The sequence below is a fragment of the Camellia sinensis genome, chromosome 2 (genome assembly GCF_055761805.1).
Source record: "Camellia sinensis isolate YWXY chromosome 2, ASM5576180v1, whole genome shotgun sequence".
In the NCBI taxonomy this organism is placed as follows: domain Eukaryota; kingdom Viridiplantae; phylum Streptophyta; class Magnoliopsida; order Ericales; family Theaceae; genus Camellia; species Camellia sinensis.
In genome coordinates, this window is record NC_138962.1 from 108,012,805 (window position 1) to 108,073,752 (window position 60,948).

Below are 60,948 nucleotides of genomic sequence, written 5' to 3' on the forward strand. Positions count from 1 at the left end.
TAGTTTTTTTATTAAAAAAAAAAATATATATATATATATATATATATTTAAATGTAAAAACATGTTTACAAAACCCGCTTATACATACAAATATTTTAGTTAGAAAATAAAAAATAAATACGTATTTTTAGTGTTATTTATAATTTTCGTAAAATCATGTTTACAAAATCCATTTTTGATTAATTAAAATTTTTAACATAGCTTAAGCTCCATATCAATTTGAAATATTTTACACAAAAAAAAATACTTTTGTTTTTGTTTTTGTTTTTGTTTTTGGTTTTCGACGTTTGTTTGACACTTGAAACAAAAATACTTTATTGTCGAAAAGATAAATTTTGATCAATAAAATGTCATTTATGACTTTTTAGTGAGCTAATATATTTATTTAAAAAGGCTAAGTGTATTGAAAACGTAGTGAGTGAGAGTCAACTTTGTAAAAATTATTTTACGAAATTTTTAATGGTAAGTCATTTTTGAGAAAATAATACAAAAATATTTTTCTTAAAAAATGTTTTACTTGTTTTTTGTTCAACCAAATTATAGAAAATGAGTAAAATAATTTTGACAAAAATATTTTACATCAAAATAAATAGAGTCTTAATCAAAAATATGTTTTGAAAACAAACTTTTTATGACATATTTTTAATACTATTCTAATCAATTTTAAAATTGAAAAAATGTGTTTTCAAAATGGGCGAAGCATCAATAAATCCCAAAATGTGATTTTGTGAACTGCTTAGTTCTTCATTTTTTCTTTTGAATCCAAAGGTCCCATTAAAATGGAAATTACACAAAATGATAGTCATTTACATGTTTGGATTTAATTTTTCAAGGATAAAAGTGGGTTTCTCTAAATATAAAATTACACATTTGGGTAATTCACAATATAGAAGTTTTGGATTTTCCTTCTTTCCAGAACAAATCCCACATCACGAACAAAAACGTAACACTCTAATATACATTAAAAAACTCTTTAATGTACTTTTTCTAAACGTAACAATGTAACACTAAAAAAAGAAATTATTTAGTGCATTTTTTCTAAACGTAACACTCTAACGTAAAAAAAAAAAAAAAAAAAAAAAAAAAAAAAAAAAAACTCCTTAGTGTACTTTTCCCAAACGTAACGCTCCAATCATTGTAATTCCAAACGTAACATTCCAATATAACATACTTCATGTATGTGTCAATTTTCGACCACACTGCCAACTCAGTATTCAACTGAAGAGCACTGACAGAATAGATGGCACCTGAGTGACCTGCAACAAAAAGAAGAGATTCCGGTGGTGGTTCGTCCACCCGGGGGCACTCCGATGATCAAGTCAGTTATCTCCCAAAGATAGATAAAGTGCTTAACTCACTGTTCAAAATATAAATTGCGTACCTTAGACCCATTGGGAGTGTCTCTCCTTTATAGCCAACTCAATCCTAGTCCTAATAGAAGCCTAACTTCAATGGACTTCTGCTCAATGCTTATCTTGGACTCTCCAATAGATAAAGATAAACTCCCTAAGAGCTTTATCCTTATCCAACCTGAGGTCCTTCCTCATTCTAGTATTCTTGTCTCTTATCCGCTTATTCCGGACTCCGATATCTTCGGAGATAACCTCGGCCTAGCCGAGATCACCTCGGCGTCACGACCAGGACACGTAGCACCCTGGCTGACACGTCGACGTCACCTTGGCCACGTGTTGGTACTCAGAAAATATATCCCCACAACTGCCCCCTAGGTTCTATTACCTCGGCATCCTGAGGTGATGGAACCTATATCGTCATATCGTATATAATGTCGGCCATCTTGCTGTATCATCCATTTACCGACGTCATAATTCGTCGGCTTCACACGACCAGGCCCTGTAGTCTGTCTCATCAAGGTTTTTAGAACCAATAACCTATTTCATTTATTTAGCCGAGATCTTTATACCAGCCGAGGTCATTGCGTCATTAAACCAAGAAATCCAAGAGCTTTTATCACGCGTATGAGCTGTCATACAAAATAAATCAACCGTTTTTGCCACGCGTCTTCCCCTCACTGGATCGTACTCGATACGCGCCTGTAATTCGAATTTTTCTCGCATGCGTCGTCTGATGCATACGTCGTTTTAGGCACATTAATTGCCTTTTTGCTGCCGTTTTTGTGTTTTAGACAAAACGTCCTTCCTCTCTCCGTTTTTTCACTTTACACCATCGTTTCTGAAGCTTTTTCTCCAAAATCTGCCATTGTTCAAGCTTTCCTAGCTCTGCAACTTTGCTCCGTTCACCTCTTCCAGCGTGATTTTCACCTCTCTGTCGCTTTTGCAACCGTCGTCTGACTTCGGCGATCCCCACACCGGCCTCACTTTTTCTGGTAAACCACTGTTCCTCCTGGTTTTAGTTCTTGATTTACCTCGAACTCTGTCATTTTTGCGAACTTGCTCATGTCTTCGATCATTTTAATCTGTACCTTAATTTTCACCATGTGTTTGAGTATGTTTGCTTCGTGATTCTGTTTTTGACCAATCCTTTCTTGAATATTCACACATTGCTCACAAATTTGTTCACTTTTGCCACTGTTCTTGGCCTTGTACCCTTGCACAAACTCTGTCACGGCGTTCTTGATGATTCACCACTATTCTTGATTCTGAATCATTGCTCTTGTTTGTGTTTTCTGTATTTTCTCCAGATTCTTGCCTTCAATCTCCGTTTGCTTAGACTTAGGTTTCAGATTTTCCCTAGAACACACGAACCTTAGGGAAAACTAAAACAAATCCCCCTCTGATCTTCACAAATTCTTACCCCAGCGTGAACTTTAGGTTTTGCCGAGGTCTTTTGAGCCTTTACAGAACACTTTATTTCCAATTTATACACCTTTCCCCTAAGCTAACGTCATGGGTATGTGGAAGCATAGGGTAGACACTCCGACCAAATTAGAATACTTTAGGCGAGAGTTTTACATCCCTGCCGACGTCCACCTCAAGTTGGCAGGGGAGGAGGATTCTATTATGCCCGATGTGAACCTCATGCATTTCCCAGTAGTGGCCTTTATCGAGTGTGGACTTAGGTTTTGATACCTTTTTCCGAGAAATCCTTCATTACTATAAATTGAACCCAATGCAGCTTGCCATCAATTCTTACCAAGTTATCAATGATATAATAGCCTTAGCCAAACAAGAGAATGCTAGGGTTACTCTTGCCGATATCCAGTACTGCTACACTATGTGTCGCCTGAAATCGGAAAAAGGCCACATCTATTTCCTCAAGCCGAGATCCACTGAGTACAAGCTCATTGCCGACCTCCCAGACTCAAACAAGGGTGCTGGAGACGATTACTTCATCATCTCGGGCAACTGGGAGTTTCAACCAAACGATGACCTCCGCATTTATCCCCTAAGCCGAATAGTTTTCGAGGAAGGAGATGGTAAGGGCCAAGTGTCACTTTTTCTTGCTCTCTTTTTTAAGGTTTTCAATACGTTGTTCTAACGTCTGTGCTCTTCTTTTTGCAGTTCTTCCCTAGCCACCAAAGGGCTTTCGCAAGTCTTTCTTCCCCAGCAAGGACTTGAAGAAGCTATTGGATTTGCTAGTCCACAAGCGGAAAGCCCCTCTGCTGCTAAATTTCATTCCTACTTACAAGTCGATTCTTCCCGACGTTCCAAAAAAGAAGAAGAAGAGTCAGTCTCCTCCGTCCGCTACTACTCCTTCCATCACTTCAACATCTCGGCCAGATCAAGGATCGACCTTTGATCCAGTAGAGTAGCCATCAACCTCGGCTCCATATCTGATCCTACCATCTCAACGCCAATGCCGCTGTAGAACTGTAATTTTCGCCGAGATAGGTCACAAGAAAGTTGTCGCTGACGATCTTCTAGCCGACATCTTTGACTCAGTTAATGCTCAACCAGCACAAACCCAGCCTCAACTAAATCCAAAGCCAAAGCCAAAACGTCTGAAGAAGGCTCAGCCCAAGGCAACAGTGACTCAGATTGATACTGAGGACACCTTGCCAATTTCTAAATTGGCCGAGAGTGATAAGACCTCTTCTGCTGCCGAGAAGAGGCCCGCCGATGCCCAACCATCCGAATCCACTAGATCAAAGAGGCCAAGGTCGTCCTCTGCGACAACCTTGGGGCCGTTAAAACATGATTCCCCGCTAATTACAATCGACGATAAGCCGGTTAAGGCTGGTGATAGCGCCAACAACATTGAGGTCGGCGTTGCTCTTTCCACCGCCTTGCTGTTACCCGAAGATCTTAATCGTAATGCTTAGATGAGCGAATACGAAAATTTTGCTCTGATGCTGCAGCATTCCGTTCAAGTAAGTTCTATATACTTGATATTTTTCTTTCTTTCTTTTACTTAGAAAATTTTCTAATAATTTCTGCTTTGTTCATTTTTCTTCAGGCGATCCAGCACGCCCACTCCTTCTCAATACAATCTTTTGAGACAAGGAAGGAGTTGGCCGACAAGACTAGGGAGGTTGCTAGTCTACAGAAGGCCATAAAAAGGGCTGAGGCAAAAATGAAGACTTTGGCAGACCAGGCCGAGGCTGCTGTCAAAGCTAAGGATGATGCCGAAGAAAAAACGGATGCTGCTGAGGCCATTAACAAAGTTCTTGAGGCCTAAAAGAAAAAGGCCGAAGAAAAGACGGCCGAGGCCCAAAAGAAACTCTAAGACGCCCTACCCACAAAGGAGGCCGAGATCAAGGCCGCCGATGAGAGGGCATATGCAGAGGGGGCGGTCGACGTCAAGGAGGATTATAAAAAACAAGTGAAGCAGGCATGCAACAAGGGTTTCACCCTTGGTTGGATGGCCGCTCTAAAAAAGCTTGACATCCCCGAGGACTCCCCTTCAAGAAAGCTGACGACATGCCCCTGCCATTCCCCCCTACTCCAAGCCAATCCGAAGACGATTTTGAGTCTGAAGAGGAAGCTTTGGTGAGGAAGTCAAAGGAAGCTGCTGGGGCCAAGTCCCCTACTCCAAATGAGCAAGTCTTGGACTTGACTCAGGATGAGAAGGGTGAGGAGGTCTCCAAGGATGCTACTCCTGAGAAGGCAACATCGGACGTGCATATCGCCAACAAGAGCTTCGACCAAACCCTTCAAGAAATAGATGCCGAGCTCGCGGCTGAGAAGGCTGCCGAGATGTCTTCTCAGCAGTCTTTCGAACTCCAGACCCAACCAGCCGGAGGCGCTGAAGAGCCTTAACTTGATGTTCTTCTTCTTTTTCCTGTACTTTGTACTTTTTTCTTTCTTTTTGAATCAATGTAAGTTTGGATCTGGCCGAAGTGCCACTTTTGTAATTTCTGAACAATGACTTTTCAATGTTTAGGCCGAAGTTCCTTCTTTTTTCTTTTCTTGTATAACTCTTATACTTAGATTATTTTGCATATCTTCAATGTACACCTTGACTGTGTAATCTTCTCGGAGTGAAATACCTCGGTTATACACACCAACGGTTTACCTCAGCAAGTACATAAGTACTTCTTTTGGTACAACCTTGGTCTTTAACTTGTAAATTTTTCACAAATTTCAACAAGTGTTTAAACGTAACCTCAGTTTAGCTTCGACTTGTAAACTCAGGTTTCAACAAGTGTTTAAACATGATCTCAGTTTAACTTTAACTTTAACTTGTAAACTCCAGTTTCAACAAGTGCTAAACATGATCTCGGTTTAACTTCAATTTGTAAATTTTTCTCAAATTTCAACAAGTGTTAAACATCATCTCGATTTAACTTCAACTTGTAAATTTTTCACAAATTTCAACAAGTATTAAACATGTTCTCGGTTTAACTTCAACTTGTAAATTTTTCACAAATTTCAACAAGTGTTAAACATGATCTCGGTTTAACTTTAACTTATAAATTTTTCACAAATTTCAACAAGTGTTAAACATGATCTCGGTTTAACTTCAACTTGTAAATTTTTCACAAATTTCAACAAGTGTTAAACATAATCTCGGTTTAACTTCAACTTGTAAATTTTTCACAAATTTCAACAAGTGTTAAACATGACCTCGGTTTAACTTTCAACTTGTAAACTCAAGTTTCAACAAGCGTTAAACTAATTTTAGTTTGTAAATTCTCCATTTCCAGGAACCAGGAACCATCTTCTAACTCTCTGCCCCCTAATGTGAACTTAAGCTCCACTTGGGTTCCCATTATGTATGTATTTCATAGGCATCGTCAATTATCTTATCAATCATAAGTGTAAAAAAATCAAGCTAAAACTTTATTTATTACTTCGGCAAATAACAAAGAACAAGAAAGTCTAATGATAGAAAAATTTCAGATTGCAAGTATTCCAGGGTCTTGGCAACTCTTTGCCTTCATTATCTTCAAGCCGATATGCCCCGTTGCCCAATACCGAGATGATTCTATAGGGTCCCTTCCAATTCGGGCCAAGCTTGCCCTCTCTGAGATCCTTCTTGTTGCCGATGACTTTTCTTAAGACGAGGTCACCGACTTGAAACTCCCTTGGGTTGACCTTCTTATTATAAGCCTTGGCAAGCTGCTGGTGGTATGCCGCCAATTGAATTGCAGCTCTCTCCCATGTTTCTTCCAGCAGATCCAGATCTCAGGCTAATAATACGTCATTACTCCCATTCTCTGCTCCTTGGGTTCTGATCCCTGGGATTCCGACTTCTAGAGGAATGACGGCTTCTGTGCCATAAGCCATGGCAAATGGGGATTCCCTAGTTGATCTTCTCGGCGTAGTCTGATATGCCTAGAGTATACTTGGCAGTTCATCCACCCACTTTCCCTTTGCTGCTTCCAGCCTCTTCTTAATCACATCCAAGATGACTTTGTTGGAAAAATAATTCTTGAGTTTGAACTTTGCACAGAAGCTCTTGATTAGCTTACTGTCAAACTGTGTTCCATTGTCTGCAACTAGTGCTCTTGGGATCCCAAACCTGGTGATGATATTTTTCCATATGAAATTCTTCACATCCACGTCTCGGATCTTGGCAAAGGGTTCAGCTTCTATCCACTTGGTGAAGTAATCTGTTACTACCAGCAGGTACTTCCTTTGCCCAGTTGCTTGGGGTAGTTTTCCAACAAGATCCATACCCCATTGGGCGAATGGCCAAGGACTGGATACTGGGTTCAGGTTTGCTGCTGGTTGGTGTATCAGTGGTGCAAACCTTTGGCACTTTTCACACTTCTTGACAAAGGCTTCTGCATCCTTCTGCATGTAGGGCCACCAATACCCTTGTGTAATGGCCCTATGAGCAAGCGATCTGCTCCCAACGTGGCTTCCACATATTTCTTCATGTATTTCGTACAAAAAATCTTCAACTTGTAAAGGATGTACACACCTCAAAAGGGGTCCAGTGAAGGATCTTCTGTAGAGATGTCCCTCTGCTGTTAGACTGAATCTTGCCGACTTCAATCTGATCTTGTGTGTCTCTTTGTGATCATCTGGCAATTTTTCTTCTTTCAGGAATGCTACTATTGCATCCATCCAGCTTGGTCCCATGTCCACACACATTGCTTCACGCTCTGTGGTCAGTGGTTTGATGCTCGGGCCCGACAAGTAGTCAACCATTATCGTCCTTACCTTTCCAGGTTGTATTGCACTAGCCAGGTTGGCCAGGGCATCAGCATGACTGTTATCATCTCGGCTAACCTACTGTAGTCGGCAATTCTGAAACAAGGCCACCAACCTGCTGACCTCTTTTGCGTAGGCCAACATGCTCTCATCTCGGGCTGCAAACTGGCCCGTTGCCTGGTTGACTATAAGTTGGGAGTCAGAGAAGATTATCACCTTATCTGCTTCTACTACTACTACCAGTTTCTGTCCTACAATCAGTGCTTCATACTCTGCTTCATTGTTTGAGACCTTGAACCCCAAACGAATGGATTGTTCTAGTATCTGTCTATCTAGAGATACCAGTACTACTTCTACCCCCGCTCCTTGTCGGTTTGAATTCCCATCAACAAACAGTCGAAAGGAGTCGCCGATGTAAATGTTGCAGGGCCTAAGTTTTTCTTCTTTCCTTTGTTCTGTTGCCCTCGGCTGGGCTCCTTTTTGCTCGCTTGGACATTGTTCACCTTGGCTTAACGAAGCCCAATGTTCGATGATCCTGGCGTGAACTCAGCCACGAAGTCTGCCAAAACTTGGCCTTTGATTGTTGTTCTGGGTCTGTATTCCAGGTCATACTGGCCCAAGGCCACTGCCCATCTTGCTATTCTGCCTGTCAGGTCTCCCTGCTGTAACAGGGACTTTAAAGGATGTTCAGTTAGCACAATAATTTTGCGAGCTTGAAAGTAGTGGTTCAGTTTCTTTGAAGCCATTACTAAGGCCAGCGTTAACTTCTCCAATGATAAATACCTGGTTTCTGCATCAGCCAGGGCTTTACTTACATAGTAAACAGCCCTTTGTTCCTCTTTTTCTTCTCGGATTACCACTGCGCTTACTGCATGTTCCAAAACTGCTAAGTACAGGAACAACTCCTCTCTAGGTTCTGGATTTGAGAGAACTGGAGCCGTGGTCAGATACTTCTTCAAGTCGGCCAGGGCGACTTCGCATTCTTCTGTCCATAAGAAGTCTGTGGCCTTCTTCACTAAGTTGAAGAAGGGTTTGCATTTGTCAGAACTTCTGCTTATGAACCTATTCAGAGCTGCAGCCCTTCCAGTCAACATCTGTACTTGCTTCGCCGATGTCGGGCTTTTCAGTTCTAGGATGGGCTTGATCTGATCTGGGCTGGCCTCAATGCCCCTTCTGGTCATCAAGTATCCCAAGAACTTACCAGATCCAACTCCGAATGCGCATTTTGATGCATTGAGTCAGAGCCGATATGTTTTTAGGATGTCAAAGACTGCCTTTAAGTCTTCCAGATGGTCTTTAGGTTCCTTGGTCTTCACGAACATGTCATCGATGTATACCTCCACTATTCGGCTAATTAGGTGTTTGAACATCTTGGTTGCCAATCTCTGGTAAGTTGCTCCTACATTTTTTAACCCAAAAGGCATCACTCTATAGCAATATAGTCCTTTTGGGGTAATAAACGCAGTTTTCTCCTCGTTTGAGGGATACATGGCTATCTGATGGTACCCCCTGTAGGCATCCAAGAAGCTCATCCTTCCATGCCCTGAAGTGGCATCCACCAGTTGGTCAATCTTGGGTAAAGGAAAACTGTCTTTGGGACAGGCCTTGTTTAGGCTGGTAAAGTCCACGCAGACCCTTCATTTACCATTCTTTTTCTTCACCACCACTGTATTCGATAGCCATGTCGAGTAATTTACCTCTCGAATGGCTCTGGCCTCTAGAAGTCTATCTACTTCCTCTTCCACTGCCTCAACATGCATCAATGTCGGTCTTCTTGTTCGTTGGATTACAGGTTTGGCTGACCTGTCTACGTTCAGCTTATGGCAAGTGACCTCGGGGTCAATGTCTGGCATTTCGTAAGGCGTCCAGGCAAACACCTCAATGCTTGCTCTTAAGAAAGCCTCCAGTTCCTTTTCCTCTTCTTCGGCTAAGCCCGAGCCGAGAAAGAAGAAGCGTTCTTCATCCCCCTGCTGGACGAGGATTTTCTTTAGGGCTTCTTCACTCTTCTCGGCTGGCTCCTTGCCGACGTCCTTTAGGACTTCCACGACCTCGTCTTCAATCTCTGCCCTTTCTGGTTCCCGTATGCTGCAGGTGGATTTCATTACTGCCATAGAGCAGTTCTTTGCCTGCAGTTGATCCCCTCTGAGCTCCTCTATCCTATGCTCTGTTGGGAATCGCAATAGTTGATGCAATGTTGAGGGAACAACTCTCATTGCATGCAACCATGGCCTTCCCAGGATAACATTGTAAGGGGAGGGTGTATCGATTATGGTGAACTCTGTCTTTATCTTCCTGGTGCCAGCCTGTACTTCCAAGCCTGCTGCTCCCAGTGGCCACGTCGGAGTTCCATTGAACCCGACCATTGGGCCATTGGATTGCTCCATATCGTCTGGGTGAAGGCCAAGCTCCTTGTAACATCTGACATACATGATGTCACAAGAGCTGCCTTGGTCAATTAGGATGTGCTTCACTTGGCACTCCTCAACCTGGAGGGATACTCCAAGACATCGTTGTGCGGATGTTGTACTATCTCCAGGTCGGCTTCAGTAAAGGACACTATTGGTCCCTGGTACTCCTCGGCCTGAGGTCTTTTCTGTCGGACCTGGTACACATGCTGCAAGTGCTTTACCTTCTGGGTCTCCCCCCGTATTTCGTTTTTGTTGACCTTCGAGTGAATTACATTAATTATCCGAGGTCCGCCTGCCTGCGGTTGTTGTCTTGGGGGGTGGAGCTGCTGGTGCCTGAGGCAATCTTGCCTGCTCTTCCCTTCTCCTGGCCTCATCTACAAGGTCCCTCAAATGGCCTTGCCTTACCAGGTCTTCTAGGTGTGACTTCGAGGCTCTGTAACCCTGAGTTAGATGCTCATCTTCATTATGGTAAGCACAATGCTTACCAAAGCTTCTTCGCATAAACTCTCCTGGTACCCTAGCTGGTGCTCTGAAATAGGGTTGGGTTCGAATTTTATCCAGGACTTTGTAAATTGGGATTCGGAATACAGTTGTGACTGCCTGTGCAGTTCTCAGTCCTATCTCTTGTTTGTTGGATCCGTTGTTACCTCGGCCTCACTTCGGCAAGCCGTTTCTTTTCTCTTGCTTTGTCGCCTTAATCCCTGGCATGTCCTCCTCGACTTTGGTGTATTTCTCAATTCTGGCCATGAGTTCCTCCATGTTTTTTGGCAATGTCTTCTCCAATGGCTTTCGTAGTGCACAATCATCTTTTAGGCTGTTCTTAAAAGACACGACCGCTACCTCTTGGTTGCATTCGAGTATTCGATTGAACACCTCATAATACCTTTTTGCGTAGGCCCTAAGGCCTTTATCCTCACTGATTCTCAGAGCCATCAGGGCATCTACCCTTAATGGCTGTAGTTTATTTGTCACGAACCTGGCCACGAACATCTCGGCCAGGCCTTCCCAAGTCATCACACTTCCTTTTGGCAATTTGTGAAACCAATCCGATGTAATTTCCCTGAAGGATGAGGGGAACACGTTGCAAAACAACGGCTCGTTCCCAGTGTATAATGCCATTGAGTTTAGGTATAAACCGACGTGAAATTTGGGGTCCAACTTTCCATCGTATATCTGGAACCTCGGCATACTGAATCTTTTCGGGGCCTCAAATTTGTCCAACTCCACTGAGAATGGTGTTCTCGACTTAACAAGGGAAGTTACCTCGGCATTTTGTTGCTTCCTCTTGAGGTAATCTCTCGAGTCCTCTTTGGTCCGCCCAGGAGCTCGGCTATCTCCTGATTTCAATCTTTTAGGTGTGCTACTCTCAGCTTCGTTGTGAGCCCTTTTTGACCTTTCTTCATTAGTTGCGTCAAAGCACAACTCCTGCCTTTGAACATGCTGATGTTCTTTGGGGTCTGCTTCCTTGGTGTGATATGTCCTTCGAGATTCTTCTCTTCCCGACTCTCCTCGACCGACCTCCCTCGAAGGCCGATAAGAGTGTTTTTCGCTCCTGGTGTGCTGGGGGGTTACAGGGATTGTTTTCTGCCCTCCCTTCTGGGCGTTGGCCCCTGGAATCGGCGTGTCTTGCAGTGGGAACGGTGGCTACATGACGTTGTTTTGCATCATGAAATTGACGACCGATTGCAGGTCTACCAATTTATTCGCCATCCCCTTCATCTCTTCGTCCCTCCGTAGGCATCTATCTTTCCATACCTGGAGGTTATCTTCATTATAGTACTCGTTTCGGTCTGATTTCTTCTGTACGTTGCCCTCTTGGCCGACGTCCTTTCCTTTGTGATTCTTATCACGAGTCTCCTCGTTACAGTTGTCTTCTTCGACGTCAAGGTCAATAAGTCTTCCAGTCCCAGCAGGAGTGTCATCCCCAACCTTCTCTTTCTGTCCGTTGTTGGCCATCTATTCTCCTTTCTTTCCCACAGACGACGCCAAATTGTGTGTGTCAATTTCCGACCACACTGCCAACTCAGTATTCAACTGGAGAGCACTGGCAGAATAGATGGCGCCTGAGTGACCTGCAACAGAAAGAAGAGATTCCGGCGGTGGTTCGTCCACCCGAGGGCACTCCGATGATCCAGTCAGTTATCTCCCAAAGATAGATAAAGTGCTTAACTCACTGTTCAAAATATAAATTGCGTACCTTAGACCCATTGGGGGTGCCTCTCCTTTATAGCCAACTCAATCTTAGTCCCAATAGAAGCCTAACTTCAATAGACTTCTGCTCAGTACTTATCTTGGACTCTCTAATAGATAAAGATAAACTCCCTAAGAGCTTTATCCTTATCTAACCTGAGGTCCTTCCTCATTTTAGGACTTTTGTCTCTTATCCGCCTATCCCGGACTCCGATATCTTCGGAGATAACCTCGACCTAGCCGAGATCACCTCGGCGTCATGACCAGGACACGTGGCACCCCAGCTGACACGTCGGCGTCACCTTGGCCACGTGTTGGTACTCAGAAAATATATCCCCACACTTCAATGTAGCACACACAAAAATATTAAAAACTCATTAGAGTATTTTTTCTAAACGTAACCCTCACAATTTGAAATTATTAATTTGTCCAAAACTTATTAGGGTTCATTTGGGAAATGGATTGACTTTTTAGCTTTTTGGCGTTTTTGACTATTTTAGCCTGGGGCTAAAAAGCCTGGTTTGATAAGGGATTTTGGCTTTTTTGACTTTTTTGTAGAAAAAGAATGTAATGATTATGGGTTGAATGTGATATTTTGTCTTATTAGGCTAAAAAGCTTATTTTGTTATTTGTGGCTAAAATAGCCAAAAAAGCCCCAAGTTGGGCTTCCCAAACGAAGCCTAAGCAATTTTTGTACTCCTTTTGAAATGGTTTGCTTTTTTTGGAGTGTTAAATTAGAGTGTTACGTTTGAGAAAAGTACACGAAGGATGTAACGCCCCCCAAAAATAATACAAATAATCCAACTCATAAGCGATGAGAATACAAACAGAATTAGTATACTTTCATATATCAGAGTTTATATTACAAAAGATATTACATACATTATACATTCATAAACGTTCATCCTAAATCTATAGAATGTAATATTAGTTAATAACAATAGAATAAATGCCCTATGGGCTTACATCTTTCCAAGGTATCACTTGGTTACAACAACAACAAAAAAGAGTCCTAAGCTCTATACATGTAAAGCCCTCGGCTTGAATAAACATTTAAACATAAAATAAAAAAATAGAGACTTCAGCTCCTAATCCTCCCAAGCTACGCCCTTGGAGGAGGCATGTCACCAGTATTTGAAAATGGTTTCCCAAGTAGGGTGAGCCAAAGCTCAGTAGAAATAAACTAACACAATATAAAAGATTTAATTAAGACATAAATGTCAAGCATATATATTCGATATTCATGACAACACATATTCTCCACATAAGTATACGACATCAATATCCATATCTCAATCCATTTCCTTCTACCCATTTCAAGTTAATTCATTTCATTTCAAATCGTAGGTCAAGTTTATAGTTCTTTGAATGACCCAACTGAGATTACAACCTAGGGGTTTTATATCAACATAACTATTACATAATCACTTCAATCTTGCCATTTTACGAAAATTTCTTCCGCGGGATCGGTACCTACGTATACAGATGATTTCGGGACTTTCACCCTGGACACTCCGGCCAACTTAATTTCAATGGAGTCCATCCCCTATCTCCTTCCAAAATATGGAGTACATCCACTTTCTTCTCCCAAACAATATACATATACAATGTATATAAAGACACTGTCATCTTCAATGACATTCAGTTACACATATTCAATGTGTTTAACATACCGTCATATTCAATGACATAATCAGATGATTAGTTTCAATTCACCTAATCCTCATGCAGTTTCTACAACAATCATGGCTATCCTCCACCAATAGCCCAAAACAGTTATTTCTAAATAGATATTCAATCTTTATAATAGATAATTTATCAAATTTCCATAGGTGAGTGATTTAACAAATCCAACTACACCATTCATTCACACATCCTTCCAATTTCACATTCCCCCTCATCAATTTCATTATTTATACAAAATAATTATCCAACACAAGTTAGGGAAAAATTCCCCTTTTTTCAAATATTAACCCTGAGGCCAAATTTCACCAATTAATCATAAGAGAACTTCATATTCAAAGCCCCATATTCTTTTATAGACTACAACATAGAAACCTCTCTTTCAATTTGAGCCAAAACCCTAACTTTACCCAAATCACTCCCAAACCACATCATTTATAAATAACAACAAATATCTAGGTTAAAAACCATATTAAGGTGTAGAATATCCCTACCTCAAGAGTAGAAGCCCAAAGAGGAAGAAGAAGAACCTCGAAAATGCACAAAACCAAGCTTTGTTCGGATGGAATGGAAGCCCACAAGATGCTCTGCCTTTTTCTCAAAGGAAGTAGGGTAGAGATGCTTAAATCTTGGAGTATTTGTAGAGAGAAGTCAAGTTTTAGAGAGAGAAGGAGCCGATTTAGGGTTTTGGGGTGAAATGATATAAAATTTCTGTGTAAAAATGAGCTACTGCGAATTGAAAAACGCGAGGCACGCTCGAGCGAAGGAATTGTCGCTCGAGAAACCACACACAATAAGTGACCTTGCTCGAGCGCAGAATACATACGTCCACAAGTTTTACAAACGCACACCGTCGCTTGAGCGCAAGAAGCCTCGCTTGAGCGAAGAACTTTATCTCCCCAGAAATTCTGCAAGTCTGGGGGAAAAATATTGGGAACACTAAAATCTCGCTTAAGTGCAAGAATCCTCGCTCAAGCAAAGGGGCAAATTTCACAAGGCTCGCTGGAGCGTAAGAAGCCTCGCTCGAGCGAAAAACCAAATTTTTGGACAATAACAACTTGAACAACTAGCAACTAACCTGCTTCGAATATGTCCAAGACATTCCGATATTCAAACCCAAAGACACAAGAGGGAAAACAAGACATGGATAACAATATTAAACCATGAAACTCGAGTCCGGAATGAAATAAAGGTCAGGTCAAAATCGAGATCGTTATAAAGGAGTTTTTTTATGTGTTACATCAAAGTATTACACTAAGGAGTTTTTTTAGAGTGTTATATTGGAGTGTTACGTTTGGAAAAAGTACAATAAGGAGTTTTTTTGTGTGTTATATTACAGTGTTACACTAAGGAGTTTTTTTTTGAAGTATTATATGAGAGTGTTATATTTGAAAAAAATACACTAAGGATTTTTTTTTTTTTTAGTGTTACATCGGAGTATTACATTTGAGTGTTACATTAGAGTGTTACAGTTTGAATTATACATTTGTCCAAAACTTATTAAGGAGTTTTTGTACTCCTTTTGAAACGCTTGAAGAATCTCATATCCTTTTAAAATGTTTGAAGAATCCCATATTTTAATTCATTTTTGTATGTTTTCTAAATAAAAAAGATTCTCATACAAAAATTTATCCAAATTTAATTCTCACATATTATGTACCTTACGTTTCTAGTATAAAAGAAAAAAAAAGAGAAGGAAACATAACAGAAATAAGGATATAACCGTAAATTTAATTTTTAAATAATATATTCAATCTACGTTTCCAAAATCACTGGGACTAATTGGTCCACAAGAAAATCCTTGAGATTAAATTATCACCATTTCTCAAAATGAGATTTATAGGTAGATTTTCAATTCAAAATTCATTTTATTCTATATTGGTATAAAATAAAAATTCACCTTATTGCGAAAATAAAATTGTAGGAATATTCAGAGAAATGGGCCGGGGAAGGGCCAATATTGGCCCATCATCCAATTCCTGCCTAGAGAGTGAGTATCTATGGATGGTCACCGCCGACTAGTATAAGCAGCAAACTGCAAGACACAAACAAACAAATAAAACCACCGGGGTGGTGGTCGAGTGGTTCTTTGTTTTTCTTTCATGCAAGATGTTTACAAATAAAACCACCGGGGTGGTGGTCGAGTGGTTCTTTGTTTTTCTTTCATGCAAGATGTTTGGGTTCCATACTGGGAATGTAATTTTTTTTTCGAAAGACTGCAATATACTTGCAAAGTCTTAAGACACGCTGTGGAGAGAGTTGGGTTAAATTTGGCAGTCAATCGATTACACCGGCCTACATAAGTTATGATATCCCGACGAAACTTTTTTTTTTTTTTTGTTAAAAAGAAAAAGAAAAAAAACAAAAACAAATAATAACACTTTCCCTTGCACCATTTTTATTATTTATTTTCTCAGTACCAAAATGGTCTCAGATTTTTATCACAACTGGGTTTACTTTTTTTTCTTCTTCTTCTTTTTGGATCGTTAACACAACTATGGGTTCCAAGTACAGTGATTAAATTAAACACATGATGAAGCCCAAAAATATTCCAGTACGAAACAGAGAAAGAAAATAGGTAAACTAGGTTTAGCAGACAAGAAGAATAATTCAAAGAGGAGAAAAGAGAAAAGCAGAACAGAGAGGTTGTGAATAAAAAATTAAAAAAAAAAAAAAAAAACCCTTCATTACAATCATTGATCCCTCTGATACAATCCCAACAAAAAGAAGCTTTATACTCTCTTTCTTTTACGAACTAACTACTTAGCTAACTAACTCTAACTGTCATAACAAACTAAATTGTCCATTTCTTCAGATTTCCAGCTTCTATTTTTCACCTGTATCAACACACATCACTGTTTTTATGATCATTCTGTTTTCTTTTCCTTTCAAATATTTCCTTTTTCTCTTCTATCTACAATTCTATATACCTCTACTGAATGGATTAATTTCATTCTCATTTGTTATTGAATCTGTATTATTCTTAGGTGCCAAATTGCCAATGGTAGTCTCAGCCTCCTCTTTGTATTTGGTAATAATGACCTCCTTTTATGGATGGTTGAAAACAGTACATTTTAATCATTTCTAGTTTTTTGTTTTATGGGTTAGTATATGCTGTGTGATCACCATCTCATCCTTACCACTAAGACTGATGTAATTTATTTTGGTAAAATCAATTAGTTACATCAACATTTGAAATGTTGGCATATCATGGATTGGCTTCGTCATAATGTTTCTAACAGCTACAAATTAATTATTTTAGTAATTTGTATTAGTACGTGATATTCATTTTCCGTTCAAAATTTCCAAGATGGGAACTAATGAGTGGTTTCATTTTCTCAATTGAAATTCTAATTTTTATTTTTATTTTTATTTTTATTCTAGAGTGGACAACTTCCTAACTCTATTACAAACTTGCAGTTGTGACTTTAAATGCTATCTTCCTTTTGTTGTTCAGCTTGGAATTTTTTTTTTTTCTATTTTTCTCAGTGTTTTGTGAAAGAACGATGGTGTTATATACATCAATTAGTGTACTAACTGTATACCAACATTACTTATGACATTATTATTGACCACACCCATTAATCACATTACAAATTTCAAAAACCTCTTAAATTATGCCACATCATCAATTGGTACAGTAGTTAGTATACCAATTGATACATATAGCATTATTTGTGAAAGAAATATACAAAATTTTTGTGGATGGTTTAAATGGTGAAACCTATACTAACTAATTTTTTTTTTTTTTTTAACGCACCTACTAACTATGTTGTTATTACTTTTTTGTTCTCAAGGGTGTTCCTTTTTTTCTTTTTTTTTTTGGTGGAAACATGTAGGGACCCTAAGTTTTAGTGATTGTACTTTAAATTCTAAGTTTCTAGTTAATTCTATTTTATCTTCCAATTTTGCTAAACTTTGCAATTAGGTCCAATGGAACAGTATATTTTTCTAGCCTTTATTAATTGCAATTGTGTATTATTTCATAACGTTCAAAAATTCCTAGCGCTTGAGTTTTATTTCATGTTAAACCCTAAGTTTATTTACTAACTTTGGTAATACATTTTATTTTCCTTTTTCTGTGTATTAATTTCTTTTGTATATTAAAAGGTGGGGGATCTCCTCCGGTCCATATTTTATTTCATTTTAAACCCTAAGTTTATTTACTGACTTTGATAATGCATTCTATTTTCCTTTTCCTTTATATTAATTTCTTTTGCATACGTGGAGGATCCCCTCCAGTCTAAAATTTGAGGCATTGTTCTAGCCCATGAGTCCTGTTTTGATAATTCAAACCATTCATTTTGTCGAGTACTTCGTATATTTCATCCACACAAAAAATAAAAATAAAATAGTTCAATCCAATAATTGTAACTAGTTTAATTTATTGTGTTTATCATAGGAAAAAATGTATAGTTTATTTTTTTTGTCGTCCAATTTTTTTTTTTTTTTTTTTTTTGAAAAAATACGATAAATTGAACTAGTTACAGTTATCAGATTGGCGCTAAAGTGAGCAAAACTTCCAGGTGTCAATTCGATCGACCACCCAAAGCTTTTTTCTTGCTTTGTTGCCCAGCCTTGGTTTTATTGTCTTGTTTGCTGCTTTGCTTTTGTTGCCTACTTCTTTGCATGCTTTCTGTACTTTTAAGGCATCAAATAATTCTAAATAAAACCGAGAGATTAGAATTATGATAATTGGATGATCGAGGGATGTCCTGGCGGACGACTGGGAGGATGTCCAAAACATTTCACCAAAGTATTACACAAGGTGGTCATCCTAGAGGATGACCACAATGCAAAAAAAACATTTCAACAGAGTATTATACAAGTTGGTCCTCCTGGGAGATGACCACAATCTGGGGATGTCTTAGCGAACGACCGGGAGGACGTCCTGGGGATGTCCTGGCGGACAACTGGGTTAAAGAATAAGAATATTTTAAAAGAATATAGTTAAAGTAGAGCGTTGTTGCAATGTATGTTTAAAAAGTGACTAGCTAAATTAGTAAAATGAAATTTTGGATAGCTATTTTAGCTATGTTTACTGGAGATACTCTAAGCACCACATCATTTCACTACAATGACCACAGTTGCTATTGTTATCACCACTACTACTACAACTACTACAACCCTTCTGCCACCACCATAACCACCATTATTATTCCATCACCACAATAAGCACCATCATTACACCACCAGCAGCACTCCCTTTTTATCTTAAATACATTATCCCTCCACTGTTACCACAACCACTCTAACCTCCACCACCATTGTCATTGGCATTATAGGCACCATTGTTGCTCCACCTCCACCACCACCACCACCACCACCACCACCAACTCACTATCTCAATATAAAATAATAAAATATATTTTAAAAATAATAAAATTTTAATTTAATATTATATATATCAAACAATTTGTTTTAGTTTAGCACTTAAATTTTTATCAAATAGTTTTTCAGCTTAAAAAAAATCAACATTTAGTTTTCATTATCAAATAACTTTTTAGTTTAAAAAATTCAGTATTAAGTTCTTAACACTAAATTTTCAGTTTTCAATTTTCAATTTTATCAAATACCACCTAAGCAAACATCTCATTTTTATGTGAACACAAAATGAAGCTCTATATAATGCAATTTTAAAATCTAGAATTGCATAGAAAAAAAAAAAAGAAAGAAAAAAAAAACACATTTTAACAGGAAGGGTGAAATGGGAAAAAATCCCACACTACACCCGTGTAGTCTCTTTATATATATATATATATATATATTGTGGTATCAAGAGGTTGGGATGATTTGGAGTCATTTATGATTTCTGCATCATATTCTATACTAGCAATTTCTTCTAGTAAGGAATTCCCCTTCAACTACTTACTCATGAAGAAAGGCTAGTTTTTTCTCCACTTGCGTTTTTTTTTTTTTTTTTTAATTTTTAATTTTAAAATTTATTTAGGAGGAAATAGAGAAGAGGAACCGGGCAATTTGCATAGCACAACGGTAAGACTCGTATCGAAGTGTCATGTTTGGTAAGAAAGCGCCACATACGCTAAACCAATCCTTGATCTTTGCCTATTGATTCTTCAAACACAAGCAATAGTCAATTTTGGTGGGTGGGTATAGAGCAGTGTATATATGGGGTGTCATTTCATTTGTTTAGTGGTTTTTATTAACTGGTCTTATACTCAAACTGACTGCATGCAAAGAATTTCTAAGTTATCAACTTCCCTAGATTTGAGCTGTGTGATCTCGTGTTATGTTCCAATAATTTATTAATCACCTCACCCAGTGGCTTATTAAAAATTTAATTGACAATTTTACCATTTTGTTTCAAGAAATATATATCAAATTGTCAATCTTTATCAGTACAAAAACTATGCAAACCAACTCAAAAATATCCTGCTGCAGTCTTTGGGGGCAGCAACAACAAATACATTTTAACTTCATTTTGTATTCGATTACAATCATACAAAATGTCCAAAACATAATGTCTTCTTATTGTAGCAACTAATGCATTAATTTCAATTCAAGGAATAGTAATAGTATTCACTGAGATTTCTTGCGGAAGTGGTGAACTTTGCAGGTCTAACTATGAAAGTATATATATATATAATTAACAAAATTTTGAAAATGTCACTTATAAAAGCACTTTTAGGGATAAGAACAATTTTGTGCCAAAATGTTTACTTTTTTAGATGAAAATTTTGGTCCCAAGAGAATAGTAATCCATATTGATGATATGTCTTGGACCCTACTGGTTATTGATAAATAATGTGAAGAAAACAATCAGCTTATAAGAAATTAATTAGAAAAAGTATAATTAGCTGAAGCTAATTAATGAGGCAAGCTTAGAAATAAAAGACCTTTCAGTGTCAACAAAACCCCTACCTGATTTGAAAACAAAGAGCAACAAGAAAAATAAAGGGTAAAGAAATGCTCAATTGCCTATTTGGGCTAACTGAATTGAGAAAATAAGTAAGGTGTTACCCCCAATAAACAAAGAGATGATAGGAAATTGATAAATGAGAATAAATTGACCACCCTTCTAGGATTATTAGAGAATAAAATGAGTTTGGGAAACAACAACAATATTGCTCAGAATTGTTTGCCTCTAACCATGGCAATAAATTTCATAAATGCTGATGAAAATACCACTGGGACAATTTGGTTTACTCCTAGGCTTTGTTTTCTTTTACTTTCCCTCCACAAGTTTCCCCTCAAAATCCTGATCCAAACACAACCGTAATATTTCAAAGTTGCAAACCTCTGAACAAATGATTACTTGCAGAGTTGAATTTCTTAATAATTATATGGATTTAATAATATAAGTGTTGTTATGTATCCCCACTTGGGATGAAACTACTCTTAAAGCTATTGATAAAAGAAGTTTGTGGACTGTAAAATGAAAATTAGATTGAGTATTAGTTAATTCTAGTGAGTTCAAGTTTTCAAAAAAGCCGATGCTGAGTTATTGGCTAGTATAGTTTCGTATCATTGTCCTGTTGTTACTTTAATGGCTGAAATTAAATTAAGAAAGCTTTTCATAATTGTCAATTTTTGGATGAAGCATGGGATGGGAATATCAAGGAGATTCTTCAAACTTCTTCAAATTTAAAAGGTAGCTGGTTCTCAAGTGTTGAGAATGAGTCTTAAAATGAAAAGAATCGAGTTTGTTTTTGAAAAACTAAACAAAAAAACACCGATCTAAATTAGAGTCATTGAAACAAAAGAGAAACTAAATTAGATCCAAGAGTGCTTTAACTTTTCATATAACCACGAGCACCTTCATGGATTTGGGTAGGGATTTGGAAAGAAAGAAGAAAAGGAAAAAGTGGGCGAAATGTGAATGAAATAGAGCTACATTTCACCCACCTTTTCTCCTTCTCTTTCCAAATATATATCCAAATCCATGATCCAACCACAACATAAAGAATGTTCTTAAAAAGTGAATACCATGTGAACACTCAATTAGGCCCTGTGGCACAGAATAGAGCCTATTTAAATTCTAATAAATCAGCCACCTAAGGAGCTATAAATGAAGATTTGTGTCGAGTGATTTAAAAAAGGTTCATGACTTTTTCTTTCATATGTATTCATTCATGTTGTTTCAATAAAGAAACTGCTGCACAGCACTAATTTGCTCCTAATGTATGAGTTAATAGCTGCAAGAATTGATCAGTGGGAGGTCTAATGGACTAGAGAAGTGGATAAAACAGAAATTGTGTTGATTCAGCTATAATACTATAAAATCGTTACAACTCCAATTGTTTTTGACAAGTGCTATTACTACTAGTAAGCTAGCTAGCAATGAAAGATAATAGTAGTGTCGTGGTTTCTACCAGGAAAAAATTGACTGTCTCATTACATTCTGCAACTCGGAGTGCGAAAGAAATTGTAATAAAGCTGTGAATGCCAAGACAACTACATAATGTTGCTCAAACTTATCTTCAGATGCCGACAGCGCACAGAGTGTTGACTGCTGAAGTGTGTGCAGGTTGAATGGTGTTGGACGCCTTGCACAAATAACCTTTTTTTGTTTGGATAAATCAAACAGAGCTAATAATAGGAACACTCTAGAAGAATAGGAAATATCAGGCGAGCTACTAATAAAAAAGATTCATCCACTGTGTTGTGAGCCTCAAATGCTAAAGTATTAGCCTAACAGTTTGCTTCTTTTCCTTCCAAGAACACCATGAAGGATTCAAGCCGTTGCAAAGTATATTAATCTCCTCCATAATGTCACCAATAACTGAAAGATCTCAACAATTCTGAGGCAAAATCTCCAGTGCAAAACTTTATATCACAGAGCATAGGGCTTCAATATGACCTGCTCAACATTCCATACAAAAGGTTGTGTTACTATTATCTAGAAAAAGATTTCCATTGAGCTAAGAAAGAACATCTAAAAGAGAAACAGACTCAGGTCAAATCAGGAATGCTTCTCCTCACTGAAAATACCCATTTTGGTAAGCTATTTGGTCAGCAAGAAATTATTATGGTTGCAAGCATGAAGCGAATCTTTTGAGGACCAGCTGCTCCAACATTGTAACTAAAAGAGCTATGATGTGTAGACACTTGCTATGTCAACATATTGGACATTTGAAAAAAAAAGAAAAGAAAAAAGTGTAACTTCTTTCCTTGTAAAGGTGCAGAAGTACATGATTGTGTTCCATAATTTTCAACTAATTTATATATCATTGCATTACTATCTACAGTTCTTGGCAAACACATTTAAACTTTGAAAAAGTAAACATATGCATATATGATATGAACAGATTAAGTAAAACCCTTCTCCATGTTTCCACTTCCAGGGAGATGCTTTGTTGTGTTTGCACTGGTAAATGACATTGTTACGACTGCCCACAATCACGGCATAGTGAACAAATTGAGATGATTTCTAAAGCAAAGCAAAAATGAAATAACAAGAACACAGGTTCAGAAGAAATGACAGACCTGAGACATCTTTCCTCCCGACGTTCTTTGGTTGTGAATTATTAGTGAGCTGAATGGCCTTAAAATGAAGCATAACACATTCCCCCAGAGCTGGTACAGCGTGCTCAACAAAACTTTTAGTAGTGCAAACGTCTGAACATTGAAATTTTAATATCAAAGCTTAAATATCATAATTGTGGCCATCAAATTTGGTAAAAAAAAGAGCATGATGCATTTTCATCACCTAAACTCCAAATTACAATTGGATGCTACTTTAAAAAATGAGGGGGAAAAACACACACATGGGATGCTACAAATGGCAAATGTGGAGGGGGCACAAATCGATAAATAATTTCTCTAGGCACTTGAATTAGGACCAAAGAAACTTTATATGAACTCCTCCTATACCCCATACCGTAGAATGGAGAAGGGTGGGTGCAATGATTTTACTGCACTCCCAATTCTGAGGCAATGTTTTTGTGTTTACGAATATTGATCTCTCATTTCCATATCAATGCAATGTCAAATTATTGGAATAAATAGGACCTTCTTGTGGTAAAAATATTACAATATTTCATGTTCCTACGACATGCAGGAATGGTGTTACATGTCAATTTTTCCAACTTTTCTAATTTCTTGATGAGAACCATTTTTGACAATATTGTTGTAATAACTAGCATGGTTACTAAATGAAAGAATTGCAGAGTTAGTCCGTTTCATTTCAACCAGCAAGCAACGTAGAGTAGAACTTAGAAGGGTTATTTCATAGTGTCAATGGAGATCATAACCTATATATAACCCAATGAGATCTTATTATTTGTTTGCACCACTAACAATAATTCTATTTCATTACCAATTAAAAACGTGCAAGAATATTGGGTAAAAATCTATTATCTATATAAGGATGTTGTTTCAATTATATACAATACATTTTTGAAATTAACTAAATATTATAAAATTATTGATTGAATATATTCTAACCTATTTATATCACTATATGCACTTACACAACTCTTTTTCCACTTATACTTCACCTTTTCAAAAAATGAAGGGGGGGAAAAATGTACTATGTTGTTGAGAAGCTCACAAGAATTCTGGATAATATGGCCAAAAGAAGACAAAAGAGAATCAGTACCCGTCAAAGTACTTACCATAGTTAAAGGAATCCCCTTCAATCTGAACATCATGAAGACCCAAAACCCTGGCAAACTATTACTGTTACAATTACCTCCACTTTGTAAACAATCACACCAACACTTCAAAAGAGCACCATCAAAATTGATTTTAAACACGCCCTCCACCTGGGGCCTCCAACTGGGCACTCTTTTTGTTGAACAGGAGCAGCCACCTTGAGCTGTGTATGTGTATCGGTATAACCTTGTAAGTAATCAGCCACATACCTAGCCACCTCCTCTGCTGATTAACTCTTCTTATTAAAAACCCAATCATTGCGATTGTATCAAATACTCCAACAAGTGAAAAAAAATAATCCCAAAGCCAATACATCCATCTGTAGGCTAAACTCCTAGGTCAAGAAAAGAAAGTTTGTAATTGGGCCTATATTCAGAACAGAGTAAAGAGGGCTTACAGACGCCAAATGGAAATAACAGAGTCATCAAATTGAATTACCTTGCACCTGTTATCAATCAAGTTTGGTCGAACAGGGAGGATATATGAACAAGTTTTCCATGCAAAGATTTCCACTTTATTCGGAATTTTTAGCTGCCAAATCTTCATTGAAAATGCCCTTTCAAATCTCCCATCATCTGAGCTGATCCGTGTTTCTCTTCTTTGCAAAACCATCTCCAAATGATATATGCCAACTTAACAGAAAAAAGGCCATTTTTAGTGAAGTGCCAGACCAGTATGTCATATCAACTCAACTTCAAAATCCAAAAAGCACTATTTGATCAGAGTTTCATAAATAAGAGAGAAATCCTTAGCATCAGCATCATGGAGGACTCTGAAAACAAAAATAGGTTTGTAAGATAAGGCCTTGGAATCCATTCCCAACACGCCAACGCAGCCCAGCCTCCAGAAAAGACTTTGCATTCCAAATAAACATTGGGTTACTACTCAAGCTACCTTGAAGAAAATTTGAATAAGCAATTGCCGGCCTTCAATAGCTAATAGAGCTTTATTAAAAGCCCATCCCACAAAGCCAAACAGCCAAAGCTCAACTTTGTACAATATCTTTCATCTATACTTCTTTCTTTTCTTTTTCTTTCTTTTTTCCCCTTCAAGTACCATCTTACAAATTGCAGAAAAAATCTATTGCCTTTTATGAAGTGGAAATTTATTATATCTTTAACAATATAATCTTATCTCCAATAAGAACTTCATTGATAAAAGAGACCAAGTACAAGAGTTTAACCACCTAAACATGACAAAGAAAACAGGAAAATAGAGCTTTGACTAAAAACTTTAAAATCACAAGAACTACGAAGGACTACAACTAGTAGAATAGCAAAAAAACCGAACATTACAGAAATAGAGGAGCAAGTTGATTGAATTCTTAATGAAGCCCCAAAACCAGCTGGAGCTTAGCTTGAGAGAAGAAGCTATTGTTTGGCATAGTAAAGCTGCAAAGCTAAAAAGACTTAGCTAGGAGTAGATCATACATCCATTGAGGTAAACCAACATGAATATCCTTACTGCCTTTCAACTGCCCAAACAATTAACCTTAACATACCAACCCTACTGAAGGAATGTGAGGTAAAGAAGCACAACACGAATCTACTGGAGAAAACAAACAAACAAACAAACAAACAAAAAGAAACAAAGAGGAAATATCAAAGCTAATTCATGAGCATAAAAACAGACAGAGGACAGAGCTTATGCTAGTGTATTCTTCTTTGCACATAACCAGAATATGTGCTAACTTATTTATAGCATTGTGTGAACTTATACAAGTCGTTTATAACTTACAATTTACTTGTTCAAAGCAAGAGATGAAAAAACATACTCCAATAGTCCAACAAGACACAAAATGATTGATAATATGGGTAGGGTAACATTCAGGAAATTTAATATGGTTATGTCATTTTGGATTGTATGAAGATTCAAGTGGAGAACAAATAGACAGACGCACCCAAATTTTATTGGGAAAAGAATTGAAATGGAAAACTCTTTTATATATTTGATCACCTCAAACCTAGTAGAGAAGCATGACAAGCCAAGGTTCACAATAATTCCTAAGCTCGTGGGTGCCAATTGGTACTTCACAATTTGAAGTGGAAGAAGTTAACAATGGGTTTGCCAATGGTGCTGTTCACAAGTATGTAAATAAAAGTACAGACAAAAACAAAAGTGAAAGGCAGCAATTTGAACAGCCAAAAAACAACTTTGTACATTTTCTTACATCTCTATCTCCTCCTTTTCTTCTTTTCTTTTTTCCCTTTTTTTTTTGCTTCCTCATTCATTTCTGATATTTTGCGTCCTCTAACGGAAAAAGGTATGCTTTTTCAGGTATTCAAATCCCTTCATGAGTGTCTCTAACAAGCATCCTCAAAAACTTCCTGCAAGACAAGGAAACAAATCCATGAGTTGATAAAAGATTCGAAGAAATATACACGAAATGTTACTGTAGTGGAGGATGAGTTTTATTTTTACCCTAGAAGGGAACCCATCATAAAGATGAGCGGGTGCCATCCCAACCTTATGCACAACATAATCTATTAAAAAAAAAATTGAATTTCAGATCATTGTCAAACAGATTAAGATATAAATCATTTTGTAAATGTTAATTGTTAGAATAGTTATTGTACGGGGAATAAATATCCTTTGCTTTCCGTACTTCCTCGAACTCAAGCTTCGTGCAACGTCGCCTTGCCTGCAAACAAAGAGGTGGTGATCTGCCCGGCGGGGGTGGTGCCGGAAAGCCCGTCCGACGATCAAGTTAGCTCACTTGAGAAAGAAGAAGAGCACTGTTTTAGAGAGAGAGAGAGAGTTGTTCAGATAGCATCAATTTGCATACCTCTAACGTTCCTCTTTCCTTCTATTTCTAGGCTGGCCATGCAGCCTCAAGATTGTGCGCGCACTATCTTTGCTGTCCTTCCCTGGACAGGTGACAGTGCTCGCCTCTCACCACCTTACGCGTGTAAAGGCTTAGTCCTCCCACCAGTACACGCAGAACTGTCCAACGGTATTGATGCGTGCGTGGAGCAAATGTCCTCTCCCTCACGCCATTGGCCCAGGTGGCACACCTAACCAGAGTACCACGACCGGCCTATCCCTTGTGGAGAACTGTCACCACATGCACGCAACCGAGCTATGTGTCGCCGGCCTGCCCCTTTGGCAAAGGGGTCAAGGGGTGATGATCATGACCGGGCTGATATTGACCGGTTTATTGTGGCTTACTAGTTTCGAGGCATGCCAGCCTCCATCCGTTCTACCTTCATCTGAGGTTATCTGGAATCTGTCCATCTCGGCTAACCGTTCAAAGGCATGCCGGCCTTCGCCTCGTCCTCGGTTTAGCCCGAGCTACACGTAGCCTGGTCTCGCCACTCGACTACGTGCCCTGCCAAATGTCTACAAGTCACAGCTCGGCCGGGCGTAGTTCACGCCTGGTCTGCCGATCTCCTTGACCGAGCAAAACAGATCCACCGGTTGTCTCAGTAGAGGAAATAGCGCGGCGCCGTGAAGTTTGTCACGACCCGCACTATCGTAGCTCGGCCGTACTAACGGTGCAAATCTCCCCTCTCAATTGCCCCTTAATTCTGTCCGCATTTGCGTGACCGGAATTACATTACAAAGCCGGGCTAGACTTTTTGCTTGGTGGTTCACTTTGCTCGGTCTAGAAACCTCAAAGTTGACAAACAAAGTCAGCTCATCAACTCGCTTCTTGGCGAGTAAAATCAACTTGGCAAGGACCTTCAAAGTTAGCGAGGAAAGCCAGCTCAGCAACTTGATTCTTGGCGAGAAAGATCAGCTCGGCAACTTTCTTCTTGGCGAGCAAGATCAGCTTGGCAACGAACTCCATGGTCGATGAGCACGATCCGCTCGGCGACTTACTTCTTCGGGAGCAATATCAGCTCGGCAAGGAACTCCAAAGTGGGCCAGCAAGGTCAGCTTGGCGACTTTCTTCTTGGCGAGCAAGATCAGCTCGGCAAAGAACTCAAAGGTCGGCGAGCAAGGTCAGCTCGGCGACTTGCTTCTTGGCGAGCAAGATCAGCTCGGCAAGGAACTCAAAGGTCGGCGAGCAAGGTCAGCTCGGCGACTTTCTTTATGGCGAGCAAGATCAGCTCGGCAAGGAAGTTTAAGGTTGCGAGCAAGGTCCGCTCGCTGACTTTCTTCTTGGGGAGCAAGATCAGCTCGGCAAGGAACTCCAAGGTCACGAGCAAGGTCCGCTTAGCGACTTTCTTCTTGGCGAGCAAGATCAGCTCGGCAAGGAACTCCAAGGTCGCGAGCAAGGTCCGCTCGGCGACTTTCTTCTTGGCGAGCAACATCAGCTCAGCAAGGAACTCCAAGATTCCCGAGCAAGGTCCGCTCGGTGACTTTCTCCTTGGCGAGCAAGATCAGCTCGGCAAGGAACTCCAAGGTCGGCGAGCACGGTCCGCTCGGCGACTTTCTTTTTGGCGAGCAACATCAGCTCGGCAAAGAACTCCAAGATCCCCGAGTAAGGTCCGCTCGGCGACTTTCTCCTTGGCGAGCAAGATCAGCTCGGCAAGGAACTCCATGGTTGCAAGCAAGGTCCGCTCGGCGACTTTCATCTTGGCGAGCAAGATCAGCTCGGCAAGGAACTCCAAGGTCGCAAGCAAGGTCCGCTCGGCGACTTTCTTCTTGGCGAGCAAGATCAGCTCGGCAAGGAACTCCAAGGTCGGTGAGCAAGGTCCGCTCCGCGACTTGCTTCTTGGCGAGCAAGATCAGCTCGGCAAGGAACTCTAAGGTCGCGAGCAAGGTCCGCTCGGCGACGTTCTTCTTGGCGAGCAACATCAGCTCGGCAAGGAACTCCAAGATCCCCGAGCAGGGTCCGCTCGGCGACTTTCTCCTTGGCGAGCAAGATCAGCTCGGCAAGGAACTCCAAGATCCCTGAGCAAGGTCCGCTCGGCAACTTTCTTCTTGGCGAGCAAGATCAGCTCGGCAAGGAACTCCAAGGTCGGCGAGCAAGGTCCACTCCGCGACTTGCTTCTTGGCGAGCAAGATCAGCTCGGCAAGGAACTCTAAGGTCGCGAGCAAGGTCCGCTCGGCGACGTTCTTCTTGGCAAGCAACATCAGCTCGGCAAGGAACTCCAAGATCCCCGAGTAGGGTCCGCTCGGCAACTTTCTCCTTGGCGAGCAAGATCAGCTCGGTAAGGAACTCCAATGTTGCGAGCAAGGTCCGCTCGGCGACTTACTTCTTGACGAGCAAGATCAGCTCAACAAGGAATTCTAAAGATTAAAACCATCAACAAACCTCTTGCCGAGTAAAATTCATTCGACAAGGAATTCCAGAGTTGATAAAATCATCAACAAACCTCTTGCCGAGCAAAATCCGTCCGGCAAGGAATTTTGATCTTTCCGTCAAAATGATTGTTAGTTGCCCCTTGGACTGCACTAAATCCGCCTGTCGAGGCAAAAATACAACAATTCTCAAGAAAATGGTCCACTCTCTTCATTGTGCCAATGGCAAAAAGGGTTACAAAAATAAAACTAAGAACAAAACTTTAGATTGACAGATTTCGATGTTCTGAAAATGGATCGGTCATTTACATTCCGCGAGTTTTATGTCCCTTTTCCTCGGCCTTCTTATAGATGTCTTCCAAAAACCGAACTCCCTACATCTCTCCCATGGTGGTTTGCATGGCCATCATCTTGTCTGATTGCGTGAACCTTTCGCACTATTCTCTTATTCTCTACTACCGGACTTGTCGTCACGGTAGCTGCGGCTGCATCGTCTTCGACTCGGATGTGCTCATTAATGTGTCGCATGAGCAATTCCATGGTTGACGGTTGATTCATTGTGAGCGAGTCTCTCAGTCGATGTCCAACTGGAAGACCACGCTTATACTAAGTGATTACGAGGTTGGTCGGGCAATCAAGGATCTCATTGAAAGTCTCCCAATACTTAGCGTTATATGCCTTCAACGAATATCCAGACTCCATCTTGACGCCCAAGAGATGGTCGACCTCCTTCGGTGTTCGGGTGTTGGTTTTGAATCTGGTGACGAAGGCTTCCGCTAGTTGCTGCCACCCCTCGATACTCCCGTCTGGAAGCCTTTCGAACCATTTCAGGCCCAGCTCTCCCAAGCTTGCTGGGAATATGAGGCACATCAAGGCGTCATTGAACCGGTGGCCAGCCATTACTTGCCGGTAATGACCCATGTGCATGTACGGATCCGTCTTGCCGTCGTACAAGGTGAACTTAGGCTGGTGGAATCTGGCAGGGAGCGGTGTACTCTCGATTTCTGGAGACAGCGGCGTGGCTGTAAGTCTCGCCAGCTCTTTGCCCACTAGTGCAGGGGCCATCACCCTGGGTGCTGGCATTGCCACTTCTTCGCTACAACGAACTTGGGTGCTCAACCTCTGCAACGCCGGCACTCTCCGAGCCTCTCGACGGCGCGCCCTCTCCTCCAACACATCCCTCAGGTCTCTGGAACGGGTGGAGAAAGAGTATCGCGACGTTGACGACGGGCGCGAGGGGTGGTAGGTGCTGTCGCGAGTGAGGGACCTGCCCTCCCTTGGGTCGGAATCCCCAACCCCATAGTTTCTGGTGATAGAGAGAGAGTGCGTCCTTTCCTGGCGGCGACTGCTAGGACGAGGAGACGGGGTGCGCTCACTGAGGTTGCCCTCTCCAGCAACACCCTTCCCCTTGATCTGGCGTTTCAGCATCTCCATCTCAGCCGCCATCTTGCGAATGAGAGCCTCCTGGTCTTTGAGTCTGTGCTCCAGGCGCTGCGCAGGGGACTCCCCCCGCCGCCGACGGCCCTCTAGACTCTTCGAGCGATCAGTACTCCTCCCGCGTTTGTCTCGCGCACCTCGCAAAGAAATCTCTAGGCCTGCCGTGGCTAGAACATTCGGGGGGCCCTCTCTCCGTCGGACAGACTCTGGTGTGATACCATCGACGACGGACAGTGGAGTTTCGTCGATGTTGGCCATGAAAGTGGTCGAAGAAGCTTGAAGAGCAAGATTTGAGTATCAAAGACTTCCCACAGACGGCGCCAATTGTACGGGGAATAAATATCCTTTGTTTTCCATACTTCCTCGGACTCAAGCTTCGTGCAACGTCGCCTTGCCTGCAAACAAAGAGGTGGTGATCTGCCCGGCGGGGGTGGTGCCGAAAAGCCCCTCCGACGATCAAGTTAGGTCACTTGAGAAAGAAGAAAAGCACTGTTTTAGAGAGAGAGAGAGTTGTTCAGATAGCATCAATTTGCATACCTCTAACGTTCCTCTTTCCTTCTATTTCTAGGCTGGCCATACAGCCTCAAGATTGTGCGCGCACTATCTCTGCTGTCCTTCCCTGGACAGGTGACAGTGCTCGCCTCTCACCACCTTACGCGTGTAAAGGCTTAGTCCTCCCACCAGTACACGCAGAACTGTCCAACGGTATTGAAGCGTGCGTGGAGCAGATGTCCTCTCCCTCACGCCATTGGCCCAGGTGGCACACCTAACCGGAGTACCACGACCGGCCTATCCCTTGTGGAGAACTGTCACCACATGCACGCAACCGAGCTATGTGTCGCCGGCCTGCCCCTTTGGCAAAGGGGTCAAGGGGTGATGATCATGACCGGGCTGATATTGACCGGTTTATTGTGGCTTACTAGTTCCGAGGCATGCCGGCCTCCATCCGTTCTACCTTCATCTGAGGTTATCTAGAATCTGTCCATCTCGGCTAACCGTTCAAAGGCATGCCAGCCTTCGCCTCGTCCTCGGTTTAGCCCGAGCTACACGTAGCCCGGTCTCGCCACTCGATTGCGTGCCCTGCCAAATGTCTACAAGTCACAGCTCGGCCGAGCGTAGTTCACGCCTGGTCTGCCGATCTCCTTGACCGAGCAAAACAGATCCACCGGCCGTCTCAGTAGAGGAAATAGCGCGGCGCCGTGAAGTTTGTCACGACCCGCACTATCGTAGCTCGGCCGTACTAACGGTGCAAATCTCCCCTCTCAGTTATTATTTTTATTTTATTGTTCATCTGTTAATATTTATTTAAGTTGAGGGTATGATGGTCATATCACTTTGTATATATATATATATTTTGCTGGTGTAATTAATAGATTCATTCGTGATATATAAAAAATTCTCTCTCTCTCTTCTCTTATCTATTCTTCTTCTTCCTAAACCCTAACCATAAATTGCTTCATTATTCATTCGAACTTGATATCAGAGCAACAATCCATCTTTGTCTAGTGTTGGTCAGCCTCTTGAAGTTCTTTTGAGGTGAAAACGACGTGCTGACGTCATCTTTCGAATGATGACGTCAGCGTGATGTCACAGTCTATACGGACGAGATGCTCCCTCCTTAGTCGCCTCTCTTTCCTGATGTTAATGGTGATTTTTCTAGAATTTTTTTGGACCATCTACTAATGTTAGTTTTGTATTTTTGAATGATTTTCGAGTTATTTGGCGTCATTTTTTTGATCTGTGATTCTGCGAGCTATCTGCAATATCTACCTAGTGGGTTGTCTTCTATGGGAGCCGAAATTAGTGTCTACACCTTTCTTGAGTGTTGTTTTGTGAGTTGGTGGTGTTTTCTTGGAGTTTTTGTGGATTTCGGCTTCTTCCTGTTAAACAAATAGGACGTTTTCCTCTCTAAATTGGTCCTGTAACTTGGAACTCTCTTCTTGGACTCTTCTTGTTGCTGTGTTGATGCTCGGTTGTGTGTTGTTTAATTGTTGGAGTTCTTGATTGATTGTTCTTGCTTCTCAATCCTCTGTAATTAAGGATGATGAAATACCCAAGTCAACTACCACTAAGAAATTAAATGGTTTAAATTAAATGGAGAGAAGAAAGGAAAAAAGAATGAAGAGTGTGGGCCAAAAAGTGACTTTAAAGTGCCAGATTTCGAACAGACCGCTTGAGCGGTCAAAGCCTGGCTCGAATAGTGAAAGAAAGCTCTTAGAATCTCTGAAATTCGCAAAAATCGCTCGAGCGGTCAAAAGTTCGCTTGAGCGGACTTGCTTCTAACACAATTACTCAAATTTCAAATGGGCATAACTCCGTCATTCGAACTCCACTTTGGGTCGTTCTTGTGTCTAAATCGAAACCCCGTAACAAGCTTTCCAATGGTTCTAGCCTTACATTCAGATTCAAAGTGTGGAAAGAAAAAAAGGCAAATGAGTGAAGATTGCTCATAGGACAATTATCCGAATCAATGTTTTTGGGTCAATCCTACTTTACCATTATGATACCACCTCAATCAATATTCCAAGATGAACCAAAGAGGCTCCAAGTACAATAATAAGAGTGTCAAGAGCAATCTCACTAGTACAATAATAAGAGTCTCAAAGTGTTACACAACTTGTCATCGATACTTGTCTGTTTTGCCATAATGCCATTTTTGAAAGCATTATACAAGGTTTCTTTGTAATTGCAGCTACAATTTGGAAGTTGATATTCTACCCCGCATTTTTAGCACAAAAATTGATTTTTCCATCAATGAATGGCAAATATAGGAATAGAATTTAGACGAATACAAACAATGAGCAATGGCTTCCTAATTTGGCACCAAGCTAGTAAATGGTAAATGACAATGACTTCAATTTATATATATATATATATATAATATCTAACAATCTAGTAGAATAAATATATCTAAAGGGAAAGTCTCTCATTCCAAACATGTTTTACCATGTCATGTTTTGGAGTTTGCCAAAAGAATTCCGGAGTGACAAAGTAACCAAGGATTTCTCTTCAGTGTATAAGATGTTGGTCTTCGGTCAACCCCATTATCTGGAAAAGAAACCCATTTTTATCAAAGATTTAGAGACCATTTATTACTATTAAACAAATTTCCCCTTTTGATTTCTTCTTTTTCTTTGTCATATCGCCCACTCTTCAAACAGATCAACATGTAATTTTGAAGAAGAAAAAAAACTCTATAAGAATACATTAAACAAAAAAATGTGTTGTAGGCCAAACTAGGTGGGCTCATAATTGTCAAATGTTGTCTAGCATGCAAGGAGAAAGGTTTAAAAACACAACGTGATATTATACAAAGTTTTGCTTCTTGCAAAGGCGTGGAAGTCTAAATTATCAGAAGTCTTGCTTAAGCGTGTGTCTTAGGGAGGATTTTCAATTGTGGTCTGTGAAAAGAAATTCCTTGTCAATTTGCTTGATATATCTCTTATTCCTATATCATATACAAGATTTTTCACCATGACTAGATAAAAGTAAATCAATATATTCAATAAAAAACCTCATGACATTTCTATAATTCGTAAAATAGCAACCCATTCCATTTAAAGTTGTAGTTTTCTACAAAGACAAGAAGCCTTAATTTAAATCAGAGCATCCAAAGTACCTTGAGAAGAGCGCAAAATCTTGCAATGCAGTGTAGGCAATGATTATGAATACATCCAAAAATTTCTTTCCACAACAACAAGCCCTTTAGAACAAAAAGGTAATAACAAAAATAGTTAGTAGATTTCGTTATTTAAAATGTCCACATATCCTTTCTATTATTTTCTTCACAAAACACTCAGAAAATACAGAAAAATATATTTCACAATTGGAAATTGTTAGAACAATCTTCTATGTACAATAAGAAAAATAGAAACAAATCAAACAAATAAAATAAATTTTCTTACAGAATTTATGTACCAAAAACAGATTTAACAAAGTTGATAATCAAGTTGAGTGTATGACACACTGTCCTTGAGATAGATTTGTCGCCGTACAAGTGCTTGCGGTATGATGGCATCAATCTCCCAAGATACAATGATCTTCGCAATATTGAAGCAGCACTACTCTCAATTCTGCACAGCGAATCAGAACCTATGTTCTGTAACTCCCTTAATTCTCTCAAAAACTAATATGAAGAATAATGCAAGAGAGGACAAAAAACAGGATGGAATTGAATTAATAAATTCTGGAAATGGGCCGCCTTTGTATAGGCTGTTAGAAACCTATTCAGAAAGGTCTGAACCAGTGCAACAATGGCGAAGGGTTGCCATTGAAAACTTTTCGTTTGAATCTAAACAGACACACCTGTTCAGGAAGAAGAAGAAATAAAACCGGAGGGAAATTTGAAAAAAATAATTAAAAAAATTCTCTGCAAAAAATATATACACAAATATCTTTTGACCCAATACACGACCTTGACCCAACCCGGATCTGAGCCAGTGGGTATGGTGGTCACCAGTTAGGGTTACCTTTGTCTAGGTCCTCCCCCTCTACAAAACTTGGGTGCCCTTACGGCCCAAGCCTTTCTAGGAACTTAGATTATGTAAATCCTTTCATCTTCCTTCTTCTTTCCAATGTGGGACAAGAGAATAACAACAAATGTAGAAACCCACCAACATGAGTCATTTCCAATGGCTCACTTTGGCGTCAATTTCTCATTCACCCATAAATGGTTTTCACCAACCAAATACATAATATTTATCTTCACATAGCTATGAACAACTTTGCCTTTGGATCGACCAAAAATAATAAGTGGGTTCCACTTAATTTTGGCTCCAAATTTAGCAAAACCTCATGGTTATAAACCATTTTCCCAACAGAAACATGTTTTTGCTGAACAAGAGTCACCACCTTGAGCTATGTATTGTTATAACCTTGTAAGTAATCAGCCACGTACCTAGCAAAAAACCCAATCATTGTGATTGTTCCAAATACTCCAGCAAATGAAAAAAGAATAATCCCAAATGCGATACAGCCATCTGTTGGCTAAACTCCTAGATCAAGAATAGAAAATTTTAAGCAGGGCATAGTTAGAACAGAGTAAAGAGGGCTTAAAGACCAAACTTCTGCAGCAAAAGGGAAATAACAGTCATTGAATTGAATTAATTTGCACCTCCTCAACTTTGATTGAACAGGAAGGATGTTTGAACATGTTTTCCGTGCAAAGATTTTCACTTTATTCAGAAATTTCAGCAACCAAATCTTTTTTGAAAATGCCCTTTCAAAACTCCCAGCATCTGACATGACCTGTGTTTCTCTGCTTCACAAAACCATCTCCAAATGATATGCCAACTAAACAGAAAAAAAGGCCATTTTTAGTAAAGCACCAAACCAGTATATCATAAGCAAGCCTTGGGCAAAGAGGGATTTTACATATCAACTCAACTTCAAAATCCAAAAAAAGCACTGTTTGATGAAAACTTCATAAATGAGAGAGCAAATCTTAGCATCAGTATGCAGGAATTTTGTAACAGAAATAGGTTTGTAAGAGTAAGGCCTTGGAATGCATATATCTTTCTAAATCTTCATAGACCTTCCATTCCCAATATGCCAGTGCAGTGCAGCCTCCAAAAAAGACTTTGCACTCCAAATACTGCTCTAAACAATGTCAATGGGTTACTCCTCAAGCTAGCTTCAAGAAAATTTGAATTTGGATAGTAAGCAACCGCCAACCTTGCTTAGCTCAAAGAGCTTTATTAAAATCCCATCCCACCAAGCTAAGCAGCCAAAAAGCAACTATGTACAATTTCTCTCTTCTCTTCTTCTTTCTTTCCTTTTCCGTGCTTTCTATTGCCTTTGATCACGTGGGAATTCTCAGATGTGCACTAGTATTTCTGCCTTCTTTGCCATCTATCTTGAATCTTTCCACAACAAACCCCCATATTCTCCAGCAAAGTTGCAAGCATCCTCAAAAACTTACTGCAAGATATGGAAACAAATCCATAAGTTGATAAGATGTTTGAAGTAATATACATGAACACAATTGTAGTGGAAATGAGTTATATCCTAGAAGGCAAGCAAATTTGCTTAACAAAAAATAAATTGAAATTGCAACCAAGCTCAAGCTCTTTTAAAGGAAACCACAAGTAAAGGGCCAAATTTTATCATTTCATTAACTATCATTACTTGGAAGTCCTTTCATTTTTTTTAGCTTAATTATTTCATGTTTTACCTGTTAGAGTAGCTAAGAAAAAGTTTTGTCTCAAAAGATAAGATTAAAAATTACAGACAAGTAGGAATTAGTACTTGCATGTTCTGTCGTAATACCATTTTTGGAAGCATTATGCAGGTTTTCTTTTGTAAATTCAGAAACAGTATGAGATTTGGAAGCTGATATTCTACCCTACATTTTCAAGCCAAAACTGATCCTTTCATTGATAAATGACAAACTTATCCCTTCACTGATGAATAGCATTTAGGCAAATACAAACTATAAGCAATATCTTCCTAATGTGGCACCAAGCTTGTACAGTGTAATCGACTATTTTTTAAATATCCTATGATCTAGTAGAGTAAATATATCTAAAGCTAAGACTCTCATTCCAGACATTTTTTAATATTTCATGTTTTGGAGTTTGCCGGAAGATTTTTGGAGTGGCAAAGTAGCGAGGATTTCTCTATAGTGTCTGCTAAGACACTTCAGTCTTTGGTCAACCCCATCCGGAAAAGAACCCGATTTTATCAAAGATTAGAGAACTATTTGTTATTATTAGATGAACTTCCCCTTATGTTTTCTTCTTAGTGTTTTCCATATCGCCCACTTCATGACAAGTCTAAACAAATCAACATGTAAATTTAAGCAAACAAACACAAAAACTCTATACGGTATACCAATTTCTAATAGTTTCCTATATTTTTTTAAATATTTGCCTAGTATTTGAATTCTAAATAATACTCCAAGTAGGGTAGATGGCTTCTCAACTCCCATTTAATAAAGGAAGCCTAAATCCCTCCAACTACTAGAACAGATTGCCCACATGGATTTTGACAAGATTACGTGCGGCTTTGTAACTGTCAAATGTAGTCCAGCACAGGGCCGGCCCTGCCCTAAGGCAGGTAAGGCTTGTGCCTTAGGCCCCATATTTTGGCTCAAAAATAGGGCCCCAAAATTTAAAAAATTGTTATAGGTTCAATCTTTTTTTTTTTTTTTTTTTTTTTGGTTTTAAGATCAATTTAAAGAGCCCCAAATGTTTTATTGGGCCCATGTATAATTTAGCCCATATTTATTTATAAATGTGTTTGGCCCATATTTATTAAAATGAAAATACATAAATAAATAAATAAAAAACAATAGGGCTCCTAAATTTGGTAAAACATATAAACATATATAACATAGGGTCCCTAAATTTGGCAAAATATTATAGGCTCAATGTTTTTTTTTTTGGATTTTAGGATCAATTTAAAGGGCCCCAAAATATTTTTTTAGATCCATGTATGATTTACTCCATATTTATTTATAAGTGTAGTTTGGTCCATATTTATTAAAATGAAAATATATATATTAAAAAAAAGTGTTTGGGCTCAAGAAAAATAATACATACAATATATGGGCCCTATTTTTTTTTTATTTTTTATTTTTATCTTCTTTATCTATTAGATTTTAGTGGAATAAATAATTTTGCTCAAATTTTTTTACCTAGGTCTTTATCAATTTTAATTGAATAATTTTTTCCTAATTTTTTGTTCTAATTTTGTTTTATTAAATTGTTTTATTTATAATTTTAATAATTATATGTGTAAGTAAATTTTTTTATGGTTACAAACAAATAAAAAAATTATAACTTATCGTTTTATTCATGAATTTTTTTTCAATATAAAAGGGCCCCATTTTCGAAATTCGCCTTAGGCCCCGACGAACTCAGGGCCGGCCCTGGTCCAGCATGCAAGTAGGATGGTTTAAAAATACAACTTGATATTAAAAAAAAATTCCCTTCTGGCAAGGCATGGAAGTCTTAATGATCAAAAGTCTTGCATGACAATGTGTAGTAGGGAGGCGTTTACAATTGTAGTCTCAGAAAAGGACTTTATTCTCAATTTTCTTCATATATCTCTTGCTCCTTTGTTACTTATGAGAGCTTTTGCCATGACTGGACAATAGTATATGAATATATTCTGAAAAGATATTAAAAAAAAAAAAAGAAACTCATGACAACTCAAACTAAAAAAATAGTGACCCATTGAATTCAAAATTGTAGCTCTCTCCAAAGCCAAGAAGCATTGAGTTAAATCAGAGCAGCCAAAGTCTTTACCAAGCATAATTCTGGCATACCTTGAAAAGAGGCACAAAATCTCGCAATGCAGCTTAGACAATAAGTATGAATACATCCTAAAGTTTGTTTCCACAACAACAAAGCCCTGGAGAACAAAAGGGTGATAACAACAATAGTTAGTGGGTTTCACCATTTAAACTGTCCACAAAGGTTGTGTTTGGTTTAGTTTTGAAAGATAAGATTGAAAAGAGTTTTAAAAATTTGAAAATTTATTTAGTTGTATATTTTTAAATTAGTTTTGTAGGTTTGTAGTTTGGAATGATTTGAAATTTTTTTGTAGTTGAATAGATGGGTGTGAAAGAAAAAATGATTGATTGATGTGTAGGATGTGAGAGAAGGAAAGATGAGATAGAAAAAGTGATTGAAAACAATTTTTGGGAAAATTGTAAACCAAACAAATTTTAGGTTTTGAGCTCTCAAAAATTGTTTTCAAAACTAAACCAAACAAGGCATATTTTCTATATTTTTTCACAAAAAACTGAGAAAATATAGAAAAATAAACTTTTGCAAGCTGAACAACAAAAAGAGCATAGTATTCAAAGTTACAACTACATGCATGCAGTAGAGTCAGGGTAAAAATAAAATAAAAATGAGAATGAAATTCATCCATTCAGTAGATGTATATAGATAAAAAAGGAAAAGGAAATATTTGAAAGGAAAAGAAAAAGGAATGACCGTAAAAACATTGTTGTGTGTTGCTACACGTAAAAATAGAAGCTATAAATCAGAATTATTAGAGCTGATGTGGAGATATAGTTGAGGAAAATGAGTTAGAGCACTAATTAGTGCTATCACTAATGATGTGGCAGTGGGCCCCACCAGGAATGATTTGATGTTTTGGCCTTAGTGTTGTATTTTTTTTCTTTTTTTATTAAGTGCCATGTCATTAGTTGTCTTTTTAGAACTCCAAAATTAGTGGTCTCTATCATTGTTGTATAGTTGAAGACACAAAATGATCAATTTGAGTTGACCAGACCGTAGTAGCACAGACCATAGTAGCAGGAAACTCTTAATTTGAGTTGACCAGACCATAGTAGCACAGACCATAGGGTGTCACTGGGGGTCCGAATCACGGCTGTGGCTGCTTATACTTCGAAATCTACTTCAGGAATGTATTGGATGATGGGCCAATATTCTTTCCCCTTTTCACACTTCTGTTTCAGTATTGGATTACATCTATAGATCCACAGTGACAAAAGCGAGGGAGGGAAGCCTTGTTCTGGAAAGGTCGCAAGCTCAGGGCAGTTACAGATGCATAGATGCAAAAGAGAGGGAGGCAACCCTTCCTTTGGAAAGGACGCGAGCCTAGGGCAACTCCAGATTTCAAGTCTTTCAAGAGAGGTGAGGTTTTGAAACTCATAAGAGAGTCTTTCCAGATTTGGGAAGTTGTCGATGGTCAAATTGATGAGAGAGGTGGGCAGGAACATCCCTTCTTCTGGAAAGGACACCGTATCTCCCCACGGCCAACCTCCGCCATGAAGGTAGAGTGTTGTGAGAGAAGAGAGTTTGTGCAAGCCCCACTCTAATGGAGATGGAGGCGGAACTGGAAGTTGACCGACGTCGTCCACTCTGAAACTCCCGATTTCAAGTGAAGTGATGTTGGTGGGGAAACTCCCTTCCTTGACAAAGTAGGAGACCATTCCTGCTCCGCCATAAACTAAACCCAGCTTTTGAAGCGAAGTGAGTTGGTTGATGTTGTTGTTCTCATCACGACCACCAAGTGACAGGGGCTCCAGATTAGGACAACCTCTCATCCGCAATTCACTGAGATTCCTGAGATTATTGGCTTCAGGTAAAGATTTGAGACTGCTGCAATTGCTAATTTCAATATTTTCAAGAGATGGACAATCAATTTTGATCCCTTCCTCTGCAAAAAGTGACTCCAGATTTTCACAAAACTCAATCTCAAGTTGTTTTAGTGTGGATGGTAGCCCACCTCTTGACAATAAATATGTGAGTGATGCACAGTCAGAAACGTCCAACTCTTGCAGATTATTGAGTGTCATCAACTCGGGTACGGACTCCAAAGCATTACACCCTGAAACCCCAAGTTCTCTCAGCATAGATGGCAAACCTTTCATTGGAAAAGAGATCAGACTTGCACAATTGTAGATTCTAAGCACCCCAAGAGATGTGTATGTGTGCAGATCTTGTGGCAGTTTCTTCAGCATTCCACACTCCTCAATTGTTAAATATTCGAGTCTCGTCATGCAAGGTAGCCCCTCATGTTGCTGCTTTTTCAAACCTTCTCCTCCATTTTCTTGCTCTTCTTCAAACAAGCAAACGAGTTTGGGGCAATGAGAAATCTTTAAATGGCAGAGGGAAGGGAGACATACTTGTATTCCCACCTTATTCTGCCACAATGTTATGAGTTCTTCGCAGTTACCAATGTCCAATTTCTCGAGTCCCATCAAATCTCGAGTAAACCATGTCGGTAGGAATGCCAATTTTTCAACATGAAAAATGCTCAAAGCAGATATTGAAGTCAAATGCTTAGACATTTCAGTAGCCAGTAACTCTTCATCAATTGTGCTTGGATCGCAGAGGGAGTCGGGAACTGTAACACGGCTAATATCCAAGGTGAGGGAACCGAGTTCAATCGTGTTCTTCATCCCTAAGAGTGCTGGAAGGCTTGGGAGCATAACATTATTCATTGACAAGGATGCAAGTGATGGCTGAACAAGGCTCGAAACATCAATCAACAACAGCGGACAACCATCAATTTTGAGAGAATTGAGACAAGGAAGATCATTTGGTAATCTTCCAACAAGTTTGGGACAATTTATGATGGAAAGCTCACTGAGATGACCGAAAGGCTGAACTCCTTCTGTTTCAAAAGCAGACCAATCCTCCCATTCTGGCATAAACTCAAAGCTCAGTCTCTCTAGAGAGGGGAAAGGTTTGGCACCACACTGATGCCCATAGAACTCACAACCCAGGCGCTTTATTGCACTCATTCCTTCAATGTAAAGGTCTTTAAGCAAGGGTAGTTGTCCAAGTGGTGGCAAAGATGTGCAATATTTACTTCCTTTTAATCCCATGAACACCATTTTAGAGTATGAAACATCTCCAACCCAGTTTGGAAATTTTGTACTGCCATACCCAATGATGGTGAGTCGTTCCAACAATTTGAAAGGTCTCATCACATCAAGAACCACTATGTCATTCTGTGAACTATGAGATTCATCCCATTCTAGTGATAACTCTTTTAACTCCTCCTTAGACGTTAAATTGGCATCCCTTGCATCCTTAACACCACTGACATTCTCCAGTCTTGATATGTGTATTGCCCCTTGAATGTGCGATAGGTTTTTCAACTCTCCTATTTTACGCCCACAATCTTTACCCACCATAAAATTTGACAATGTTTGGAGATTAGTTAATTTACCTACATGTAGCGACATCTCTTCTGATGATGGAATATGCACTCCAGTCATGTCAAAATGGCGCAAGTTCACCAACCTCCCCATGTTTAAAGGCAACTTCTGAAGTTGATTACAAAATTTCAAAAACAAGATTTGTAAATTGTAGAGAGTTACCACTGTATCAGGTAACCTTGTAATCCCAAACCATGATACATCAAGGTACCGCAAGTGCTTTAGATCTCCAATGGAATCTGGTAGTTCATCCATGCTATCACAATGTAAACGCAACTCACGTAAGCATTGTAACTTTGGCAACAAATCATGAAACAAGTACCTTGTTACGAAGTGAAATTGTTGTTGTGGCGAAAATTCTATAAATGTTCGTAAGCATTTGGCATCATCGAAAACTTTAATTTTTCTGATTCCATCATAACGGCTAGCAACATAAGATGCATGGCATGCTTTGTCCGAAATCTTGTTCTGCCTGCCACCCTCTAAATTATTTTCCAACCTAAAACATTTGTCCCCTGCAACATCTTGAGCCAAATCATTGATGAGGTCATGCATTATGAATTTCGATTTGTTACCACTTGACGGTTGAAAAAATGATCTTGACACCAAATCGTGAAAATACTTGCGGCCTAAATCTTCCATTTGCTCTCCACCTTTTGGTTGCTCAATTAAACCTTCAGCCATCCATAGCAAGACTAGTTCCTCCTCCTCGAATTCGTAGTCCTTTGGGATAATTGCGCAGTAGGAAAAGCACCTCTTCAAATGGGAAGGGAGATGAAGGTAGCTCAATTTCAAAGCTAAGAGAATGCCACTTTCCTCATTCCATATATTGCTATTTAGTATTTCTTTCCATTCACGCTCTTCTTGTTTACATCGTAATAAGCTGCCAAGGGCCCTAGCTGCCAAGGGCAAGCCTCCGCTCCTATGCTCAACAATTTTCTTCCCAATTGATACCAATTCTGGGCATTCCATGATATTTCTATTCTCAAATGCATGATGGGCAAAGATTAACCAACAATCATCATATGATAACTTTTTCAAATTGAGATATTCATCCATACCCATCTGCTTTACAACAACTCCTTCTCGTGTTGTCACAATGATTTTACTTCCAGGTGCTCCGGCTCCAAATGGCAATCGTAGCGAATTCCACCCATCATGTCCATAGTGCCACACATCATCTAGGACAAGCAAAAACTTTTTTTCTGCCAGTGTGTCTCTTAGTTGGACTTGAACCTCATTTAACTTGCCCAAATCACAAGGACGGTGAGTGAATGACTCGAGAATTGCCTTTGTTGTTCCCAGAATGTCGAAGTCAACAGAAACACAAACCCATGCTTTCATATTGAAATGCTTTTCCACTTTGTCGTGATCATAAATGTGCTGAGCTAGTGTAGTCTTGCCGATCCCACCCATGCCTACAATAGGAATTACATCAAACTTTTTTGCAGTAGGTGCATCCCCAAGTAGCAATTCGATAATTTGCTTCATGTCTTCATCTCTGCCATGAATGTGAGGCTCCTTCAAACATGTAGTTTGTGATCTCTGCCATAGATCTGTAGACATCCTCCCAGCAAGTCTTTTATCCAAACCAAGATCTTTTCCTTTTGTAGCAACTTCTTGCAATTGACTAGTAATCTCATTTAGCTTAGACCCATTTTTTAAATTGAATGGAACAATAGAAGAGAGGCGTGGAAACTTAGCCGGTCTTCTTCCCATCGTTGTCTCCTCCGCCATTAGCTTCCTTTCGAGAGCTGCAGTGGCAAAATCATCCAATAAGTCATCTGCATCGTAAGCCAAAGGTTGAACCTCTTCTAGCCACTTTTTGATATCCTTGTCGTACACTTGTTTGTTCTCTGCATCAGCCAACAGAGTCTCTAAATCCTCTAATGCCTTCTTCAGATTCTGGATGCCAGTGCCAACGTCCGCTGTGCTCACTAAGTTAATTAAATAAGAGGACAATTTATCAACCGTAGCTTGCACAAATGGAGAGATAAAGATCCCAAATACGTCCGTGGTGTTTGTTCTGAAAGAAGGAAAGGTAATGAAACCAAGCAATACAGATATCAAAAACAGGTTGAAGAACCTCTACAAACTTGGAACAGACTTTGGTGGTAAAGGTAAGAAACTGAGTCAAAATGAAGCAATACACAGATCAAGAACAGGCAGAACCTCTACAAACTTGGAACAACTTTGGCAGATAAAAGATATGAAAGGTAAGAAACGAAGCAATACAGAGATCTAAACCAGGCTGAAACTCTGCAAACTTCAAACAACTTTGGAATTGTAGAGGATATGAAAAGTCAGAAACTCATCAACAACAAAGAAATACAGAGATAAAACAAACAAACAGTTTGAAGAAGCTCTGAAAATGTGTAGTAGCTGAAGATTGTAAGTTTTGACCAAAAGCACATGAGAAAGTGGTGAAAGAAGGGATATGAAGAAATTAGAAATCAACAATAAAGGAGTCTCATCTCATTGGCCATTTTACCAGTTTGTTTGCTACCTACTTTTTTATTAATTTCTCTGTATAATTGGTGGATGTGATCAGGAAGAGATAGGAATAGAGAGAGAGAGGAGGGCCTTTTATGAATAATGTTTAATATTTCATTGTCCTTGGACTTCTTGGTTTCTAGTCTTTTTTAATTTTTATTTTTAAAATCATTTTTCTAGTTCTTTTATGGATTAGGTACAAATGTAAGAGTATGATAAAGCATAGGCTCACTAACCATTTATATTCCATCACAAGTGCCTCTATAATAATCAAATTTCTGAAAAGTTAAACATTTAAAAGTTAGCAACTTCTCTAGATTTGAGTTGTGTGGTCCCAGTGTTTTGTTCCAATAATTTGTTAGTCATCTCCCAGAGTGGCTTATTGAAAATTTAATAAACAGTTTTAACATTTCATTTAAAGAAAGGTATATGTTTACACATGTACATCTCAAATTGTCAATCTTTTTCGGTACCGAAACTATGCAAACTAACTTTACAAAAATGAGCAGCTGTGTCTTTTCAATACCCTCTAATTTTAATCCTCTTTCAACCCCACAATGTGCAGAGGTCACAAACAACACAATACAACACACTCACCCAAGCCAAACAAAATGTTCCTTATTCACACTGATGCAATAGTTTCAATTCAAAAAGTAGTAGTATTCACTGAGATCTCATTTCAAGTCAAACTGTAAAGGTATCTTCAGACACTGCAATGGCTTTAGTGCCACCATTAGATGCGCAAACAAAGGCCACAAGTTCGGATCACTGCACACAATAGTGGGAAGAAATTAGAAGAGATAAATGAGATTAAGAGGATATATATATATATATATGGTATGGATATATTATGTATGTCCACATACATGTATTTCTGTCTTTTTCCTTTTGAAAATCCCTTGTCTAAAAAGACATTTTAGAGTCGACTCCATAGTTTTTTTATGGGAAAATTATGCAAATAGTTCCTGTAGTTTATACGATGTGTCAATTTAGTCCCTGTTATTTCAATTTGCTCGATTTTGTCCCTTAATTTAACGGATTGTGTCATTTTATTCCAATAAATAACGGTTGTTAAATTAATTTAACGGAAAGTCAAACAATGTGTCAATTTGGTCCCTGTCAAAATCGAGAAAATTATAACAACAGGGACCAAATTGGCACATTGTTTGACTTTTTCATTAAATTAACTTAACAACCGTTATTTATTGGACTAAAATGACACAATTTGTAAAATTAATGGGCAAAATCGAGCAAATTGAAACAACAGAAATCAAATTGATATGTCGTGTAAATTATAGGGACCATTTGCATAATTTACCCTTTTTTATTTTTATTTTGGAAGGTATTATGTCCAAGGGCCTGACTAGCACTATGCCTCCGAACATCAACTTATCTAAAATAAGAATCAGAACTTTGTTTGAGTAATTACGCTTCTACATCATTTATTTGATCAAGTAACAGAACACTCTCTCTAAAGAATGCTCTTGAAAAGTAAATTCTAATAAATCAGCCACCTAACCAGCTACAAATGAAGACGTGTTATGTGACTTAACTCTTTTTTTTTTTTAAAAGAAAAAAACCAATATCAAAATCAAAATCAAAACCATGAAATGAGGGTATAAGCATAATTATAATGAAAGAAGTAAATAGCGGCATCTGGTTTCACTCAGTGGTCCATTTTCCAACCAGGTTTTGCTACTATTTTACTCATATCTGTATCTGTACTTCAATGGCAGCTAGCAGGAGTCGAAAAAATAAAATTAAAAGAGCTGTTAGAGAAGTCAATAATGGCATCTCATCTCATCTCATCTCATCTTCAGTCGCTCATTTTCCAACCAGGTTTTGCTACTATTTTTTTTACTCATATCACGTGTACTTCAATGACAACTTGCAAGACTAAAGAAAATTGATTAAAAATAAAAAGAGCCGTTAGAGAATCTTTGAGGAGTTCAGATCCTCTGTAGTGTTTCTGTCTGTACTGCTTGTGTAGTGTACCAAAACGACGTTATTTTGGTGGAAAAAATAAAAAATAAAAAAACAACCAGAGCTCCTTCTTCCTCTTCCCAATCAGCCACCATGACCACCTCCTGTCCATGGTGATTGGCTATCAATCAATGCACTGCTTTGATGCTGTACCATACACCCATTGTGTGGCGTCTTTTGGTTGGATGTTCCATATGCTTTGGTCATGTGGCACTTTGTGATTAGTTGAAATGTTTCATAGCCAAAATCTCATTCTATGAGTGATTAAATTCAACGGGAACATGTTTCGTAAGGTCTCTGAATTCAATGATGAGCTCCATTTCAACAAATTCTGAATATTTTTGTGAGTATTAAAATAAATAGAATAAAATAATAAAAAATAAAGATATTAAAATAAAATACCACCCTTACTAAAATTGGAGGAAAATGGGATGTCAACCATAACCAAACTGTTTTGTGGGAAAAAAGTTTTAAACCAACTTATATTTTTATATTATTATTATATTAATCTAACATCTCATTTTTGTGTGAACACAAAAGGAATATATTTTCTTCAAAACTATATCAATATACACTTGCAACGTGCATTGCTATGCCACGAGCCTCTTATAATAGTGTGTGTATATATATATATATATATATATATATGTATTTTGTGGCATCAAGAGGTTGGGCTGATTTGGATTCATTTATGATTTCTGTCTCATATTCTATACTATGCAATTTATTCTAATAAGGAATTACCCTTCAACTACTTACTCATGAAGAAATGCTAGTTTTCTTTTTCGTTTTATTTTTTCAAATTTTTTAAGGAGGGAATAGAGAAGAGGAACCTGGAAATTTGCATAGCACAGTTGTCACACCCCAAATCTAGGCATGACCGGCCGTGGCCCACAGGGACTTAGCCCAAGGCACACGTAAGCCTAAACATGAACCCAAAATCACAAAGAATAAATGTGACGATAGCCCAGAAATAAATAAATCAAAACCCAATCCAGTGACAAGTCACAAGTATAAATGGTAAAACCAGCCATAACCAACTTCCAAAAATATATACTAAATGGAACACAAACCGCTCACAAAATAAAATAATTCTAAATAAAATCCAGCCACAATGTATGCACAAATTCGACATAACAAGCTAAAACAAAATAATGAATGTCCTAGAGGTCTATGCAATTGAGTCCCCACTACACCATGAGTCCACTCTAGTCCTTCTATCACTTGGAAATGTGTCACAACCCAAACCCGCCCCCATAGGTTTAGTATCGTAACCAGCTAGTAATCCGTAGATTGCCGAAGGCTTCTTAAACAGAAAAAAAATTATTAGGGGCTAGCGGAAGCAAATAATAAATATACAACGTCCATTGAGCTGTGCAGACTTATATGAGACAAAAAAAATTTAAACCTTTTTTTTTATTATTATATATATGTATATATCACATCATCATATATGCCGACTAGACAAAAAGGGACTTAGCCCTAAATACAGAATAAATGAAACTTAAACTTTAATCACATGGTTTTGACCATCTGATATATCCGGAACCTCCACGGGAGGCACATAAGTTGGTTGACAGGACAGAGTCCAGGCAGAAGTTCTAGGCTTGATCACGCACATGATCACCTACATACATAAATAATACAGTGAGCTGGAGCCCATTGAATAACTCGATGTAAAGATGTTAAATAAATGAGATTCATAACTTAAACAAAACAATATAACGTTCTTGACATACCACAATTCGTAGTACCCAATTGCCTTGTCAAAACTTGTCGGAATACCACACAGAACGTTCACGGCGGAACGAAACATTCGGAACGGCCTCATTGGGTGGCTTCATACAAAACGCCCACATAGGATGACTTCATGCAAAACACCCATATAGGACGACATTAGACAAAACGTTCTTATTGGACGACTTATGCGAAACGTCCACTTGGGACGACTTGGTACAAAATGTCCATATAGGACGCACTTATGCAAAATGCCCACTTCGGCGACTTTATTCAAAACATCTATAACGGGCAGATATCATACCGATCGATACAATCGAAATCATGCGAAACGATCAATACAATCGAAATCATGAGAAACGATCATAAAACATCAGCGTCATATATTATATCACAATGAGTCAATAACTTATACTGAACGTAAATGACGAGTTGAATACTATACAGAAGTCATTGGGGATCAAAAAACATTTCCCAAGCTGTTATCATAGTTATCGTTTCAAAAGGAACTCATTCCTTCTTAAACAAATTCCATTTTTGAAAAGCTTATCATATCTTACTCATTCATTCCTAACAAAATCTCATTTTCGAAACATATCTTATCGTACACGTTTTACAGTTTCAAAGTATAACGTAACGGTTCCAAGGTTCTTGTTCACAAACTTATCGTGTCAACATTTCATAGACATTTCATAACAAAACATAGGTGGCCCAAATTATCAGATAATATAGTCATTCTTAAAGTAATTCAGATACGAAAATATCTTTATAAAGAAATTACTCACAATGCTTGGCCGGATGATATTTCTCGCGCAAGTGACCTACACAAACACATAATATATACACATTGAAATGCAATATCACTTCCTTGATTTAACTTGGCTTCTCTTGTCTTTTTTTGTCTAAGTAATCCGAAGTTCTACTATACTTATTCTTTCTTTATTCAAATGAGTCGGGTTCTCATTTCACATATTCATTCATTACTAAATCCTTCTTTTCCAAATGGATCGATTTCTAAATATCTCAAAAATAGCTTCCCAATGTATTTTCAATCTTAAAACCCATACTAATCTTGATCAAAACTTTGAAAATACTTTAGAAAACATAAACTCTTATTTATTTATATAAAGTATTTGCTCAAAATCCTGAAACACAATATTTAAATCAAAACCCATGAACTCGTGATTCTAAAATTCCTTTTCAAAATCAAATGCACAATAAAATTGTATATAATTTATGGAGCTTAATTTAATTACAACTTTCAAAATAAAATCCAAAATAATTAATTTCTAAATTACTTTCATAAACTTGAACTTAGCTCCAATTCTTCATTTTCTTGTCAATTTCTTTTTAATACATAAAATTGACTTCAAGCTCTTTTCTATTTTCCTGAAAAACATGAAATTAAAGTTATAAACTTCTTAGAAAATCAATTGCATGTATGAAACATTTATCAAAATCTAACCAATTCTACATTATCAAGCTCAAACCATAATTAAATTCTTAATTTATACCAAAACTCAATCACAAACTTATAATCTTTAAATTATGAATCAATTTCTTAACTTACATTACATGCATGAATTAAGGATTAACATCCAACCATTTCTTGGTTTTCAAAACAAATCAAAAACCCCATTTAACTTTAAGATTAATTCTAGATTTCCATTAACTTCAATATTTATAAAACTTTTCCTCCTCCTTCTTAAAAATATGAAATTGATTAACCCAAATTCTTTAAAATTCGTAATGTTTATAAATATAGAACCCAATTATATCAAGGTCTTCAAAATCAAACTCAATATTAAAATTATTTTCCATGTTTATTAACCTAGCTCATACTCTTTAATTTAATCTTAATTTCTTCCAATTACATGATGTTGATCCCAAACTCATCTTTAATTTCAAGTATAATACAAAGATTCTACAAAATTAAACATAAATTTCGTACCTTCAATTTTAATTTCAGTATGTTGGGTTGATTTCCCTCCATTTTCCTTTGCTCTTCCTTCAATTTCACAAATCTTAGAGTTCCCAGCAACAAAGATGAAGTAAGTTCTCTCTCTCTCTCTCTCTCTCTCTCTCTCTCTCTCTCCTCCCTTTTTTTTTTTTCTACTCAAAGCTAAGTATAATGCTTGAACCCACTAGGTTATACACTCACACACCTCACTTCTTGCCCATCAACATGACACGTACACATACACTTGTCATCACACCCACAGAATTGCTCACTACACCCACACCCACACCCACATACACCCATAATTGTGGATCATTTCACAATTCAATTTATGGTTAAGATTAATTTAATTAAATAACACATATTCTTAATAAATCTTAATTACTACATAATTAAATTAACCATACCTAATTATAAATCTCACATAATTTAATTCGTCTAATTTGACTTCCTTTAGAGCCCAATTAATTATATTAAAATTTATCATTCTGAATCAGATTTTTAATCAAACTCTCAAAAGGCTCCAAATACGAAATTAAACTTATTTCCATCATGAATTTTAACTTCTCACATTATTAAGGCCTTCAATTTTCAGATTAACTCAAGATTTCCGTCAACAAATTTAATTCATAATAAGCTTAATTCCCAATCCGCTTAACTTAAGTATCTCCAATTCGAACCCAATTAACCAAATCTCAATTTTATAAATATAAATCTAATATTTAATTAAACTCCCATATGGTCCGCTACTCGAAATTAAACTAATTCAATTCACCATTTGTACTCTCTTGCGCCATTTAGACTTTCAATTTCTAATTTCAAAATAAATCCTTAATAGAGTCCTATACGAATCAATCTCCATAATTTTCATAAATCTCAGATTAAATTAGAATAATTGATAATTCAAATTCAAATCTCCTTAATTATGTAAGTGCTACTCATTGTACATGGTGGGGTCGTCACAAAATGATAAACAACTAAGTCAGCTGATAGCTCAGTGAATAGAAGTATGGATAGTAAATACAGTTTTGAAAAACAGGATTCAATTTCAAAATAAGAAAAATATCACAGGACTAGATTGGCATACAATTTTGATAAACATAATTTGTTTCAAAAAGAAGATTCTACAGTTCAACAGTTAAAAATACTCATGTCTCTTAAGAACATTACAAATGACATTCTTCACTTGAAACAAATTACAACATGATCATCAATAATTTTCTGAGTACTAAGAATAATAAGTAATATGCCACAAAGTTCTCAAGGCAATAAGCCCGTTGGATCCAATATCGAACCAAGAGTCATCCTCGAGATGGCAACTGGGGCCTTTTCTCTAAGACGATCTGATTGAAGGTCACCTAGCCTAGCCTAAGTCTTTTCCTTACAATCGTTGAGCACTAAAGTCATCATAACCCAACGTGAATCTGTTCCCTAGTGGCCAGAGTCACCACACACAGTGGAATAATTTCCCTAGACTTTTATATACAGATGGTCCCAATAATCAATACAATTCAATTTTGCAAAACATGGTAATTCACCATTATAAACATGAGACCATAACAAATAGTTTACAGTATGCCAAGTTTACATATATTTCAGAAATAATTTAATTTCATTGATAATATAATAATTTATCAAAACAGTTTAGTCCTGAAATAACAATTTAATTTTCTAATAGTTCAGGGTAGGGGAATATTTATAAAAATATGTAGCATACAACTACTCACTTGAAAACTAAATAATTTAATCCTCGAATAGAGTATAAATGTTTAACTAGTGTCCTGAACCAAGTATAGAAACTACATGTTGCTACTAATTCAAAAATTCTAAAAAGAATATTAAACTAAGTATCTCATACTAAAGCGCACTAACACAGTTCAACCCCACTGACCGTTACTCATAAATAATATCTAAGTTCATTTCTTCAAGGTCTAAAATTACGCAAGACATGGGTTCAGATCGAAACTTAATTAAAAGTAACTTTAAGATAAAACAAAATTTTAAACAAGTTTTTCTAATCTATTCACTAACTTTGAAAATTAAAACCCCACTCCACATTATTCGAAAAATTTCAAAATCCTCTAGATATCAACTAATATATCCTAAGTTTCAAACCCAATTGGTTTCACTTGATTTGCTTATTAAAATAATTATTTACAATTAATTATATCCAAACAGGTTGTTTTCTGCAGCACTTTAAAGAAATTAATGGTTCTCTTAATATACACGAGTAATCAATGCAATGCCAAAAATGTAAGTAACTAGACTTGTAACTGGTTCTAATGACGCTAATTTGATAATTTTCAGATTTATAACCAAAGAGAACGACCCTTCTGAAATTACTGTTTTGTAATAGTTTTTTGGACAGATTTGAATACATCAGTTTATATGGATTTTGACTCCTAAAAATTATAATAAAATTCTAATATGAAATTGAATATGTAATAAAGTTACAGTAAAAATTCAATTCAAAATTCATTCATTAGATAGAGTTTCTTGATTTTTAAAGTTTCTGATTTTAGAATCAAGAATTTCCATCCACCATTGTAACCCAAAACTTCCCATCGGCAACACTACTAAAAAGAGTGTTTTTCGCGACCGTCACAAGCCATCGCAAAGAATGGAAACACAATCGCAAAAGACCTTTTGCGATGGTCCATACGACCGCAAATTGGGGACGCTAATGTGGGGTGACATACTTTTTGCGACTGCAAAATAACAGTCACAAATTATTTGCGACTACCTAACCTACTTTTTGCAACAGCTATTTTGCCGTCACACAAAAAAAAAAAAAATCAAAAACACTTTTAGCGACTATTTTTTTACTGTCGCAAATCTTTATTTTTATAATAAAATCAGATATACCTTTGCTACAACAAAAAAATTAATTGCAAGCACCTAACAATTTTTTTTAATAAAAAATAACAAAATTAACAAATTAATTTAAATTCATAAAAGAAATATTAACCTATTCACATATAAGTGTGCAAACAAAATATACACTTTCATACATGCAAAACAAATATCCATCAACCATCCTTAAAATATATTGTACTAAAAGATTCAAGTCCTCAAAAAAAAAAAAGAAAAAAAAAAGAGCAACATAATCTCAGTTTGGCTCCCAAACATCATCCGCTCAATTATATCAACTACTCCCTCAACAAAACCTGCAAAAACATATACATGTGACTTGAAAAGTTAATGCAGTTTAATTTGAAACAATAAAAATAAAACTATTTCAAAAGAAATTGTCAAGAGAAAATGGCGATACTATACTGTAACTAAGTAAAATGAGGTAAATTCATATAAAATAAAGTCATGATCATCAACTTGTTGGTATAACAAATAGATATAAAATTCCAGGGAGTAGTCAATTGAGTATTTCTAGTAGTTAACTTTGAGTTTTTCAGTTGCAAATATTTAAATGCTTACCTGTATCTGTTCCTTGTTTCCAACAGTAATGTTTGAGATTGCTCAACAGGCTTCTTGCTTGATGCTCTTCTTATGATTATGGGTTAACAGATTCAGCAAGCACAGAAATGCACCACGCTCAATTATGGACTGGAGAAAGGAGGTTTCCATTAATAGATGCAAAATCATCAACAATGATTCATCCCCCTTTTTCCCCCCACCCCCTTTGACCCCCTCTCTTTCTCATTGGTTACTTTTTCTTTTTCTTTTTCTTTTTCTTTATTTTCTTGCTCCTCCAATCACCACCTGCCACGTGGCAAAGGGGGGTGAGGGGGTGACCCCCAAAAGGGGGTCCCAAGCATTATTCCAAAATCATGGTACATTGAAAGCAAAGACAAATTCCACATCATGCTTCGAGTTCTCTAATCTCCAGCACTTTCAGGATTCAAAAATCAAATACAATCCCTGCTAATGTAACTAAATTTAACCACAAAAAAGGAAAATTCATCAAATCATAGATACATGTTTGGGAGATAATTCATCAAATTCATCAAATCCTTGGTTAAGCACAAGCATATAAAAATCACATACTGCAACCCAGATCCAACATGATAAACAATAATTCTCTTCTCCCTCCTCCAACACTGAGTGATTTTGGCCACCATCTTCTAGAGACAAAACTACAGTCTGCAGACTGTAGGTTACAAATTGAGTTCTCAAATCTGCTGGCATTACTCATTTATGCAATTATTTTCCAGAAAACATTGGAAATTTTGAACAGGGTAGATTTTCACATCACATGGCATCATATGTTCCAACATTAATTTCCAGTTACCATTTACATCCCGACATTAGTAACTAATGTATTTCTGGGTAAGCATGGGAAACTTTGAACGGCGTAGATTTTCACATCACATTGCATTATATATTACAACATTAATTTGCAATTGCCATTTACACCCCAGCATTAGTAACTAATGTATTTGTGAGTAAGCTAGAACCACTGACTCAACAATATTAATCACAACAGTAATTTCCAGTTACCAGTTTCAACCACAGATTAGCAATTAATATCTTTGGTTAAGCACAAGCATGAAATTCAGAGTCATTGAGTTCAGGAGTAAGCACTTACCACTTGAGGAAAAAAACCATAAAAGAAGAAGATGGAAATGAAAATGTATGGTGCGGCCAACATGTGATTTTAAAGACACTCATGGATTGTCAAAGCACAAGAAAAATATCTTGTATTTAATCCACACACTAACTCTGCACTATAGTAATGACCTTGAGTGAAACAAAATACAGTAACTAACAAAACCACAAATCAGCCCAGAGCTCAAAACCAACCTGAAACTCATCCAAGTTGGAATAACGCCCCTCCTCTAGTTTCATCCTGACAGTTCGAAAATCCATCAGACCCTCAATAATTTCATGGTAATCAGGAAGCTGCATAAAGACTGTTCCAGTACCAATTTAACAAAAAGGGCAATTAAGAATCATCATTATATATGCAACATTTTCCAAAAGAAGCGCCTCGTTGGGATCAACAGGTTCTGAGTGAGAATAATGTTCAACCTTCAACACAAGTTGTGTTGTGGAAGAGCTTGCTCCAAGAAGTCTCGAAATTCATGCACTTGTGAAAGGTATAAACCTCATCCCCTTAGTGTAGTTTGTACACTAATTATATCACACATTACAGTTTGTCTCATGTAAAGACCTGTGGGCTTGAGGGAATCAGTTTCCTTCTCGAAGTTCATTTCATGGGTTTTAATCCAGTGAAGTGTTAAGTTTGAGATTTGGAGGTTGTGGTTTTGGGTGGGCTTAAACCCATTGTATTGTTGTATGTGAAACGGGTTTAGGATGGAATAATGCAGGTAAGGTACATTCGGAGTGGATGTAGGCAAATAACCGAACCACTATAATATCTTGTGGTCATCTCTAAACTTCATGAGTTTTACATTGTTTAGTATGTTTCCATGTTATTGAGATGACTATGATTCATGCATAAATTTGCCATAAATGTTAGTGAACTTTAAATTCTTCCTAAATGCTAAATGGAGGAAGAAAGGGAGCTCTTTCTACCTAAAGATAACCTCCCCATGGATAGCTAGATCTGGCATTCATCTCTACCATTAAGTGTATGATGCATCAGTGGTACTCTTATGCTATGTTACATGGACTCTTCTACTTTCCTAGTGTACTCGTGTCTACCAAATATTACAAGGATAAGAGTGTGGGATATGTGTTCAATAAATTTACACACTTGAATCCTCTACTTTTATATTTGAAAAAGAAGACACTCGCATTTGCATGTAAATAAACATTTCTAGCTTCTTACAAGAAATGGGATATATAAATTCCATATTTCTCTAAATCTCATTTAATTTGAAACACAATTCTAAATAATTTACATGTTATCCAATAATATTATACAACATGCAATATATACAAGTGATTGAAACAAGTTCCCATACTTATACCCAACTTCTAGATGTATATCCCAATATCATAATATTTAAGTTTAGGAAAAATGATGCTTGGACACACAGCCGCATGGAATACTCGTACCCAAATCCATGTAACATATAGCTCTAATGTGAAAAGTAAAATATTATGATTGAGAATAAGTGTGATGATTAAGCACTAATTGGTCTATAATTTGAATTGAAGAAATAATAAATTTAAAATTTTGCATAGCTTGGGTTTGGGAAATAAATAGAAGAAAACAAATTGTTCTACCCAACCAAACACTTAACTTGTGAGTGAAAAAGTTGCATATCAAATTCAATAGAAGCACATAAAAAGTTGAAATAGGCTCAATGCAAGACAGGAAAGGTAAGTTAGGAAGAAAGATTGAAATAACGCCTAAAAATTTAGGTTTCCCTATTCAACCCCCTCCCCCTTCCAGAACACATTCACAAGCATTGTGTGTGTGTGAGAGAGAGAGAGAGAGTTGTCATTACCTGTCTGTAAAATAGAATGCTTCTTCAACACCATCACCATGATGCACATCTATATCAATGTATAGAACGCATGGATGATATTTTAGAAGCTCCAAAATCCCCAAAACCAAGTCATTGATTTAACAAAAACCAGATGCCTCGCACTTCTTGGCATGATGTAGTCCACCAGCCCAATTTATGGCAATGTCACAAAGCCGATTGTTCAATCTGCGTGCAGCATCTGCCAAAAAACTTCAATCCCTAGTCAAGGAAAACTTAATGCCACTCAAGTTTAAATTACAATACCATTTGATCATAATTTACCTATAGTTCCACCAGCATAAATTTGACAGAACTCAAACAGGTTTTCAAAGACAGGGCAATCTTCTCCAAGATTATCTGAAAAGGTAAGGTGGACAAACAAAACTTGACATTATTTGATAGTCAATAAAACTGAATATTAAACCAATATAGGGCCAAACTCATCACTTGGTCCGATCCACCCAATTAATAACACATTAATTCAGAGGCAGTGATGAAAGAACTAAAAATTATCAGCAGAGTCATAGTGAATAATTATTGCAGTCAGTCACGCAGGTATGGTAATCACAACCCAATTTAATAATTTCCACACCAGTAATTTGTTACAAAAGATTAGCTACAAGTTATCCACTCAGTCAACTTCCATTTACACCTAAACTTCACCAAGTTCTTAAAGTACATACCTTGATGCAAAATAAGTAAGACAGTCATTCTTTCACACAACTATGGAAACAATGTGTTCCCTTATGGATATTGTAACAAGGACACATATGGCAGTGCCCAACATCAATATTTAACAAATTAACGGAATCAATTAATTGCACACAAAGATTTCACAAAATGAAAAACAGATGAGAGATAAAATGCAATGCCCAACCTAATGTTTAACATGAATATTTTTCTATAAATAGAGATCACTGCTTATAGTTGTTAAATCGATAATTAACAGATGAGCAATACATTTAAATATGCATAGTTTATCATCGTTGATATTTGACCTTTCTCAGACCTGAATTACAGATGCTGCTGCAGATATGGAATCTGATTCTAGAAACAAGCACCCTGTGCTACAAACTGCTGCAGCGCTTGCAGTTTCACCAAATTATCTGGAATTAAAGGAGGTGAAATCAAGCAAGTATGTGAGAGCAATGCTATATATATATATATATATAGAGAGAGAGAGAGAGAGAGGTGAGAATTGGAAGGTGAAGCGATAACAATTAAGAATTGAATGGCTCAGCTTGTACCTGTAGCAGATGAGGAAGGATTGATTCAAACCAAAGCTTGTTTCCAGAATCAGACTACCTGGTGGAAAAATCAATAGATTGACGAAAAAGTTCGAATTACAGTGAGTTCAGATGAAGAAGTTGAATACGAATTAAAGTGAGTTCAGTGAGTTCAAGTGATCGAAGTAGAGAGATGAATAAGTTGAAATACGAATGAATGATTCGAAGAGACTCACTGAAACGAGAGAGGGAGAGAGAGAGAGAGAGTTCATACCGTTGGAGATCTCTTCTTCAGACGACCATAGTGATCTCTTCTTCAGATTCTCTTACTCAGACACGATCGAGCGAAATTAGATTTGGGGGGAAATGAGAGTCTAGGGCAAGTTTTACACAATCAGAAGAAAAAAGGAAAATATAAATTGGGCTGAGTGGGTTCCAATAGTGGGCTCGCAAGTTTTTGCTTAGGCTGAGTGGGTTCAAAAGTTTTTTTTTTTTTTTTTTGATTCAGATGAAAACATAGAAAACAAGAAAGGTCTTAGAACAAAAACGAAACAGATAGGAGGGCTAGTCCCTCTCAAAATGAGCTCCAGTCATATCTTCTTTGACCAAAGCTGTTACAGTTTCTGGAGGATCCTCCAGAATCACATGTTCATCTTGTGCCACTCCTAAATTTGCCAAACGATCTGCAACTCTGTTTCCTTCCCTCAGTGTGTGACTCAGTGTACAATTACATCTTCTCATTAAGAACTTGGTATCTTCTATGAGGGCCTTGTAAGGAGAGTTATGGCTTGGTCCATCTTGGATTAGCTTGATGGCTTGACTGGCATCAGTTTCAATCGCTACATCACTTGTGCTTTTCTGAAATAGAATTGTGAGACCCCTGTAAATGGCCCATAACTCTGTTTCTACACTGAAGCAGTGGCAAAGCTTTCCATAGTATCCCCATATCCATGTGCCTGCTGCATCCCTCAAGAGCCCTCCATAGCCTGCCTGTCCAGGATCTCCTTTGGAGCAGCCATCAGTGTTTAATTTCAATTTACCTGCAGGAGGGAAATGCCAGTCAATTAGAATAGGTAAGGATTGGTTAGGGTGGAGAGGAGATTGTAATGCCTCATCAATCTCAAGTACATAGTCTCTAATGTTCTAGAGACTAACTTGAATGGGGTGAATAGAATTTTCAAAGACCAGATGATTTCTGTCTTTCCAGATCTGCCATAGGATAACCACAAAGTAGAGAGACCATTTTTTCCCAAAAAATAAAGTTTTTGCTTTCATATTAGTAGACACCCATTCAATTAGAGGCAATCTACAACCTTCCTCCCACCAAGTGGCATTCTTTATTTCAGTCCAGATGTTTTTGGAGTTGGGACACTCCCTCAGGAGATGGTTCATATCCTCACTGGACTTGCCACATCTAGGGCATAAGTCAGAATTTGTCATGCATCTTCTGAGCCTCATTTGATTAGTTAACAGTCTATCCTTGAGTATAAGCCAGAGAAAGCATTTCAACTTTTGAGGGGTTTTGATCTTCCATATCCATCTCCAGTCAATCCCATCCATCTCATGTCCTACAATGGTCTTGTAAGCAGATGCTGTTGAGAAGTCTCCTCCAGAGGATCCAAACCAGGTAGGGGCATCTGTGAAGGTCACATACCTGGGTCTATGGATTTGCAGAATTTCTTGGAGGTCTTGCTGAGACACAGTATTCACAATGGCTGCAGGGTTCCAATTTCCTTCATCATCAAGGAGTAAACTCACCCTATCTTCATCATTAACTTTTGGGGAAGTATATGTTTGATCCAAAGGTTTTTGTCCACACCACCAATCATGCCATAGAGATATGCCTCCCCATTACCCACATTCCATTTAACCCCTTTCCTAAGAATGTCCCTGTTTTTACATATGCTTTTCCAAATGTGGGAGGCTCCCTCTTCATAGGCCAGTTATAAAGGGTGTGGTTCTGAAGATACTTGGCTTGTAGGACCTTACACCAAAGTTTACTAGACTCAGTTAACATGCTCCAGCCAAGTTTAGTGAGGAGTGCAGCATTTTGATCTCTAGCTCTTCTAAGGCCAAGTCCACCATCCTCCTTAGGTCTACACACACTGTTCCAGTTAACAAGGTGGACCCTCCTGTTGTTATCAATTTCTCCCCAAAGAAAATTTCTATTAATCTCGTCACAAAATTGTCTAGGAAGTTCCATGACTTGCATATTATAGCTAGGAATAGCAGAGGTAACAGGTTATATGAGTGTAGCTCTACCAGCTAAGGATAAGTTCCTTGCTTTCCAGCCCGAGAGTTTGGCTTTCAGCTTTTCAAGGATCTCATTAAACATATTTTTGCTGACTTTTTTATGAAGGAGAGGAGATCCCAAATATTTGCCAAGGTCTTGAGTGAGGGGAATGCCACTCTGGGAGCTTAGGGCTCTAGCTTGATTAGGAGGGATGTTGTTGGACACAAAC

The 60,948-nt window shown here is 38.0% G+C and overlaps 2 long non-coding RNA genes across 30 annotated transcripts; both read right to left on the reverse strand.

The window, feature by feature from the left end:
- Positions 1-21,984: 21,984 nt before the first annotated feature.
- On the reverse strand, positions 21,985-36,480 carry LOC114317662 (uncharacterized). Of its 15 annotated transcripts, none has more exons than XR_014361511.1 (8): positions 36,159-36,480; positions 34,964-36,039; positions 34,665-34,748; positions 33,992-34,093; positions 24,857-26,745; positions 24,379-24,752; positions 23,249-23,380; positions 21,985-22,622 (listed from the first exon to the last, which is right to left on the reverse strand). It is a non-coding gene; the product is annotated as an uncharacterized LOC114317662 (long non-coding RNA). The 15 variants fall into 15 exon arrangements; XR_014361510.1 differs by having other exon boundaries at positions 34,951-36,039; XR_014361504.1 differs by adding an exon at positions 26,840-26,901 and having other exon boundaries at positions 34,665-36,039.
- Positions 36,481-36,491: 11 nt separating this feature from the next.
- Positions 36,492-60,522, reverse strand: LOC145820270 (uncharacterized). 15 transcript variants are annotated; one of them, XR_014361491.1, is made up of 11 exons: positions 59,642-60,513; positions 58,761-59,526; positions 58,508-58,565; positions 58,270-58,366; positions 57,543-57,617; positions 57,240-57,459; positions 55,624-55,733; positions 54,298-54,426; positions 45,783-45,953; positions 39,315-39,400; positions 36,492-36,964 (listed from the first exon to the last, which is right to left on the reverse strand). It is a non-coding gene; the product is annotated as an uncharacterized LOC145820270 (long non-coding RNA). The 15 variants fall into 15 exon arrangements; XR_014361492.1 differs by having other exon boundaries at positions 36,492-36,638; positions 36,719-36,964; positions 58,761-60,506; XR_014361493.1 differs by having other exon boundaries at positions 36,492-36,643; positions 36,719-36,964; positions 58,761-60,506.
- Between the last annotated feature and the right edge of the window lie 426 nt (positions 60,523-60,948).